Raw genomic sequence first — 71,808 nt, 5'->3', positions numbered from 1 at the left:
CTAATGTATGTAGTAGTTATGCTTTCTCTCTGTGAGCCTCTACTTAAAAACAGTTCCTAAGTGAGCAAAAATCTAATAAAAATGTTATATTCAGATGGCTTGTTGCGTTTTCTTTAAATCTTATGCTTTCATTATTACTTGTCAAACTTTTAATGGCAACCTGAATCTTCCTTACTGTTAGAATATAATAGGGGAGATTTACTAAGCCTGTTGCACCAGAATTATGGCAGAAAATGCGCCAAAAAGAATGATATATTTGGTGAAAATCTAAATGCCAACTGTTTTCTCCAGAATTTACCATAAAGAATGCATCACATTTATTATCCTCTTATCGGCAGAAATAGCTCAGATTGTTGCGGACAATTAAGCCAGCTTATGTGGTGGTTTGTGTAAAAAGTCGCATTTATGGCAGAAAGATGCAACTTTTTGACAAAGTTGTATTTATGAATAGAAAACTCGTCGTGGGAACAAGTGATCAGTAAGTATTAACAGGATGTATTTATCTTTATCTAATATAAATGAGCTAAACAGCAGGGTTGTCAGAAAATTGACATAAAACCATTTAAAAAAAAAAAAAAGTCTGAGAACTTGCACTTTACCACTGGAAATGTCACAAATATGTTTAAAAAGTGGGGGCTGAAATGGAACATTTTGGTTTAAAGTCGCATTTTAGTGCCACTGGTGTTAAATATTGCAAAATAGGAGGATAATCAGGTTTATATTTTAAAGTCACACTTTAAAAGTGGCATGTGTCTTGATGGGGATGTGAAACAAATGACCACTTTTTGATTTAGCTTTTTTTTTTTTTTTTTTTTTTTTTTTTTCATTTTACAACTTTTTTTGCAATAAAACCCCCTTTTATAAAAGGAAAAAAATCTTTTTGCATCGCTGCTTCCCAAGACCCATAATTGTATTTTTCTTTTTATGGAGTTGCGTGAGGGCTTTATTTTTTTGCAGGAGAACTTGTATTTTTCTCTTTGGAGTAAATGGCGCTTTTTGATTGCTTCGTATGTGTGTGTGTGTGTGTGTGTGTGTGTGTGTGTGTATATATTCCCATGACAGCACATCCTGAGACTGACTTCTCTGATAGCACAGGAAAAAACAGTTTTAAAACCCCACCTCTACCCCTCGTCACCAGTGTTTTTTTGTTTTTTTTTGTTTTTCCTGTCCTACCAGGGAAGGAAGACCAGAGAGGTGCTGGGAGCGCAGTATCGTACATCAGCCTATTCTGCAGACTGGAGGTCAGTTCTGGTGGGGTGGCTCTCCCTCCTGCATGGTCTGTGCCCGGGCCCCTGGTGATGGTGGGTGGCCCTGGCAAAGCTCCCTACTGCGGCAGTCCAGGGGGACCATATGTGGAGTGGAAAGATGGCTGCCTTTTGGCATTTCTGTGGATCATTTTGAAAATGACACTTTTTTTGGGAGGGGGGACGTTACAAGACTTAGGGCTCTTTCACACTTGCGTTCTTTTCTTCCGGCATAGAGTTCCGTCGTCGGGGCTCTATGCCGGAAGAATCCTGATCAGTTTTATCCTAATGCATTCTGAATGGAGTGAAATCCGTTCAGGATGCATCAGGATGTCTTCAGTTCCGGAACGGAACGTTTTTTGGCCGGAGAAAATACCGCAGCATGCTGCGCTTTTTGCTCCAGCCAAAAATCCGGAAGACTTGCCGCAAGGCCGGATCCGGAATGAATACCCATTGAAAGGCATTGATCCGGATCCGGCCTTAAGCTAAGCGTCGTTTCGGCGCATTGCCGGATCCGAAGTTTAGCTTTTTCTCAATGATTACCATGGCTGCCGGGACGCTAAAGTCCTGGCAGCCATGGTAAAGTGTAGTGGGGAGCAGCATACTTACCGTCCGTGCGGCTCCCGGGGCGCTCCAGAGTGACGTCAGGGCGCCCCAAGCGCATGGATCACGTGATCGCCCCGGGAGCCGCACGGACTGTAAGTATACCGCTCCCCGCTCCTTTTTCTCAATGATTACCATGGCTGCCGGGACGCTAAAGTCCTGGGTGCCATAGTAACACTGAAAGCATTTTGAAGACGGAATGCGTCTTCAAATGCTTTCAGTACACTTGCGTTTTTCTGGATCCGGCGTGTAATTCCGGCAAGTGGAGTACACGCCGGATCCGGACAACCCAAGTGTGAAAGAGGCCTTAGGGTACTTTCACACTAGCGTTTTTCTTTTCCGGCATTGAGTTCCGTCACAGGGGCTCTATACCGGAAAATAACTGATCAGGCATATCCCCATGCATTCTGAATGGAGAGTAATCTGTTTAGTTTGCATCAGGATGTCTTCAGTTCAGTCGTTTTGACTGATCAGGCAAAAGATAAAACCGTAGCATGCTACAGTTTTATCACCGGCGAAAAAAAATTAAGACTTGCCTGAATGCCTGAAATTTTTCTGAATATTTCCAAAACCCACTTTTTAAGGACCAGTTCAGGTCTGAAGTCACTTTGTGAGGCTTACATAATAGAAACCACCCATTTTAGAAACTACACCCCTCAAGGTATACAAAACTGATTTTACAAACTTTGTTAACCCTTTAGGTGTTCCACAAGAATTAATGGAAAATGGTGATGACATTTCAGAAATTCACTTTTGACAGATTTTAAATTATCAAATTTTTTTTTTCCAGTAGCAAAGCAAGGGTTAACAGCCAAATAACTCAATATTTATTACCCTGATTCTGCGGTTTACAGAAACACCCCTCTTGGTTTTTAGATGCAATGTCCCATTTGAAGACCCCCTGATGCACCCCTACAGTAGAAACTCAAAAAAGTGATCACTTTTTGGAAACTACAGGATAAGGGCTCTTTCACACTTGCGTTATCCGGATCTGTCGTGTACTCCATTTGCCGGAATTACACGCCGGATCTGGAAAAACGCAAGTGAACTGAAAGCATTTGAAGACGGATCAGTCTTCAAAATGCATTCAGTGTTACTATGGCACCCAGGACGCTATTAAAGTTTGCCATAGTGGGAGCGGGGGCGCGGTATACTTACCGTCCGTGCGGCTCCCGGGGCGCTCCAGAATGACGTCAGAGCGCCCCATGCGCATGGATGACGTGCCATGCGATCACGTGATTTATGCGCGAGGGGCGCCCTGACGTCACTCTGGAGCGCCCCGGGAGCCGCACGGACGGTAAGTATACTGCTCCCCACTACACTTTACCATGGCAAACAGGACTTTAGCGTCCTGGCAGCCATGGTAACCATTCAGAAAAAGCTAAACGTTGGATCCGGTAATGCGCCAAAACAACGTTTAGCTTAAGGCCGAATCCGGATTAATGCCTTTCAATGGGCATTAATTCCGGATCAGGCCTTGCGGCAAGTGTTCAGGATTTTTGGCCGGAGCAAAAAGCGCAGCATGCTGCGGTATTTTCTCCGGCCCAAAAACGTTCCGTTCCGGAACTGAAGACATCCTGATGCATCCTGAACGGATTTCTCTCCATTCAGAATGCATTAGGATAAAACTGATCAGGATTCTTCCGGCATAGAGCCCCGACGACGGAACTCTATGCCGGAAAAGAACAACGCAAGTGTGAAAGAGCCCTAAGGTGCCAGTTTTATTGGTACTATTTTGGGGTACATATGATTTTTAATTGCTCTATATTACGTTTTTTGTGAGGCAAGGTAACCAAAAAATTTATCTTTTGGCACAGTTTTTATTTATTTATTTTTAACATTCATCTGACAGGTTAGATAATGCGCTATTTTTATAGAGCAGGTTGTTATGGACGCAATTATATCAACTATGTCTACTTTCTATGATTGTTTGTTTTACATAATAAAGCATTTTTGAAAACAAAAATTTGTTTTTTGTATCTCCATTTTCTGAACGCCCTATTTTATTTTTTATTTTTTATTTTTTTGCCTATTTTGTGCAGGGGCTAGTTTTTTGCAGGAAGAGTTGTTTTTATTGGTACCATTTTTGGGTACATATGATTTTTTGATCATTCATTTTTACACTTTATGGGTCAAGGGGTCCCAAAAAAATGGTTGTTTTGGCGCAGTTTTTATTTATTTTTACAGCGTTTACCTGAGGGATTAGGTCGTGACTTTTTTTTAGAGCAGATCGTTATGGACCTAATATGTCTACTTTCTTTAAGTTTTCCACAATAATAGCATTTTTGAAACCAAAATAATATTTTAGTGTATACATAGTCTGAGAGCCATAGCTTTTTTTATTTTTTGACCAATTGTCTTAGGTAAGGACTCATTTTTTGTGGGATGAGGTGACTGTCTGGTACTATTTTGGGGGACATACGCCTTTTTGATCACTTGCTGTTGCAATTTCTGTGATGTAATGTGACAAAAATGTAATTTTTTATTTTTTTTCCGGTGTTCACCGGAGGGGTTAGGTCATGTGATATTTTTATGGTGGTTGTTAAGGACATGGCGAAACCTAATGTGTTGTTTTTTTTTTTTTTATGTATTTCACTTTAGCACAATAATAGCAGTTTTGAAACAAAAAAATTATGTTTTAGTGTCTCCATGTTCTGAAAGCTATAGTTTTTTATTTTATGGGACGATTATCTTGGGTATGGGCTCATTTTTTGCAGGATGGGGTGACTGTTTTATTGACACCATTTTGTGGGACATACGCCTTTTTGATCGCTTGGTGTTGCACCTTTTGTGTAGTAAGGTGACAAAAATGGCTTTTTTTTACACCTTTTAAAAAATAATTATGGTATTTATTGGACAGGGTGGCTCATGTGATATATTTATAGAGCCTGTCATTACGGACGCAGCGATACCGAATGTGTTTTTTCTTATAAAATAAGGGGAAAGGGGTGTTTTTTTTTTTTTTACTTTTATTATTTTATTAATTTTATTAAACACTTTATTTTTAACTTTTTTTCTTTACTTTATTTCTGATCACTTTTGGGGGTCTGATCACCTCTGCAATGTATTACAATACATCTGTATTGAAATGCATTGCCGGTTACAAACCCCTTCTATGTCGGTCAGTGTGGACCGTGGCATTGAAGGGGTTAATCCGCTGGCAGCGATGCCGGCGAATAAAGCAGGGGCCCGGCTACCAGGAACTGACGGGCCCCTGTAGTGATCGTGCATGCACCACGACGTACTATTACGTCAAATTGCGGGAACGCAGTGGTTCCCATGACTTAGTAGTACATCATGGGTCGGGAAGGGGTTAACAAACACCACAAATCTCTTCTCATAAACACTATTAGTGCTTCCCCATTCAATACTCCTCCTTTACCAGCTTTACTAAGTACCACGTTATACCATTGGAGCATTTTCCATCGGAACAGCAATCTTTCTCTCTGATTAATTCATCCCCTCTCCAACTGTTAGAACTTCACCCCCCGGGAATTAACTTGACCCAATGGAGATCTCTGGGCATCCAGAATATCAATCTGTTATAAAGATTGGAGTATTAAATCATTCACAGATCTCCAAAAGGAGTTTGGGATTCAGAAAGCAGACTTCTTTAAATATCTGCAAGTTAGACACTTGTTACAATCCAGTTCCCCATATCAGGTGATTGCCAACAAAGTAATTTTAGAGATTTGGTCCATTCCAACACAACCTCTCGGCAAATCAGGCATTAAGCCATTGTATATGGTGCTTAGTTTTAAAGCAACCTTTTCAAAAATCGTTCCCCTTAGAGAATGGGACAAAGAATTACGAATGACTATCCCTGAAGCAGATTGGGTAGACACATTTAAATTTCTTATCGCCACCTTCCATAGTACATCTCTATATGAGGCAGCAATTAAAACCTGTCTAAGGTGGTACTACACCCTGGATAGGCTTAGCAGAATCTACCAAGGAGCCACACATCTTTGCTGGAGAGGTTGTGGAGGCAGAGGCACTCTCCTACACGTGCTATGGTCGTGCCCACAGGTGTCTTCACTATGGTTAAAAATGTTTAGAATAGCGTCCGGCATATGCAGAGTCACCATAGATGCATCCCCTTGACGGGCTCTCTTTTTCATGGATATATGTGGCATACCATCCCATAGCCGTATTCCAATAGCACACCTGTATCTAGCACTAAAGTGGCAATCGCTAGATGTTGGAAATCAACTACAATCCCCATGTCAGAGAAAGTTATAGCGAGAGTTCACACTATAACAGCCAATTCGAGAAAATGATGGCCTATAAAGATCATTCAATAGACAAATTCATACACCAATGGGAAACATGGCTGACAATGATGTCCCCTAATCCGCATATATTACAGAACACATCGATCTAGCCGCCTCCAAGACTTTTTTCTGGTTCTGTTTTGTTTTGGTATACTTGCATTGTATTAATACGAACGTAACATGTCATCTGACAGTTCTTTCTAAGTGTTATGCTTTGCAAATTTAAATAAAACCGATTAAAACAAAACAAAAAATAGTGAGCTATGATGGCCACGATAGATCTCAAGGATGCTTATTTTCATGTCCCAATCCAGAAAATACTTAAGATTTGCAGTACAGTTGGAAGGAAGGATTTATCAATTCAACTGCCTTCCTTTTGGAATCTCTTCTGCCCACCGCATCTTCTCCAGGATCGTGGTGGAGGTAGTGGCCTCCCTAAGTCAGAAAGGGATACTGATAGTTCCGTATCTGGAAGATCTTTTGGTCATAGCAGAAAATACAGATCTTCTTCTTTCCCATCTTCAGGCCCTGGGCTGGATAGTCAATTGTAAAAAATCCAAACTCCCTCCAGACAATGGGAGGGTATTTTTAGGCATTCTTCTAGATTCCGTCCTCCAGAAATCCTTTTTGCCTCCCCTAAAGATTCAGGATCTAAAACTCATAATCCAGCAATTCCTGAAGAAACCCATTTGCTCAGAGAGGGCATGAAGATTCTAGGACGCCACTCGTCCTGCATTCCCCTGGTTGCCTGGGCTCAATACCACATGAGACCTTTGCAGGACCTCATCCTCAGGAAATGGAACAGGTCTCAGTCAACCCTGGACCAGAAGATATCTCTAAACAGAGAAGCAATGACAGTGGTGACTCAGAGACAAGAATCTGCAGACCGGGGTATTTTGGAGTCAGAAAAACTGTTTTCAATTGACGACAGACACCAGTTCCTGGGGCTGGGGTATCCTTACAGCAATGGATTCCTTCCAAGGGACTTGGTCCGAACCTCGGAGGAGGATGTCATCCAATTACAGGGAACTTCGAGCAATATGGGAAGGTCTCAGAGCAGCGACACAAGCTCGGGCAAGGAATCATCATGTGCTAGTCCACTCTGACAATTCCACAGCGGTGGCTTTCATTCAGCATCAGAGGAACGAGGTACGGACATCTTCAAGACCTCTCTTCTTCTGGGTGGAGAAGAATTTTAAAGGGACACTGACAGGCCCAATAAGCATAATTATCTATCTATATGCATGCACAGGTCTTCTATTGTGTATTAAAAACATATAAGTCTAACTCCTGTCCACCTTATGAACACTGCAAACTGATGTTTTATAACCTGATGTAATCGGTCTTCTTTCTGCCCAAGGGGCGACGTTTCAGCTTCACTTCTGCCCAGCCAGCCGCGCCCCAACTGCCGTTTTGAAGCGCCACCCAGTTCATCAATATTCACTTCGCTGGGCGGCTTCTGCTGTCCCCGACGTTCCGAGACCCCATAGCTTTCTACTGGGCATGCGCGGGATGCCCACATTAAACAGAATACAGTTCTTTTAGGCTTGTCAGATTCCCCGTTTGAACCTCTAGATTCACTGTCTATCAAGTGGCTTACACTTACAATTTTTTTGGTACCAATAGCCTCGGTAGGGATGAGCGAATCGGATGAAACATCTGAAGTTGATTTGCATAAAATGTAGTTCTAATACTGTACGGAGCAGGAGCTCCATAGAGTATTAGAATTTATTGGCTCTGATGACCTCTAAAGGTATTCCATTATAGAATTGCGTTATGGTCCGTGGTAACGGAATCAATAACGCAATTCACCTTTTACCAACAACCGAAGTGTTAATGAATTTCATAAGCGGAAATTCGCTCATCTCTAATTATAGGCCTGACGTTTTCGCCAATGAAGTTATGGCCTTTGGTGCTGTGGTCCCTCCCTAAGTTTATTTCACTTTGTTAGTTCCCAGGTTGTGCTGTCATGGAGAGGACTGGGGAAATAAGTATTACACTTAGGCTGAGTTCACACGAGCGTGACAGATTTGGTCCGGATGCGTTCAGGGTGCGTTCAGTTAAACTCGCACCATTTTGCAAGCAAGTTCAGTCAGTTTTGGCTGCAATTGCGTTTAGTTGTTCAGTTTTTTCCGCGCGGGTGCAATGCGTTTTGATGCGTTTTTCACGCGTGTGATAAAAAACTGAAGGTTTACAAACAACATCTCCTAGCAACCATCAGTGAAAAACTCATCACACCCGCACTTGCTTGCAGATGCAATGCGTTATTAACGCAGCCCCATTCACTTCTATGGAGCCAGGGCTGCGTGAAAAACGCAGAATATAGAACATGCTGCGATTTTAAAGCATTGCAGAACTGATGCATGAAAAAAAACGCTCATGTGCACAGCCCCATTGAAATGAATGGGTCAGGATTCAGTGCAGGTGCAATGCGTTCACCTACTGCATTGCACCCGCGCGGAAATCTCGCCCGTGTGAACTCAGCCTTACCGGTAATCCAGTTTCCTGGAAGTCTCCATGACAGTACATATTTCCCACCCCTTTCTATTCTATTCCTATATTTTTTTCCATGTTCTTGCCTTTATCCTGGCTTCCGTTAAAGTACACTGGTGACGAGAGATAGGGGTGGGGTTTTAAACCAGTTTTTTCCTGTCCTTTCAGAGGAAGTGAGTCTCAGGATGTGCTGTCATGGAGACTTCCAGGAAACCGGATTACCGGTGAGTGTAATACTCATTTTGGTGGCAACTAAGAATAAATTAGCAATTCTGTGGTTTTTTTTTTTTCCTCACGGTGTTCACCGTAGGGGATAATTTACGTGATATTTATGGAGTCCGGGTCGTTACGGACGTGGCAATACCAAACATATGGGGGAGGTTTTTTTTTCAATTTTTTTCATTGAAAAGCACTTTCAATGGAATTTTTTTTTTTTTTTTTTTTTTTTTTTTTACCACTTAATAGTCCCACAAGGGGACTATAAGAGACAGTATTTTGATTGCTTTTAAAATGCAATACACTATCCCTATAGTGCATATTCTGACATTGACCGCGGCATGTTAAGTGTTAAGCAGCCCAGATCAGCACTCCTGCCAGTCCATGCGGTTAGAGCAGGGCTGTGGGGGCCCAGCCTAAGGCCCCTTAGTGACCGCTGTAAAAACACGTATGGGTGGTCACTAAGGGGTTAAGAGGTATGTGGTGACCAGATTCCCTTTAAAGACCTACTGCAAAGCTGAGGCAAAACTTCACGGTGCTGTCTGTGGTACAGCCGATACCGCTGGTTCTCCTTCAATGCTCTATCACAGATGGCTGCCTATAGTGGGTGGCATTACAGATTTTCTAGAGAACAGCTATTATGCTTAATGTATATTACAGAAAAATAAAACCCAAACCACGTTTTTGTATATTATGAACGGACAATTTATTGTATGGTGTAAACTTTTTTGTTCATGAGAAGATTCCACGACTGCGATTCTGTTTTACACTTATAGCAGCAGCGACTGTAACCCTTTAGGATCCCCAAACTGTCCACGACTCCATTTGACAGAGGGAGGGAGCCGAGTCAGGCACGTTGGTTTATAAAGCTACCTCCATCCTTCCCTATAAAAAGGCACCACCTCTGTTCACTGGGACATTCACAGAAGAAAATCGCTTGCTAAAACGAACACACGGGTATTACTAGAACGGTGCACATGGTTTCCTAAACCTTTCATGGCGGCAGTGAGAAGGAATCAGCCTCTGGGTGATTAAAAAGCAGAAAAGGAGCAGTAGTCAGGTCTTCCATAAAAATACCAAGTGAGGGCAAAAGTCAGCTTGGCTGTCACCTGAGAACAAGGCGACTGTGCAATGGGTCACCTCAAAGAACAATGACCGTAGATTCCTTGTAGTGGGAATTCCAGTGCAATTCCTAAAGGAGCTCTCCAGTATTGGGGCTTCCAGACCTTCTAAAATCATCTCGTACACAAGTCAGTGCTCGTGCGATGCATCAGAAATTCAATTAAAAGGGGTTGTCCAGGATTACAAAACCTTGACTTGGGAGTTGCAGTTTTGCAACAGCTGGAGAGCAAAAAATTTGAAAAAAGAAAAAAAACTGAGTTCAAAGGGAACCTGTCATGTTGAACATGGTCTCTGATCTGCAGACAGCAGGTTATAGAGCAGGAGGCGCTGAGCAGATATATAGTTGTGGTAAAAGATTTACTATAATCTGTTTTTCATACATTTATATTCCTTCTCATTGAAGTCCAGGAGGCAGTGCCATCACTCATAGGGCCTCCTCAGAGGGAAGGCTGTCAGTCACTGATAGGACCGCCTCCTCATAGAGCGAAGGCTGTCAGTCACTGATAGGACCGCCTCTTCATAGAGGGAAGGCTGTCAGTCACTGATAGGACCGTCTCCTCATAGAGGGAAGGCTGTCAGTCACTGATAGGACCGCCTCCTCATAGAGGGAAGGCTGTCAGTCACTGATAGGACCGCCTCCTCATAGAGGGAAGGCTGTCAGTCACTGATAGGACCGCCTCCTCATAGAGGGAAGGCTGTCAGTCACTGATAGGACCGCCTCCTCAGAGGGAAGGCTGTCAGTCACTGATAGGACCGCCTCCTCATAGAGGGAAGGCGGTCAGTCACTGATAGGACCACCTCCTTGACTTCAAAGCCCAGAATGAGCAGGAAATTAAAATGAATAACATACTGGTTCTACTGAATCTTTACCCACACAACTATATACCAATCTGCTCAGCTCCTCTTGCTCTATAAGATGCCGCCATTAGCTTACATTGCATTTTCATGGCAATAGGCTCCCTTTAAGGCTATGACCACCTTCCGGGGCAATTAATTTTATTTTTATGATTGCATTTTACTCATTTAAGACTAAAAATACGTTTTTTCAATTGGTCGTTATTAAAATTTTTCCATTTTTTTCATAAATTGTTAGGTTTTAGTCTAGCTGTACGCATCTTACCTTCACTTTGTATAGTCTGCATCTCTGAGCTCCTAACTGCGCATAAACCAATAAGGCTACTTTCACACTAGCGTTTTAGTTTTCCGGTATTTTGATCCATCTCAGGGGCTCAATACCGGAAAAAAATGCTTCAGTTTTGTCCCCAGTCAATGGGGACAAAACTGAACAGAACGGAATGCTCCAAAATGCATTCCGTTACGTTTAGTTGTGTTCTCAGACAGGAGAGCAAACCGCAACATGTTGTAGTTTTCTTTCCGTCCTGGGATGCGGAGAAAGACCTGACCCCCAATGCAAGTCAATGGGGATAATCTGCCACAATAGAAAACTGATCCATTCTCCATTGACTTTCAGTGGAGTTCATGACGGATCTGTCTTGGCAACGTTAAAGATAATACAACCGGATCCGTTCTTAACAGACGAATATGGTTGTATTATCAGTAACGGAAGCGTTTTTGCTGAACCCTGCCGGGTCTAGTAAAAACACTAGTGTGAAAGTAGCCTAAGCCATGTTCTCCTCAGTATGATAATAAACACTCTTTATAGCTCACTAGAGCCATCAGGAGTTCAGAGATAAGGCTTTACATGAGCCGTCAGCTGAGTTTCCTGATCAGACGCTGTGTAAACACACAGCCTGTTGTTAGAGAATCTCAAGACTGTACAGAAAAAGGGGCTGAACATTTCTAATAAAGACTAATTGAAAAAATTAAAATATGTATTTTTTAGCTCAAAATAAGTACATTACAATAATAAAATAAAGGTGTACGTAGCCTTTAAAAATGTTAGTCTCATGATTTTGTCAGCATGCCATAGTCCCCAATTAAAATAGAAAGTCCGGATTGGCACTCAGATATGTTATTTTTGCAATAGTCCTCCTGAACAATACCAGAAAAATGCAGTGGTGACATATTTAGGGAGGGCTACACAAAAGGTAGGATGCCTATCCTGATGACTTATGGCAGCCCTAATCTACAATTAAAGGGTTATTCCCATCTCAGAAATTGATGACATATTACTAGGATATGCCAAACATGTCAGATAGGAATTGGTCAGCATTCTCCAGAATGGGACCCCCGAAGTGAAAGGAAGGCACGCTGTGATCTACTGTTTTCAGAACTCCGATAGCGATGAATGGAGGGTTGCTGTGATTGCACGGTGCAACGCTCTCCTTACCTTTGAGTAGCTTGTTCTGGATATAAGAGCAGGTCCTAGAGGTTGGATCTGTACCTATCTGATATTGAAGGCATGTCTGAGATGGGAATACCTCTTTAACTACAAATAAGACCGTCAGCTCCCTGGACAAGCGCAGCAGCACATCTTGTGCCGTCCAGAGAAATAGAACTATAAATAAGAAATAAGAGTCCTCCAAAACATCACAAAAAAAATTAAAAAAATAAGTTCAGTCCGTAAAAAAAAAAGTAACCGCTGCCATCATTAGGCATTGCATGAGCTCCACTTGTCCTGAGAGTCAGATAAATAATGTCTTTATGTAAACTGGCAAAAATGGACTCCAGTGACTTTGCACGCAGCAGGTTTCCAGAACTTCATGTTTCACATCTTGTGGTGGTCTGCTTCAGTTCTTGAAGGATAAGACCATAAACCGTTCATACACCATGTTCCAAATTATTATGCATGTCATTTATGTTTTTCATAGCTTCAAAAGCACAAAAATATGTTGTTCCACATTATTATCAAGAATTCACTTTTTGAAACAATTCAGTGGGTCAGCCAATCAGTTTTTTGCTGCATGCACAGATAATTTAACAAAAAAATAAAAAATAAATAATAAAACAACTTAGATTATAAAAATATTTCCAGTAGGGATGAGAATATGCAAAGAGGTATCTCCAAAGGAAAGAGAACCATCTCACTAGCGCCACCTTGTGAAAGTGGCTACCTAGGAGTCAAAATCCAATACACCCCCTTTCCCCAAGCCTTGGGCATGACCAGGGAAAATATCCAGGCCAAATTTCCAAAATGTGGCACTAGAGATGGTTCTCTTTGCTTGGGAGACACCTCTTTGCATAGAGCATTGCCACTAAGTCTCCATACCATGGAACTCTTCTAGTAAGTCTCTATACAGGACTGGTCTCTTTAAGGGAAGCCAGAACCCCGTAACAGCTGTCTATGGATGGATATTTGGCTTGGCTATTTTCCCTTGTCATGCCCCAAGGCTTGTTAAAAAGTTGAATTTTGACTCATAGGCAGCCACTTCCACAAGGTGGCGCCTACAGAGATGGTTCTCTTTCCTTGGGAGGTACCTCTTTGCACATTGTTTTCCCATGGCGCATTGCCGAAAAGTCTGCATACAGGGTTGGTCTCTTTTAGGAAAGCCAGTATCCTACCTAAGCATTAGGAATGAGCAAACTTGATTCATCTCATGAGCAAGGGATCTTCACCTGTGAGGGGCTGTGCCTACAGGTGAAGAAGAGACCACCTGCCTCTTGATCGACAGGGCCAGACATCTTGCCCGACCCTAACAATCTCCTGCCTGCACCATTGCTTTGAGCAGTGACGCAAGTGCAGAGGCTCTGCTTCCCCTTTGGGAGCAGCAACTGTTCATGCGCCACTATCGGTAAGTGTAAGCGCTGCCACATGTGCAGTTGCTGCTCCAGTAGCGGCGCAGGCACAAGATTATCAGTACTGGGCGAGAGGTGGGCGCTTCACCTGTAAGGACAGCCCCTCACTGGTGAAGAACTCTTGCTAACGTGACAAATCAATTCCTTGGAATAGATTTGCTCATTCCAGATTAAGTTACATATTGATATACGAGCCCTTCTTTGAGATGATTTGGAGAACTCTCCTTTTCATCTCGCTTGTAAGTCCAAGTATAGTTTCCGCTTGTACTTCCTTAGAGGAGACCAGTATCTCCTCCCAGAGTTGCTGTTTTGAGGTATACTGGCGGCCACTCTTATAGACCTTCCTTTTAAGGATGCTCCACAGGTCCTCAATAGGATTGAGGTCAGGAGATGATGGTGGCCAAACCATGATTTTCTCTCTAGTGATGCCCATAGCAACCAAGGAGTCAATGGTGGTTTTTGCAGCCTGGGATGGGGCATGGTCTTGCATGAAAATGATATTATCTGGGAAGGCACAGTTATTTTTTTTATACCATGGCAGAAAATGCTTTGTTAGGAACGCCACATATCGTTCAGAGTTCATGTTGACACCCTCAGGGAATTTAAAGGGACCCACCATCTCACTTCCCAATATTCCAGCCCAAATCATCACTCCGCCACCTCCTTGATGCTGCTGCAGTGTTGCAGGAACAGGGTAGCGGTTCGCCGGCCATCCAGAACTCCATCCGTCAGGACCGTCCAGTGTAGCGCAGCATATGCCGGTGAAAAAAGTGGTTTGGAAATTAGTCTTTACGCATTTCTGAGCCCACTGCAGACGCTTTCCTTTGTGAGCTTTGGTTAGGGGTGGCCCAATTACTGGCAGCCTGTGGAGGATCCTGCATCTGGAGGTTCGTGGCACCCCGGGGATACCCGCAGCTTCAAATACCTTTCTGCTGCTCATCAGCGGCATTTCTACAGCTGCCCTTTTAATAAGATTCATTTGTCTGACGGAGACCTTCCTTAATGAGCCTTTATCCGATCGTATTCGCTTGGGCTGTGAATCGCTCACGTATCTTTTCACAGTCCGATGATCTCGCTTCAGTTTTCGAGAAATATCAATTGTGGTCATGCCTTTCGCAACACACTGAACGATTTCCTGCTTTTCGTCTTCTGAAAGGTCTTTCTTCTTCCCCATACTGCAGTAGAACTGATGTGGGACGAGCCCTTTAAAGAGCTTTCCCTTTAATCGAGATCGCTTGGGAATCTAATTAAGATATCTAAAATATGAGAAATAAAAAGCTTTATTTAAAAAAATAAAATAAATTAAAAGCTCATTTTGCTGAAGTCCTGTGAAAATCTCACTGGCATAATAATTTGGAACACAGTGTAGTTTGTCACGGATGTGGGGGCTAGTGGATTTCTATATGGACCTGAAAGAGAATCAAACAAAAAAATAAAATTAAAATACAAGCATACAAAAATGCTAAACAAAAAAAAAAAAAAAAAAAAGGTAAAAAAAATGCTAAAAAAAAAAAAAAAAAAAAAAAAGGACCTAGTAACTCCCTGAGGATAAGGGTAGGTTCACACTTGTGTTTAACAGTTCCAGCAGAGAACAGCCTGCCGGAGATCACCGGATCTGGCCTACTGGATACTGCTGGACCCCATTGACTATAAAGGGATCCAGAGTCGCTTTCCAGCATAAGGGCCAGTTGTTGCCGGACAAAACGCGGCACTTATGGCAGAACCCTTTATAGTCAATGGGGTCTGGCAGTATCCGGTAGGCCAGATCCAATGATCTCCGGCAGGCTGTTCTCTGTGGGATCCGTTAAACGAAAGTGTGAACCTACTCTTAGGCAACCACGGATCCGCAAAATACGGATACCACATTTTCCTAATAGAACTACCTATTCTTATCTGCAAAATGGACATGTTCTATAACTTGCGGAATGGCCGCACGGATGCGGACAGCGCATGGATGACTGTGTGACGTCCCTATTTTTTTTTTATGGATCCATAGAAAGGAATGGGTCCGTGTGCGATCTGCAAAATAAATAAAAAATAAATATGGATAGGACACAGAGCAAAGCACGAGCACCATAGAAGCATTCCGTTAACGGAGGTATGTACCCTTTTGCAACCTCATTTTTGTGCCAATGCATCTAAAATTTGAAGTAATTTTTTCAGATATTCTTGATTAAAAACAAATTGCATCAACAGCTTATATAGAGCTAGAGGTCTCCATGGTAACAGACTCCAAACAAACCACGTGCAGTCTGATCCTGCAGTCACCTTCACATATTTCATCAACCTTTTGCTAATATTTGATCAACAGTCTAAGAAGATGGAAAGGAGAAGTCATCAATATCAGATTGTGGGGGTCCAACTCCCGGCACCCCCGCTGACCAGCAGCCCCGCAAACGCTGCAGCCTCTTCCTATAACTGTGACGTAACGTACATTGGTCACATAGCCTAGGCGCAGTTCAGTCCCAAAGTAGTGAATGAAGGCGAGCTGCAATACAAGCACAGCCGCTATACAATGGACGGCAGCCTTCTCATACAGCTGATCGGCGGGAGGCGTCGGGGGTCAAACCCCCACCAATCTGATATTGACGACAGATCATCGTTATGAAACACCCGGAAGACCCCTTTAATCAAGGTATATGACAATGCACCCGTTCTGCTGGCTTTCTCACTGCGCCTGCGCCGAATACTGAGATTTACACGGCAGACGGGGCCAGCAGGAGGACCAACGCTGGCCTGGCCCTGTCAATGAAGACAGAAGGGCGTGGAAATGAGGTGGTCGAACTGAGCCTCTAGGAGCAGGTGCCAGAGAGGACACAGGACACATCTTACACGCACGGATGGACAGCTGCCGACCTTTTCACATCGTGGTATGTGGCGACATGTCCTTTAAAGGGAACCTGTCACCTCCCAAGCCGCCAGCAGTACCTGCGTGTAGCCAGCACTGGTTTCTGATGATGCCTTTCTTCCTGAAGGCAGATGCAGCAAAAGTACTGAAAACTTTGTTTTATCCCCTGCGCGGCACGCTTCTCCACACATGCTTGTAGTCAAGGGGGCAGCGGCCTCCTTGCTTCAAGTCACGGTAACCGCGCCCGCTTCCTTGCCCCTTCACTCTGATTCAACTTGTGTGCAAAACCATCCGTTTTTCCCAGAACAGATCCCGACACTATCCCTAGAGGCCTTAGGTCCGGCCTCCACTGCAACAATACGCGGTGCAATATTTTATGTTATCACTGCGGTTGCCCTATGGGAGGGGATGGTATATGCCATTTTATCCATCATGGCGAACATATACAGCAGATTTGGTGCACCCTCCCATATCATAATATTACTGGTGATATCTCATAGCTAACTGGTGCAATAGTGCTATATCCAGATCATCAGACAGACACAAGCGCCTCTGATCTGCAGCTAATCAAATTTTCACTGGACATAAAATTGGACTCTGGGGGAGATTTATCAAAACAGGTGTAAAGGAGAATTGGCTTAGTTGCCCCCAGCAACCAATTAGATTCCACATTTCATTTTGGACAGCTCCTCTGGAAAATAAAAGGTGGAATCTGATTGGCTGCTATGGGGCAACTAAGCCAGTTCCCCACTATGTGGCCCTGTCCTAATGACAATAGCATCAGTAATACATTACATTTTCTGATCCAGTCCAGCACACTGGCTGTGACAGGCAGAACTAGCAGAGGCACCGAGTGCAGTCCACCACACTGGCTGTGACAGGCAGAGCTAGCAGAGGCACCGGGTGCAGTCCACCACACTGACTGTGACAAGCAGAGCTACCAGAGGCACCGGGTGCAGTCCACCACACTGGCTGTGACAGGCAGAACTAGCAGAGGCACCGGGTGCAGTCCACCACACTGGCTGTGACAGGCAGAACTAGCAGAGGCACCGAGTGCAGGTCCAGCACACTGGCTATGACAGGCAGAACTAGCAGAGGCACCAAGTGCAGTCCACCACACTGGCTGTGACAGGCAGTACTAGCAGAGGCACCAAGTGCAGTCCAGCACACTGGCTGTGACAGGCAGAACTAGCAGAGGCACCAAGTGCAGTCCAGCACACTGGCTGTGACAGGCAGAACTAGCAGAGGCACCAAGTGCAGTCCAGCACACTGGCTCTCTGACAGGCAGAACTGGCAGAGGCACCGAGTGCAGTCCAGCACACTGGCTCTGTGACAGGCAGAACTGGCAGAGGCACCGAGTGCAGTCCAGCACACTGGCTCTCTGACAGGCAGAACTAGCAGAGGCACCGAGTGCAGTCCAGCACGCTGGCTCTCTGACAGGCAGAACTAGCAGAGGCACCGAGTGCAGTCCACCACACTGGCTCTGTGACAGGCAGAACTAGCAGAGGCACCGAGTGCAGTCCAGCACGCTGGCTCTCTGACAGGCAGAACTGGCAGAGGCACCGGGTGCAGTCCAGCACGCTGGCTGTGACAGGCAGAACTAGCAGAGGCACCGGGTGCAGTCCAGCACGCTGGCTGTGACAGGCAGAACTAGCAGAGGCACCGGTGCAGTCCACCACACTGGCTGTGACAGGCAGTACTAGCAGAGGCACCAGGTGCAGTCCAGCACGCTGGCTGTGACAGGCAGAACTAGCAGAGGCACCGAGTGCAGTCCAGCACACTGGCTGTGACAGGCAGAACTAGCAGAGGCACCGAGTGCAGTCCAGCACGCTGGCTCTCTGACAGGCAGAACTAGCAGAGGCACCTAGTGCAGTCCAGCACACTGGCTCTGTGACAGGCAGAACTAGCAGAGGCACCGGTGCAGTCCACCACACCGGCTGTGACAGGCAGTACTAGCAGAGGCACCAGGTGCAGTCCAGCACGCTGGCTGTGACAGGCAGAACTAGCAGAGGCACTGAGTGCAGTCCAGCACACTGGCTGTGACAGGCAGAACTAGCAGAGGCACCGAGTGCAGTCCAGCACGCTGGCTCTCTGACAGGCAGAACTGGCAGAGGCACCTAGTGCAGTCCAGCACACTGGCTCTGTGACAGGCAGAACTAGCAGAGGCACCGGGTGTCCGGTCCCTCACCTGGAGCCGGATGTTCAGCATCATGGAGGCGATGACATACAGATAGGGGAACTTGATCCGCAGCCTCCAGGCCAGGTTGAAGAAGATGAGCAGGGTGCGGGTCAGGCCTTTGGAGAAGACCCCATAGGAGCGCACAGCGGCAGACTGGGAGAGCCAGACTACCAGCTGGGACAAGGGCGCCATACACCCCGGCCGGAGAGGAGGAGGCGGACACCGCTCACACTGGAAGACAGCGCCTACAGCGGGGGACCGCCATGTCAACACAGCCCATTCAACATAGAGGGCTGACCCGGAAGCGCTTCGCGGAGTCCCGCCTCCTTCTCGGTGCAGCGATCAGAGCCGCAGAGCATGTCGGGAGCGGTCACAGCCGTACAGTGCTGGGCGTCAGGAGTAGGGAGCGGTGCGGAACGCAACCAATCACAGGACACGTCTCATGCTTCCAAGGTAAAGTGGAAAACGAAAGACGCGATGTGATTGGTTGCTAGGGGCAACTAGCTTTTATACAGCAGGGCGTAAACTTTGACAAGATTTAAAGGGACAGTGTACTCATGTTCCCTTACGTCCTAACCAGTGGCACAGATGGGTATTCTGCCCCGTGGACTAGTTAGGACAGGTGGAATTTTTATTTACAAGTGAAAGTAATTAAGCAATTAACAAGACCCTCCCACCCCAATAAAGAGGGGGATCAAACCCCAGCCCCTTTGTGTTTTTTTCTGGACGGGTGGAGTGGAGGTCCCCCCTCCCTTCCACGACGACCACGACCACCCCTGTTCTATCTTTATGCAGGCTTACCCCTGTTGGGGTCAGTTTTGCTTGTCTCCGTGCAGGGTGCTTTTTTTAGCCACATTAGGTGATTTAGCGCTGCTATGCGGTACCTTTTGTTCTCGACGGAGTGTCCGTGCGGGGGGCGGGGCTCCCTCATGTGTATGTGCGCTGCTGGTACTCTGGCAGTGCGCTTGTGTCGGGGTTTGGCGGCCCGCATTGTTCTGGTGGGCGCCGCCATATTGGGAAGTGACGTCTCTTCCTCTCGGCCGAGCTTGTCTTTATATTATATTACTTTATGATATAGGTTTTCCGCCTATCGCCCCCTGTGGCGATCTACTGCCCATAAAATAGCCAGGCAGGCTATTTAAAGCTGGTTTAAAGGGTCAGTTCAGCCTCCTGGAGCGCAGTTGTATTTTTACTCTGCTTATCTTGCTTAAGCTGTATTGGATTCCCACTTTCAGCGGGTTCCTCTGTTCAGTTTGTGCTTATAATTACCCTTGTTGGTTTCTTTTGATTCTAGCATTTCGTGGTTTTTCTGGGTAAAAGACCTTCTTGCTTGAAATGTCCTTTCCTCCTCCTAACGCAACAGTTAGTTCTGTTTGTCTTTTGGCAGCCATGTCGTCTACCGGGGACAGTGATCGCGATCCTGGCAGGAAGAATCCTGACAAGAGACGTCATCTCCAGTGCCACGACTGCCAGATTGTCCTAGAGGACAACTATGCGTATTCCCGATATCCACCCTGTAGGGCGAAGCTTCTTCCCCAGCAGGAACTTACGGTTCATGATGTAGACTGGGTGAAGGGTTATATGGAGTCTAACATGAGTCAAGTGAACTCCTCAATTGAGGAGCTGAAGCAGGCTCTTATATCCAAGCGCCGGAGACCTTCCTCTCCTCATCGGGCCATAGAGGTGTCGGGTAAGGATACCAGAGACGGATCTCTTTCCTCTTCTTCCGAGGATGAAGACGGTTTCGCCTACTTCTTCCCTTCCGAAAAGGCCCAGCGGCTGCTGAGATCCATCCAGTCGGGGGACCAGGATGTTGATCAGGGTGAAGCCTCAACATCCGCCTCTAAGGTGCCTACGGCCCTCCTATCCCTAATGAAGACAGAGTGGAAGAAACCGGAAAAGGGTCCCGTGTTGACGAAAAGGTTCAAGTCGGTCTTCCCGATAAAAGAAGATCAGTTGTTCTCGTGGGGGCCAGTTCCAAAGGTGGACATGGCCATTTCTAGGTTGTCCAAGAGGACCATGGTGCCATCAGACGACGGTTCAAGTCTTCAGGATCCGAAGGACAGGAAGGCTGATTGCGCCTTTAGGCGTGTTTACTCCTTGGCTTCTGCCTCTGTCGCTATTGCGTCTTCTGAAGTGGCGAACTTCCTTCAAACCAGGTTCACCCAGATTCAGTCTGTCCTGGACCAGGGGGTCTCTAGGGATGACATTTTGGCCTCTTGTAAGACGGCCGGCCTAGCCATTGTTTTTTTTTGTATGTGACTCCGCTCCACAATAACTAAAATTGGCTTCTAAGTCCATGGCGCTTTCTACCGCGGGCTGGCGCCCGCTTTGGCTAAAGCCCTGGAAGGCGGATAATACTTCCAAACACAATCTTTGCACCATGGCGTATGAACCCGGCAGACTGTTTGGAACAGAGCTGGACCAAATAATAGAGGGACTGTTGGACAAGAAGGGCAAATCACTTCCCCAACAGTCCTTTCGTGGTCGGGGCAAGAGGTATGGGTCCAGTTCGGGGCCTCAACCTAGAGCCCAAAGAGATTGGGGCTCCTCTAGAGGGGGAAGATCCTCCAGAGTCTCTAAGCCCCCTAAAAAGTGTGCAACGCTTTGATTGCGGGCCTCCTCGAGGCTCTTGGTACCTTGCCGGTCTGACTGGATTTCCAGAACTCCCTGCTCCCCATATTTCCGTAGGCGGTCATCTACAACATTTTCTAGGGTCTTGGCAGACTCATATCCAAGACCTGTGTGTTCTCCGTATTATATCTCAAGGATACCTGGTAGACTTGGACAGTCCCCCTTTAGACAAGTTTGTTCAAACAAAATTGCTTCCTTCCAGCAAACCGAGAATTTTGGAGAACTATGTTCTGGAGTATCTTCAGAAAGGGGCACTAGAGGAGGTGCCTCTTCAAGATCAGGGAGCAGGTATCTATTCCCCAGTTTTTCTGGTACCCAAGGTGACCGGAGACTGGAAGATGATAATAGATCTGAGATACTTCAATCAGTTTATCAGACAAAAGTGTTTCTGGATTGAAACTATCCAGTCAGTGACCAATCTTCTCTTGCCAGGGGATTTCCTGGCAACCTTGGACCTCAAGGATGCCTACCTCCAAATTTCCATCCATCCTGGGTCCAGAAGATTCTTAAGGATCGCAGTGCAAATCAGGGGAGTCCTAAAACACTTTCAGTTTGTGGCCCTCCCATTTGGAATTTCTTCGGCCCCACACACATTTACCAAGGTGGTGGTTTCCATGGTGGCAGCTCTAAGACTTCAGGATCTGAGCATTATTCCATACTTGGGCGACTGGTTCTTTAGAGCCCCTTCCCAAGCGATCCTGTCCCAACACATTCAGCGGGCTGTAGCCTTTCTCCACCAGCTAGGATGGATAATCAACTGGGACAAGTCCCAGCTCCTACCAGCTACCTCAGTGAAGTTCCTAGGATTCCTGGTGGATTCAGTGGAAATTACTATTCATCTTACTCCCGAAAGAAGGCTATCTGTTTAGAATTCAGCCCGCTCTCTCTCAATACCTTGGAAGGTAACCATTCGTACTTTAATGAGAATGTTGGGACTAATGTCATCAACCGCAGAGGCGGTTCCTTGGGCATTATGGCACCTACGTCCGCTACTATCGGAGGTACTAGCCAAGTGGAATCACAATCCGTTGGGACTAAATTCCGTGCACTCCCTGTCTTATTGGGCCCGGTCCTCCCTAAGATGGCGGACCCATCTCGAGGATGGCAAGTCCCTGATCCAACCCTCTTGGATCATACTTGCCACAGATGCATTCCTAGAAGGCTGGGGAGCACATCTTCTAGACAAGACAGTTCAAGGAATCTGGACACCTCAGGAGAAGTTATTATCATCGAATCTCCTAGAAATCAGGGCGATCAAGCTAGCCCTTTTTCATTTCGCTCCCTGCATTCAAGGCAAAGCGGTGAGAGTACAGTCAGACAGCATGACCACTGTAATGTACATCAACAAGCAGGGAGGCACGAAGTCACAAAGTCTCCTAAGAGAGATAGGTGTGATATTGGATTGGGCAGAATTGAACCTCACCCACTTATCAGCCGTCCACATTCGTGGAGTTCACAATATGATAGAAGATCTCCTGAGCCGAGGTCTTCCAACCGGGGAGTGGTCTCTCCATCCAGACATCTTCAAGGAGATAACGCTCATGTGTGGAATGCCATAGATCGATCTAATGGCAACGAGGTTCAACACCAAGGTGGAGAGGTATTGCTCCCTTTACAGGGAGGACAACCCGGTGGCAATAGATGCACTGTCAATCCCATGGAGGTTCGGGCTGGCCAATATCTTCCCTCCAATTTCCTTGCTTCCGAGGGTATTGATGAAAATCAGGCAGGACCAAGCGCCAGTCATCGCCATCATTCCATACTGGCCGAAAAGAGCTTGGTTTACCCAACTCATTCAAATGAGTCGGGGGCAATTTTGGAGGCTTCCCCCAGAGAGAGTACTGGTGTCGGGGGACACTCAGACCTCCTCAAATCTTCAAATGTTAACCTGACAGCCTGGAGGTTGATCAGTCCCTTCCAAGAATAGAAGGGCTATCGGGGTCTGTCTTGAGAACCCTAGAGCACTCCAGATCTGAGGCTACCAACAGATCTTATTCAAGAACTTGGAAGATTTTCTCAACTTGGTGTTCCAATCGTCAACTGTCATCCACTGATGTGCCCATACCTACCATCCTACAGTTCCTGCAGAATGGTCTGGATAAAGGGTTGTCACCTTCGACTCTTAGAGTGCAAGCTTCTGCTATCTCGGCCTGTCTCAACAGGTCCATTTCTCAAGAACCCCTTATCAAGAGGTTCCTTAGGGGAGCTTCAAAGTTAAAGCCTACGATAATTAAACCTATCCCGGTATGGGATATAACAGTCGTGCTCAGGGGGTTATCATCTCCCCCCTTTGAGCCCTTAGAGGAGGTGGAGCTCAAGTTTCTAACCTGGAAAATTACCTTTTTATTAGCTATGACTTCTGCAAAACAAGTTGGGGAACTCCAAGCTTTTTCTGCTTTTGAGCCGTACACCAAGTTCCTGCAAGACCGGGTGCTGCTCAAGTTTTTACCGACCTTTATTCCAAATGTGCCTTCATTCAGCAACATCAACCAGGTAATTTCTCTTCCAGTTTTGGCTCCTCTCCCCTACTCCGAGGAAAGGGGGCTCCATACCCTCAACGTTTCGAGATGTCTCAGGATTTATCTCTAGTGGTCCAAGGTATTTAGGAAGGATGAAAACCTCCTTATCCTTTTTTCAGTACCCACAAGGGTAGGAAAGCCTCTAAACCCTCCATCAGTCGATGGATCAGAGAGGCAATTTGGGAGTCTTATGTGTCTCGAGGTTCGGAGCCACCTGAGTTTGTGAAGGCCCACTCTACTCGAGCGGTGGCTACTTCCTTTGCAGAAAGAAGCTCGATTCCGCTGGATGTCATCTGTAAGACTGCTTCTTGAAGTTCTCACTCCACTTTCATCTCACACTATAGAGTGGATTCTAGGATAGATAGCTATTCCTCATTTAGCCGGACAGTATTATCTTCCGCCAGGCATGAGAGCCCTCCCATGGGGGTTTCTACTTGCTAATCCCCATCTGTGCCACTGGTTAGGACGTAAGGGAATCGTTAATTTCTAACGATAATTTGTTTTCCCTTAGTCCTAACAGTGGCACACAAATATTCCCCCCTTAGTTGCTTTAGTGTTGCCTTTTTTTCTGCTTGTAACTACACAAAGGGACTGGGGTTTTATCCCCATATTTATTTGGGTGGGAGGGTCTTGTTAATTGCTTAATTACTTTCACTTGTCAATAAAACTTCCACCTGTCCTAACCAGTCCACAGGAGCAGAATACCCATCTGTGCCATGGTTAGGACTAAGGTAAAACAAATTATCGTTAGAAATTAACAATTCCTACAGAGATGTCAACCTGGAGGGGGGGGGGGGGGGGGGAGCCTTTTATAGACAAAGGGGTCGCTGTACAAAAATGGAAGTGGCCTTACCAGGGAGCCTGTCTGAAATAAAAGGAAAGGGATAAATATATACAGCCCCCCCCCTTCCATATATTAAAGGGGTATTCCAGTACAAATACAAAGATTGTTAAAAAAAAAAACAACAACATACTTTGCAGATCCCCTGTTCTCCACTTCCTGCTGATGTTTTGACGCTGGGAATTACGCTCAGCCAATCGCTCGCTGAGGAGGGTCATCGCTGTGGGCTGTGATTGGCTGAGTGGTGTTCCCAGCCGTGTCGAGACAGGAGCAGGAAGTGGAGCACAGTGGAATATCAGACCCCAGGATTAAGCCATTCAGCATCCGCCTGTGTATGCCTCCGCATGCTACTTCCTGGTGCTGGGCAATGCTCAGAGCACGGAGGGTAAGTATACGGGCCGTGTTCAAGGAGTTGTCCACGATTTTGATATTGATGGCCTGTTACTCAGGATAGGTAATCAATATCTGATCAGTGAACAGCAACAGCCCCCCCTTAACATTGGTGATTTCCTCTGCCTGTGACATCACGTTCATTGGTCGCACAGTCTAGGCCAGGCATCCTCAAACTGCGGCCCTCCAGCTGTTGTAAAACTACAACTCCCACAATGCCCTGCTGTAGGCTGATACCTGTAGGCTGTTCGGGCATGCTGGGAGTTGTAGTTTTGCAACAGCTGTTGGGCCACAGTTTGAGGATGCCTGGTCTAGGCACTGCTTAGTCGCATTCAAGTGAATGGGCCTGAGCTGTAATACAAGCACAGCCACTATACAGTGGACAGCACTGTGCTACTGTGCTATGTAAGGCATGAGTAGGTCACTGTGGTCACCAGAAAACTGTGCCTTCTTCAGACAGCTGATTGGCAGGGTTCTCAGGAATCGGACCCACACCGAGGACTGGTGCAAGGATTTTTGCCACCTTAGGCAAAAGCTAATTTTGCCGCCCCCTATTGACCTGCCCCTTTTTTGTCGGCCACCTATTTATACAGACTGTACCCTTCATTGTGGTAAGGCCACGTTTTCTCCCTCCAACTACATACCATGTCATCCACAGATCCCCATCAGTGTCATCCATAGATCCCCTCCCCGCCCAGCGCCGCCTCCTAGCTAATTTATTCACTTCACTTGCCTCTGTGTAATTGCAGAGAAGCGTTTTAATCTCGCACAGGCGCACTGGCAGAGGCATCATCGAATGAGGTGCGCTGGAAGACGGCACATGCGCACTTCACTCGACAATGCCTCTACCAGTGCGCTTGTGCGAGATTACACAGAGGCAAGTGAAGTGAATAAATTAGCTAGGAGGCGGCGCCGGCCCGCTTCCAGCAAGAGTGCGCTCTACGCGGTGGCGTACCTTGCTTATGGGTGGCGCCGACCCTGCCCACACCAATCAGATATTGATGACTAGGGTGACTATATTTGGGTTTTCAAAAAAAAATACACAGCGCTGCCAGAACAATACAGGGCAGTGCGGCCCTGGAACAGAAGACCAGGGAATGGTGAGTATGGCGACAGCGCAACCAACACTACACTCACCGCTCCCCGGTGTCGGGCAATAATAATTGAATTAAAAATTATTAATTATGATTATAAAAATAATTAACCATGAAAAAATGTAATTTATAAAATTTGTCATAAATTCTTTAAATCATGACCTGGTGAGTTGTAGACAAACTAATCGATACAATTCACATCTGAGTCCATTATAAGTCTGAGTCCATTATAAGTCTGAACGGATCCGCTCGCCTCCGCACGGCCAGGCGGACACCCGAACGCTGCAAGCAGCGTTCAGCTGTCCGCCTGGCCGTGCGGAGGCGAGCGGAGGCTGAACGCCACCAGACTGATGCAGTCTGAGCGGATCCGCATCCATTCAGACTGCATCAGGGCTGGACGGAAGCGTTCGGCTCCGCTTGTGAGCCCCTTCAAACGGAGCTCACGAGCGGACAGCCGAACGCTAGTGTGAAACTAGCCTAATTGGTTATAAACATACATAAGTAAATAAACACAATGATAAATGCAAATGAACCTGAGATGAGTCCTGTCCCTGACTCATCTCACGTACAGGACTCATCTCAGGTTAATTTGCATATGTATCAAATCGTTTTTTTGACACAATAAAAGCACACAGAGCTATGGGGACTGGGTATTGCGGATGTGCTAGCGGCCATCTAGCAACCCATGTCCTCAGCTCTATACACAAAATCCCGGTGACAGGTTCCCTTTAACAATACATGTGAGTGGAAATAACTTGTCACATTATAACCAAGCTAATATTAGGTTAGGATATCAAAATGGGAAAATAATTTATATACATCACTTCTGTTCAGAGGAAACCTCATGATAACAGGATGGGCATGTCTAATCCTAGACCTCAATATAGAATGCTAAATACATTCCGCCGCCCCCCCCCAACCAACTACAACATCACATGACCTCAAGATGGGCAAATCCATCCAAGGATATAACTTGGAAGAGATAACTGTATCCTTCTGCCCCATCCTGGACTATTTTCACACATATACGGTAACTTTGGTAAGACTATAAAGACAAGTAACAGGGATCTAGGATCTTTGCTAGATCATATCTTAAATGGGAAGGACTTGAAACAAGTCTTTCCTGTGGGAATCTATCATTTAGCTTGGCGAAGAATGTTCTATCAATATATATATATATACACATACACTCACCTAAAGAATTATTAGGAACACCTGTTCTATTTCTCATTAATGCGATTATCTAGCCAACCAATCACATGGCAGTTGCTTCAATGCATGTAGGGTTGTGGTCCTGGTCAAGACAATCTCCTGAACTCCAAACTGAAGGTCAGAATGGGAAATAAAGGTGATTTAACCCCTTAAGGACTCAGCCCTATTTCACCTTAAGGACTTGGCCATTTTTTGCAAATCTGACCAGTGTCCCTTTAAGTGCTCATAACTTTAAAACACTTTGACTTATCCAGGCCGTTCTGAGATAGTTTTTTCGTCACATATTGTAATTCATGACACTGGTAAAATGAAGTCAAAAACATTATTTTTTTTGCATAAAAAAATACCTAATTTACAAAAATTTTTGAAAAATTAGCAAATTTCAAAGTTTCAGTTTCTCTACTTCTGTAATACATAGTAATACCCCCAAAAATTGTGATGACTTTACATTCCCCACATGTCTACTTCAGGTTGGAATTATTTTGGGAATAATATTTTATTTTTTGGGGATGTTACAAGGTTTAGAACTTTAGAAGCAAATATTGAAATTTTTCAGAAATTTACAAAAACCCAATTTTTAGGGACCACTACAGCTCTGAAGTCACTTTGCGAGGCTTACATAATAGAAACCACCCAAAAATGACCCCATTCTATAAACTACACCCCTCAAGGTATTCAAAACTGATTTTACAAACTTTGTTAACCCTTTAGGTGTTGCACAAGAGTTATTGGCAAATGGGGATGAAATTTGAGAATTTCATTTTTTTGTCTAATTTTCCATTTTAACCCATTTTTTCCACTAACAAAGCAAGGGTTAACAGCCAAACAAGACTGTATCTTTATTGCCCTGACTCTGCCGTTTACAGAAACACCCCATATGTGGCCGTAAACTACTGTATGGCCACACAGCGGGGCGTAGAGTGAAAGGTACGCCGTATGGTTTTTGGAAGCCAGATTTTGCTGGACTGTTTTTTTGACACCATGTCCCATTTGAAGCCCCCCTGATGCACCCCTAGAGTAGAAACTCCCTAAAAGTGACCCCATCTAAGAAACTACACCCCTCAAGGTATTCAAAACTGATTTTAAAAACTTTGTTAACCCTTTAGGTGTTGCACAAGATATAATGGAAAATAGAGATATAATTTCAAAATTTCACTTTTTTGGCAGATTTTCCATTTTAATATCTTTTTTCAAGTAACAAAGCAAGGGTTAACAGCCAAACAAAACTCATTATTTATGGCCCTAATTCTGTAGTTTACAGAAACACCCCATATGTGGTCGTAAACTGCTGTACGGGCACACGGCAGGGCGCAGAAGGAAAGGAATGCCATACGGTTTTTGGAAGGCAGATTTTGCTGGACTGTTTTTTTTTACACCATCTCCCATTTGAAGCCCCCCTGATGCACCCCTAGAGTAGAAACTCCAAAAAAGTGACCCCATTTTAGAAACTACGGGATGAGGTGGCAGTTTTCTTGGTACTAGTTTAGGGTACATATGACTTTTGGTTGCTCTATATTAAACTTTTTGTGCGGCAAGGTAACAAGAAATAGCTTTTTTGGCACCGTTTTTTTTTTTGTTATTTACAACATTCATCTGAAAGGTTAGATCATGTGGTAATTTTATAGAGCAGGTTGTCACGGACGCGGCGATACCTAATATGTATACTTTTTTTTTATTTATGTAAGTTTTACACAATGATTTCATTGTTAAAACAAAAAAAGTTTTAGTGTCTCCATAGTCTAAGAGCCATAGTTTTTTTCAGTTTTTGGGCGATTATCTTATGTAGGGTCTCATTTTTTGCGGGATGAGATGGCTGTTTTATTGGCACTATTTTGGGGTGCATATGACTTTTTGATCGCTTGCTATTGCACTTTTTGTGACGTAAGATGACAAAAAATTGCTTTTTTTAAACCGTTTTTATTTTTATTTTTTTACGGTGGTCACCTGAGGGGTTAACTCATGTGATATTTTTATAGAGCCCGTCGATACGGACACGGCGATACCTAATATGTATACTTTTTTTTTATTTATGTAAGTTTTACACAATGATTTAATTTTTGAAACAAAAAAATGATGTTTTAGTGTTTCCATAGTCTAAGAGCCATAGTTTTTTCAGTTTTTGGGCGATAATCTTGGGTAGGGTCTAATTTTTTGCGGGATGACATGCCGGTTTCTTTGGCACTATTTTGGCGTACATGCGACTTTTTTTATCACTTTTATTACCTTTTTTGGGAAGTAAGGTGGGCAAAATTTTAATTTTCTCATAGTTTTTATTTTTTTATTTTTATGGCGTTCACCGTGCGGGGAAAGTAACATGACCGTTTTTTAGATCAGGTCGTTCCGGACGCGGCGATACCAAACATGTGTAGGGAATTTTATTTTTTTCATTTTTAATTAGTGATAAATGTGTTTTTTGATTTTCACATTTTTTTCACTTTTTCTTACTTTTTTTTTGACCCAGACCCACTTGGTTCTTGAATATCCAATGGGTCTGGTGTCTGCATAATACAGTACAGAACCTATATAGGTTTCTGTACTGTATTTTACTTACACTGAACAGATCTATGCTTTCAGCATAGATCTGTTCAGCACCATGGACAGCAGGACGCCTGAGCAGGCGTCCTGTTGCCATGGGAACCTTCCCCGTCTGCCACAACTTCGCAGACGGGGAAGGGTAAGGACTGGGGCTTCGGGGGGCTGTCTGGGGGCTCTCTCCCATCGGGGGGCTGCAAAGGCACAGCAGCCCCCCAATGGGAGAGGGAGGGAGCCGCATCTTACTGTTAACTCTTTCCATACAGCGGTCCGTGAGGACCGCTGTATCGAAAGGGTTAAACGGCTGACATCCATTCACAGATGTCAGCCGTTTATACCAGGGTGCCAGCAATGTGCTGGCACCCTGGTATACCCACTAGAAGCCAACACCGCCCGCAACACACCCCCCTGCACCTCCCACCAGGCTAAAATCATGCAGGGGTGCAGGGGGGGTGATAACTATAGATTTGTGCCACACTAAAGTTTCTGATCGCCGCGGTCAGGGACCGCGGCGATCAGAAACAGCAGAAATAGCAACAAACCGCAGGTCTGAATTGACCTGCGGTTTGCTGCGATCGCCGATACGGGGGGGTCATATGACCCCCCCAGGCGTTGTGACAGGATGCCGGCTGAATGATTTCAGCCGGCATCCTGTGCGGATTAACCCCTGGGGCGCCACAATCTCAATTTAAACTCATGACGTACCGGTACGTCATGGGTCCTTAAGGACTCGGGATCCATGCCGTACCGGTACGTCATGGGTCCCTAAGGGGTTAAGCAATTTTGAGCGTGGCATGGTTGTTGGTGCCAGACGGGCCGGTCTGAGTATTTCACAATCTGCTCAGTTACTGGGATTTTCACACACAACCATTTCTAGGGTTTACAAAGAATGGTGTGAAAAGGGAAAAACATCCAGTATGCGGCAGTCCTGTGGGAGAAAATGCCTTGTTGATGCTAGAGGTCAGAGGAGAATGGGCCGACTGATTCAGGCTGATAGAAGAGCAACGTTGACTGAAATAACCACTCGTTACAACCAAGGTCTGCAGCAAAGCATTTGTGAAGCCACAACACGCACAACCTTGAGGCGGATGGGCTACAACAGCAGAAGACCCCACCGGGTACCACTCATCTCCACTACAATTAGGAAAAAGAAGCTACAATTTGCACGAGCTCACCAAAATTGGACTGTTGAAGACTGGAAAAATGGTTTCTTGAACATGACAATGAGTTCACTGTACTAAAATGGCCCCCACAGTCACCAGATCTCAACCCAATAGAGCATCTTTGGGATGTCGTGGAACGGGAGCTTCGTGCCCTGGATGTGCATCCCTCAAATCTCCATCAACTGCAAGATGCAATCTTATCAATATGGGCCAACATTTCTAAAGAATGCTATCAGCACCTTGTTGAATCAATGCCAGGTAGAATTAAGGCAGTTCTGAAGGCAAAAGGGGGTCCAACACCGTATTAGTATGGTGTTCCTAATAATTCTTTAGGTGAGTGTATATATATAAGCAATCATTTAATCCTCTGATAAATTATGTCTTGATTCTTGAGTCTTGATTCTTCCGCAGGTAGAATAATGCCTCACAATATCCTAAGACTACATCTCAATATGAAGATAATCAATTTATTTATTTATTTATTCGCCAATCTAGATGGTATAATTTCATCCACACTATCCAATTAGTCTTAATAAAATGAAATATCATTCTTTGTGTCTCTTACCAAGTCCTAGTAGGATTCTCACTTCTGCTCCCAGGAAAGCTGGGTGGTCCATCATAGCGCTGTCACCACCAGACATCTGAGAAGCTCTGACAGACATCCTTCAGAACCTCCTCCTTGAGGTTCCTTTTGTTTTGCTTTCATTTTCTCATCTCGTTAGCCTCTCTCAGCTGTCATGTAGTTGCACTGATTGCATGCCTTTAAATCCCTCCCCATACTGCATCACTTTGCGGTTTATATTACTTCCTGGAGTGTGTGCATGCTGATGCTACTACTGAGTCTTCTACATATAAGTTTTGTTCGTTCATTTGTGTTTTCCTGTTTGCTGGATCCCAGGTGACCCTGACTCCCTCCGTATCAAGTGTAGGGAGCCGGTGGTCGTGTCCCCTCACTATTATAGAGTGTTCAGGTGTTACACAGTCGAGGTACGAGGATATGCGATCATCTACCATTGGGATTTTCGCATAGGCTGAGCAGTTAGGGAGAGAGCCAGGTCTGATGCAGGGCTCTCCCTTTTGTTCCTTAGTTTTGGATCCAGTCAGTCGGATCTTCATTTTGTGTCTTCTAGTTTTCTGTACACCTTCTGTGACAAGCACATCTCACCATGGCTTTCATCTTGATAGACCCATCTAGAGAGCTCAACTTGTCCCCCTCTGTCCCTATTGTGTGCTTTCTTATCAAAAAACTTATCAAATCATCACACCCTTTCAGATTAGGGTTTTCCAATCACATCGGATGGGTGTGCTCATATGGTAATGATCCTATGAGATCATATTTACCCAGAATGCAATATTGTTGTGAATGGTGTCATGATATCCACCTGTCTCCAGATGGCACTATTGTGTAACATATTAACATCAGAGTTATGCTACACATTACACCTTTGACCTTTTTCAACTTATATCAATGAGGAGGGATACTTCTTTGACACCCTTAAACTATTTTCCCAGACTTAGTGGGACCATCATGAATTTCCCAGACTCTTAAATTTATGGGTTTGATAAGAAATACAATGGGCCTTACACTCAGAACTGTGGGTTAGTATATCCTAACTGTCCAAACGACTGATTCATTAGGTTAGAATAATATCAGTCCCTCTGAGTAAATCCCATTAGCAGAAAACCAACGTAAATGCTTTCCATATATCCTAAGAATATGTTTTCTTTTAGTGGGATACACATGGCATCAAGTATGTGTGTATATATATATATATATATATATATATATATATCAATACCTTGTTATGACATGTGCCAATATAGAATATTATATATATGATTTATTAATTCGATTATGCTAAAACGAAATAAATCCACTATATGTAAAACAAACGTTATACTTTCGATTATATGAATGAACATACAAACCAGATGTCTCTCATGAAACAGTGCTACCTCCCTCATAGCCCTGTAATGAGGTAAGATCACTCCCTTCAGATAAACCTACATCTGTGGTAATAACTTTTAATCAACAATGCTCTCTGTATTCAATATAAACCTTATACATACTGAACTTTCATGAACCTCTTTCAGCCATCTTTGAATAAATAAGAATATGGCCTTTTATAAATACATACAGTATATGTATATAATCAAATCCACTATAACTAGGATATATGGCTAAATGTATTGTCTTTAAACATAAATCTGTAAGGAAGCAAGTACTCCCTCGAACTGGTATAATTATAGAGAAAAATATAAGAATACACTTTAGGAACTTTCCATAAGCTCACACAAAATGGTGGACATATCACAAAATGGCAGATGCCACACTATTTAACATAGCAATTCATGTTTTATTCATTTCAGGCCTATAATTATCCCGACACCAGCTTCCAGTTTATGTGCCCCCTTCCCTGGAAATCCCAGACATTCTGGCCATTTAAAAAAATCACTGCTGGGCATTTTTTTAATGTTCCAAAAAAGAGGACATATGATCACCCTATTGATGATCTATAACGTCAGACAACCCCTTTAATTCAGCAGAAAATTGAAATATTTTACAGGTGAAACAGGTGAAAACTATATAAGGTGAGATTGAGATGTCTGCTGCTCCTCATGGATGATAACTGGCGCCCAGTCAGGAGGGGTAATGTAAATCGCATACGGTGAAGGCTTTTAAATGGTTCTGGATGATGTTCACCAGGATGTTCTTTCACTTCCGACAATCAGAGGATATCACCGGGGAACAACTAGGCACACATCATGGCCGTATGCATGCCTCCCAAGTTTCCCTCTTTTTGACCTACAGTACAGACCAAAAGTTTGGACACACCTTCTCATTCAAAGAGTTTTCTTTATTTTCATGACTATGAAAATTGTAGATTAACACTGAAGGCATCAAAACTATGAATTAACACATGTGGAATTATATACATAACAAAAAAGTGTGAAACAACTGAAAATATGTCATATTCTAGGTTCTTCAAAGTAGCCACCTTTTGCTTTGATTACTGCTTTTTACACTCTTGGCATTCTCTTAATGAGCTTCAAGAGGTAGTCACCTGAAATGGTCTTCCAACAGTCTTGAAGGAGTTCCCAGAGATGCTTAGAACTTGTTGGCCCTTTTGCCTTCACTCTGCGTTCCAGCTCACCCCAAACCATCTCGATTAGGTTCAGGTCCAGTGACTGTGGAGGCCAGGTCATCTGGCGCAGCACCCCATCACTCTCCTTTATGGTCAAATAGCCCTTACACAGCCTGGAGGTGTGTTTGGGGTCATTGTCCTGTTGAAAAATAAATGATGGTCCAACTAAACGCAAACCGGATGGAATAGCATGCCGCTGCAAGATGCTGTGGTAGCCATGCTGGTTCAGTATGCCTTCAATTTTGAATAAATTCACAACAGTGTCACCAGCAAAGCACCCCCACACCATCACACCTCCTCCTCCATGCTTCACGGTGGGAACCAGGCATGTAGAGTCCATCCGTTCACCTTTTCTGCGTCGCACAAAGACACGGTGGTTGGAACCAAAGATCTCAAATTTGGACTCATCAGACCAAAGCACAGATTTCCACTGGTCTAATGTCCATTCCTTGTGTTCTTTAGCCCAAACAAGTCTCTTCTGCTTGTTGCCTGTCCTTAGCAGTGGTTTCCTAGCAGATATTCTACCATGAAGGCCTGATTCACACAGTCTCCTCTTAACAGTTGTTCTAGAGATGTGTCTGCTGCTAGAACTCTGTGTGGCATTGACCTGGTCTCTAATCTGAGCTGCTGTTAACCTGCGATTTCTGAGGCTGGTGACTCGGATGAACTTATCCTCCGCAGCAGAGGTGACTCTTGGTCTTCCTTTCCTGGGGCAGTCCGCATGTGAGCCAGTTTCTTTGTAGCGCTTGATGGTTTTTGTGACTGCACTTGGGGACACTTTTAAAGTTTTCCAAATTTTTTGGACTGACTGACCTTCATTTCTTAAAGTAATGATGGCCACTCGTTTTTCTTTACTTAGCTGCTTTTTTTTTGCCATAATACAAATTCTAACAGTCTATTCAGTAGGACTATCAGCTGTGTATCCACCTGACTTCTCCTCAACGCAACTGATGGTCCCAACCCCATTTATAAGGCAAGAAATCCCACTTATCAAACCTGACAGGGCACACCTGTGAAGTGAAAACCATTTCAGGTGACTACCTCTTGAAGCTCATCAAGAGAATGCCAAGAGTGTGCAAAGCAGTAATCAAAGCAAAAGGTGGCTACTTTGAAGAACCTAGAATATGACATATTTTCAGTTGTTTCACACTTTTTTGTTATGTATATAATTCCACATGTGTTAATTCATAGTTTTGATGCCTTCAGTGTGAATCTACAATTTTCATAGTCCTGAAAATAAAGAAAACTCTTTGAATGAGAAGGTGTGTCCAAACTTTTGGTCTGTACTGTAAGTCCCTCTGTCCCTCTTTGATCCTTAAATGTCCCTCTTTTGACCTGGAGACTTAATGCATAAATGTGCATCAATAAATTTTACAAAATTTCTCCTTACTAAACTATCTATATTGTTTCTACCTGTATATTATACCATAACTTTATTATTTTGTGCAATTTGGACCTTAAAATATCTATAATCTAGAAGGCTTTTGATAGAGTGGATTGGTCCTTTATGAATGAGGCATTACAAGTTTTTGTCATTCCTTCAGACTTTATTGCTGTAGTAATGGCTATGTATAACAATCCCAGTGCCAGAGTTCTTGTCAATAGCGTACTGTCCCCACCCTTTAAGATTAGCAATGGCACTAGGCAGGGCTGCCCCCTTTCACCGCTCCTTTTTGTTCTGTCAGTGGAGCCGCTCTTACAGGCTCTCAGGCAAAATGAAAAGATCCGGGGAATGTCTATCAAAGGGAGAACCCATTCGATTGCTGCATTCGCAGACGATCTCCTCCTCATTGTTACGAATCCTGTTGAAGCCTTTCCAGCGATTCGTGTGTTACTGGAGTATTTTGGTTCCCTATCAAATTTTAAAGTGAATCTCACCAAGTCACAAGTCTTAAATGTTACTCTTGACGCGCAACTACAAGCTGACTTAGAACGCAGTACCCCATTCAAGTGGTCTAATAGTAGTATACCCTTCCTAGGGGTGAAAATGACTTCCCATTACTCACAGATGTATACGGAAAATTTTAAAAGTATCCCCCGAATGATTAAAGAACTGATGTCATCTTGGGACCTTCCCTTTGCGTCTTGGTTTGGCCGCAGGACCTTAATTAAAACATTGATCCTTCCAAAGGTCCTATATTATCTGCAGGCGCTACCAATTTTTATTCCAAGAGAATTTTTCACCCAACTGAAAGGGATTCTGTCGCATTTCCTCTGGAGTAGTGCCAGACCTAGATTGCCGTACAGTCAAGTGATCAAACCTCAGAAACTAGGTGGCTTGGGGATCCCTGATTTCCTCCTGTACTACAAGGCTGTCCATGGATTGATGGTTTTGGAATGGATACGCTGCCCACCAGAAAGGTTAGACGTGAGGTTGGAACAAGATTTAGTGAGCACTCCCTTACGTTCATTAGTACTAATGACAGACCACAGGCAAGCTACCTTGAAGCAAGTGACAAATCCTCTAATACGTAACACACTTAAAGTATGGTTTGCTGGTACATCAGAGAAACTGGTCCCAGGTCTGATCTCCCCACTGCTGCAGGTTAGAGATGTCTTATGGGACTCCTCCCCGGAATTTAGATCCACTCTGAATGAAAGACATAAAGCAAATTCAACCCCAATTCTTGACATTTTGGATATACCTCCTGAGGGAGAAGATAGCTCCACGCTACAACCCCAAATTGGGAATTTAACCCAATTTCACTATGCCCATATACTTAAGGCCATGGCAGGAAGACTAGCACAGACCCGGAGTATCCATACTCAATTTGAGCGAATGTCCTTGGAGAGGAGAGAACCAAATAAAAAGATATCCAAAATATATGCCTCTTTACGCGAATCTCCTCAGACGGTTGCCCCCTCATTCATTAAAAGTTGGGAGAAGGACCTGGGTACCACGTTTACTGCTGACGAAATAAGAACACTCTTATCACAGACCAATAAAATATCCAGGTGTGTACGGCTGCAGGAGAATTACTTTAAAATGGTCACTAGGTGGTACTATACCCCCATGAAGCTGCACAGGATCTTTCCCAACTCCTCGCCATTGTGTTGGAGATGCCTTGATTCTGAAGGCTCTTTTAAACATATATGGTGGGATTGCCACTTAATAAAACCCTTCTGGAAGGAGGTTTGTGAGTTTCTTTCCAGGCTGCAGGACAAGCCTTTCCCTTTGTCACCAAAACACTGCTTAATTGGCCTTAAGCCGACTAACTGTAGCTCAACGCAGACGAACTGCCTTCAACAACAACTTCTAGCAGTGGCCAGACTTCTTATTGCTTCAAACTGGAAGTCGAGAAATGTACCCGCTGTCCAGCATTGGATGGCTCGCTGCGACCAGGTTTATAGGCTTGAGCAAATAGCTCATTGGGAGAGTAATAACACTACTAAGTTTGAGAATGTCTGGGGGGCGTGGAAGAAGTTAAGAGATTTTGATTGAGTGAGACCTATCTTGGTATGTCTATGCTTATAGGTCCTCCGTACCGAGGGATACTTAGTCGAGATTGTTAACTGTGCCCTGGGAACGGCACTAGGAGGGTGTGAGACACAGCTAATGTGACATTAATATCTGTCTGTTGTTCTAGTTATTGTTCTCATGTAGCGATACAAAATCGTTGCTTTGATGTATATGTATATGTCAATACTACTGTGCGTTATGCTGGGCATAATGTGATGCCATTGTTGTACCTAAAGTATGACATTCTATTGATTTGTACAATAAAATATTTTACAAACTAAAATATCTATAATCTGATGATTTATGTGCTAATATGTAAATAGATATTTAAGTGCAAGAAATAAAATTGTCCCAGGGGCTCCACATGCGGTAAAAAACATAAAGGAACTAATACTCGCCAAACCAATCCCCAGCTGTGAAGGAGTCAGTAATTATGCTTTGGGCAGAGTTAGAGCGTGGCCTAGTATGAAAAAAAAAATGCAGCGATGCGCGCCGCACATATTGTCCCTCTCTGCGATTTTCAAATTTTGGGAGATATGCGTATGTAATGTATGGCTGCGCTACATCTGCCAAAGCTTCTCTTAGTACTGACTAGGGCTGCACGATATGGGAATTTTGTGCAATTGCAATTAGGGCTCTAAAAATAACGATATGCGATGCAATATTTTAAGGGAATTGTGCTAGAGGTCTATTTGCTTGAGCCGCTGACTCCGCCACAGGAGCCCCTGCCGTGACCCGTCACCCAGGTACCGTACTTTTTGCTTTATAAGATGCACCTGATTATAAGACGCACCTAGGTTTTTGAGGAGGAAAATAAGAAAAAAAGATTTTGAACCAGAAGGTCTGCTTTTGGTGGATTTTGAACTGATGGTGGTCTGGGTATGACATTGTTATGGGGATCTGTGGATGGCACTGTTATGGGGATCTGTGGATGGCACTGTTATGGGGATCTGTGGATGGCACTGTTATTACGTGGTGAGGCATACACCAGCAGCGCAGCCCTCCCTGGACCTAGTACCAGCACTGCCGTACAACATGGTGAAGTGGCGAGCACCAGAAGGGCAGTTGAAGCTGGTACGGTGGCACGTGCAGTAGTTACCCCGTCGCAGCCACCGCACAGACAGGCCCGTAGAGCCCCTAGAGTCCCTGAGGTGCTGGCAAACCCTGATTGGCAGACCCCAACTGCAGCCGCACCAGTAGTTCCCCCTTTCACCGCCCAGTCTGGAGATCGGGTTGAGACAGCTCAGATCGGTTCGGCCCTGGGATTTTTTGAGCTGTTCTTGACTGCGGAGCTCTTGGACTTAGTTGTGGCAGAAACAAATCGATATGCCACTAAATTTATAGCCGCCAACCCGGGAAGCTTTTATGCCCAGCCTTTCCGGTGGAAACCCGTCCAAGTTTCCGAATAATTCTTTTTTCTGGGCCTTTCCCTTGCGCAGGGAAAAGGCATTTTCTGGAGTTCCGGTGACGGACTGGGGCAGCCTGGGTGAAATTATGGGTATGTCCGGGTTTAATTTTCATTCCTGTAATTTTGTAATAAAATGGAAAAAAAAAATAGATACAGTCCCATGTAAAATACATCACTCTCCTCCCTTCAGCCACCTGCAAAAAAGGGCCCTAAGTATTCACTGTTCCCATTCACACACCAACCTGCTCTGAAGTTTCTCCTGCGATTAGGAGGCCCCGCCCCTTAGACGTGAAGACTCCGCCTCTAACGGTGACGTCATACCTACCAGGAGGGGAGCAGTCATGCAGCCCATCAAGTGTGTGGTGGTGGGAGACGGGTGAGTGCCGCATCGTGTGTATGGCATCCAGTATATAGGCGACGCTGAAAGGGTTACGTGTCAGCTTCTCCTCCCCACTCATGGGGGTCTCAGGGTGGTCACCCCCTTTCTTGCCCCTAGTCACCTGGTCCTGCATGGTGACTGCGCCAAGGGCATTTGCAGCAAGCAGTGAGAGGCTGGCACACATCTCTGCCCAGCTGGCATCACTACAAGGTGGAGTGCCCTGCCACTTACCTGCTGTGACTCGTAATGAGTAATGCTGATCATCCCATACAGGTAGGTCACATTGCTGCAGGCTTCACTGGGGAAATCAGTGTCCTGAGGCCAGGCTTCACAAGTCCAGTATAAGGCTATAGCATAGGAGTTATGTGGGGCGGTATACAGCAGGTATATGGCGGAGTCTTGGGTGGTAGTGACCGGCGGCATCGGAGTCTGAATCCCATTACAGGACGGCCAGGAGATGTTAGATTTTCTCTATAAGCCCTTTGTAGCGGCAGCGACTGCGTCCGTATTATATGAGGGGGTGCTATATTCCCTACAGCTTCTGGGGGAGAGGATCTGACTACAGAGCATTCAGCGTGGTGGTTGGAGTGGTGCCATAAGCGACTCTTTTTGTGTCACAGACCACAGACCCTCATGTCCACGTCCCTTCCTTTGATATGATGCTTAATGCTTTATTTGTATCAGTATAATGGAAGAAGTTGTCTTTTGCCAAGATATTTCTCTCACCCAGCATGGGTATATGTAAAATGACACCCCAAAACACATTCCCCAACTTCTCCTGAGTACGGCGATACCAGATGTGTGACACTTTTTTGCAGCCAAGGTGGGCAAAGGGGCACATATTCCAGAGAGCACCTTTCGGATTTCACAGGCCATTTTTTACACATTTTGATTGCAAACTACTTGCCACACATTAGGGCCCCTAGAATGCCAGGGCAGTATAACTACGCAACAAGTGACCCCATTTTGGAAAGAAGACACCCCAAGGTATTCTGTGAGGGGCATGGCGAGTTCCTAGAATTTTTTATTTTTTTGTCACAAGTTAGCGGAAAAAGATTTTTTTTTTTATTTTTTTTTCTTACAAAGTCTCATATTCCACTAACTTGTGACAAAAAATAAAAACTTCCATGAACTCACTATGCCCATCACAAAATACCTTGGGGTGTCTTCTTTCCAAAATGGGGTCACTTGTGGGGTAGTTATACTGCCCTGGCATTCTAGGGGCCCAGATGTGTGAGAAGAAGCTTGCAATCAAAATCTGTAAAAAATGACCGGTGAAATCCGAAAGGTGCACTTTGGAATGTGTGCCCCTTTGCCCACCTAGGCTGCAAAAAAGTGTCACACATCTGGTATCGCCGTACTCGAGAGAAGTTGGGGAATGTGTTTTGGGGTGTCATTTTACATATAACCATGCTGGGTGAGATAAATATCTCGGCAAAAGACAACTTTTCCCATTTTTTTATACAAAGCTGGCATTTGACCAAGATAGTTATCTCACCCAGCATGGGTATATGTAAAATGACACCCCAAAACACATTCCCCAACTTCTCCTGAGTACGGCAATACCACATGTGTGACACTTTTTTGCAGACTAGATGCGCAAAGCGGCCCAAATTCCTTTTTAGGAGGGCATTTTTAGACATTTGGATCCCAGACTTCTTCTCACGCTTTAGGGCCCCTAAAAAACCAGGGCAGTATAAATACCCCACATGTGACCCCACTTTAGAAAGAAGACACCCCAAGGTATTCAATGAGGGGCATGGCGAGTTCATAGAATATTTTTTTTGGCATAAGTTAGCGGAAATTGATTTTTTATTTATTTTTTCTCACAAAGTCTCACTTTCCGCTAACTTGGGACAAAAATTTCAATCTTTCATGGACTCAATATGCCCCTCACGGAATACCTTGGGGTGTCTTCTTTCCGAAATGGGGTCACATGTGGGGTATTTATACTGCCCTGGCATTTTAGGGGCCCTAAAGCGTGAGAAGAAGTCTGGAATATAAATGTCAAAAAAAAATTACGCATTTGGATTCCGTGAGGGGTATGGTGAGTTCATGTGAGATTTTATTTTTTGACACAAGTTAGTGGAATATGAGACTTTGTAAGAAAAAACAAACAAACAAAAAAAATAACTATTTCCGCTAACTTGTGCCAAAAAAAATGTCTGAATGGAGCCTTACAGGGGGGTGATCAATGACAGGGGGGTGATCACCCATATAGACTCCCTGATCACCCCCCTGTCATTGATCACCCCCCTGTAAGGCTCCATTCAGATGTCCGTATGATTTTTACGGATCCACGGATACATGGATCGGATCCGCAAAACACATACGGACGTCTGAATGGAGCCTTACAGGTGGGTGATCAATGACAGGCGGGTGATCACCCATATAGATTCCCTGATCACCCCCTGTCATTTATCACCCCCCTGTAAGGCTCCATTCAGATGTCCGTATGATTTTTACGGATCCTCGGATACATGGATCGGATCCGCAAAACACATACAGACGTCTGAATGGAGCCTTACAGGGGGGTGATCAATGACAGGGGGGTGATCACCCATATAGACTCCCTGATCACCCCGTCATTGATCACCCCCTGTCATTGATCACCCCCCTGTAAGGCTCCATTCAGACGTCCGTATGCGTTTTGCGGATCTGATCCATGTATCCGTGGATCCGTAAAAATCATACGGACGTCTGAATGGAGCCTTACAGGGGGGTGATCAAAGACAGGGGGGTGATCAATGACAGGGAAGTGATCAGGAAGTCTATATGGGTGATCACCCCCTTGTCATTGATCACCCCCCTGTAAGGCTCCATTCAGACGTCCGTATGTGTTTTGCGGATCCGATCCATGTATCCGTGGATCCGTAAAAATCATACGGACGTCTGAATGGAGCCTTACAGGGGGGTGATCAATGACAGGGGGGTGATCAGGGAGTCTGTATGGGGTGATCAGTGGTTTATAAAGGGTTAATAAGTGACAGGGGGGAGTGTAGTGTAGTGTAGTGTAGTGGTGTTTGGTGCTACTTTACTGAGCTGCCTGTGTCCTCTGGTGGTCGATCCAAGCAAAAGGGACCACCAGAGGACCAGGTAGCAGGTATATTAGACGCTGTTATCAAAACAGCGTCTAATATACCTGTTAGGGGTTAAAAAAATCACATCTCCAGCCTGCCAGCGAACGATCGCCGTTGGCAGGCTGGAGATCCACTCGCTTACCTTCCGTTCCTGTGAACGCGCGCGCCTGTGTGCGCGCGTTCACAGGAAATCTCGGCTATCGCGGGAGGACGCGTCCACCCAGAAGAGCAGGGCCGCCACCAGGACGCAATCCTGCGTACGGCGGTCCTGTAGCGGTTAATGCCGGATCCGTTGACACCGGAAAGACGGATCCGGCATTCCAATGCATTTTTCTGACTGATCAGGATCCTGATCAGTCTTACAAATGCCATCAGTTGGCATACATTTTGCCAGCAGGCAGTTCCAGCGACAGAACTGCTTGCCGGATCACTCTGCCGCAAGTGTGAAAGTAGCCTTACCCTCTTGCACACGAACGTTGTGCATCTGTTCCGTGCATTGGGGACCGCAATTTGCGGTCCGTGCAGCTGCCGGGACGGATTGAGACCCATTCAACATTGCCGTACATTGTATAGCAGCTGTGCTTGGTATTGCGCTCAGCCCCATTCACTTCTATGGGGCTGAGCTGCTCCTAGACCATTTGACCAATGAACGTGACGTCACACGGCTTAGGAAAAGCAGAGAGAAAGCCACGGCACAGCTGATTGGCTGGGGTCCGGGGTGTTGGAACCCCACCGATCAGATACCGATGACCTACCCAGTACAAAAGTCCCATAAAACCCTTTAAAACTGTTGGTTAAAAAAATAAAAATGAATGTAGATGTCTCATCCTTTCTTTGTCTTTTATTCCAGAGCTGTCGGTAAAACCACTTTGCTGTGCAATTACACAACAGATACATTCCCGACTGTGTAAGTAAAGCCATGGCCCCGTGTCTGTCGTCAGTCTTATAAAGCTTAAAGGGATTGTCCTACAAAAAATATTTTATAGTTTTCAAACCAGCACCTGGATCTGAATACTTTTGTAATTGCATGTAATAAAAATTTTGTATAGCCGCTGAGTTATTCAATAAAATGTATCTGTACAGCGCCACCTGCTGTTTTTTTTTTTCTTAGTTCTTTGTCCGGCTCATTTAGAAGGCCGCACATGCTCAGTTTCATCCTTCAACTGCTTATAAGATGTGATATGGAGAGAGGCTGCAGCACCAAGGACACACACCCCTGAGCTGCAGCAGAAAGGGCACTCCCCTTGAGCTGCCAGCTCCCAGTATATTGCAGCAGCTGGAGTCTAATGGTGTAAATTGTACATATAAATGTGTTATATTTACTAGTAAGTGTGAAGATTTTAACTTATTTATCCAATGACCTTTAGATTTAATAACTGTTTCGCCAATGTAATGGTCGACGGAAAGCCGGGTAATTTGGTATTATGGGATACCGCTGGAGATGGCGAAAGATTTCGTCTGTTATCTTACCCACTGACGGTAACTATCAGTTCATTTCCTCGAAGACGCTGGGGTTGGTAGTCGTGGAGCTAATACAGTTTTTTGGTTCTGCAGGTCTTATTCCTTTAGGAAACTTTCACCCCTTTTTTTTTGTGCTGTGAGGTTCCTCCCAAGTGAGTAAGATGCCGTATCTTGATCAGATGTGATGGAAAGTTGCTTCCATTTTGCACAACTGATTCCTAGTTAATTGAACTTTTTGTGCTCCAGTCTTTCCCAGTCAAGAGTTCATCATGGATTGATATTCATGATGGCCGAGACCTGTGCATTATATCTATATACAGCCAGTGAAATCCTCTGCCGCTGTAACTTATAATTTGAAGAGGATCTGTCCGTTCTCCTGACATGTCTGTTTCAGTAAATAACATAAAAATAACAATTCTGAAATAACTTTCCTTAAAGCGTACCTGAATTTTCAGAGTGGCTGTGCTTCTTTGTACAATCGTAACTGTGAAGGAACAGTTATGTTTGGGCTTCCCTAAGATCTCTTTCAGTCTTATTATTCTGTATTTCAGCTGCACAGCCAGATGCATTTCTCTCACAAGCATTGGGGGGTCTCCCTTCTCTTGAATGTGCCAGCACTGTATGCAGTGACCTCACTTCCCTTACTTCCCTCTGTTTGTTTTCTTCTAGCGCGCTCAGAAAGCTGATAAGGAGGGATAAATCACACTTACAGAAAAACAGGAGGCTCCTGTGATTTTTCAGAAGCAGTTCTTTTATCAGGAGCAGGATCTCAGCTAGCTCTGACATGCCCCCACTTCCTCTCTGCCGTCTTCTGTGTCTCTATTACTAGGGGCAGATCTTGCCTGACAATGGGCAGCGGACTGCAAATTCTGTGGACGTGAGACCCCTAGTGCCCATGACTGTACAGCTTTTTTTTCTGGTGGATGCAGGCATATTTTTGAAATTGAGTGATCTAGAAATTTGCTAGTTACACCATTCTCTATTAAATGAAATGAAGTTGTGTGAAAGTACAGTGACTCTTTAAAACTCTGTTGCACTGTTCCTCTTTTACTCCTCTTAAGCTGCTTAAATTAGCAATTGTGTGTTACCATTCCTGTAAGAAGCCAGTGTTAGTGCGTTGCATGGGGAGTGGGGAGTGATCTCTCCCAGTCATAAGCGGGAGGAAAGCATCCTCAAAGCGCTAAACTCTGCTTTTGAATCAGAATATTTTTTGTTAGGCTTTCAGCCCGAGCCCCAAAGCTTCCAATGTTTCGGTGAGTTAATTAAATCCTGCAGCTAATGGATCAGTCTGCCAATACTCTGTCATGTGCCGATCTTCTGACCGTAATTATTTTATTTTTTTCCTTACTGGCCAAGCGCTGCACTACTGGTGTAGTTTTGTAGCGGACAATTCCGGGCTCACGTGCCGTACATTAGGCACATGATCTTAGAGCTGTGAAGGCTAACCTCCAGCACTCCAGCCGTGGTAAAACTACAACTCCAAAGATGTACACTTGCTTGGCTGTTCTCAGAACTCAATAGAAATGAATGAAGCATGCTGGGAGGCGTAGTTTCACCACAGCTGGAGTGCCGGAGGTTAGCCATCACTGTTTTCAACCCACAATGCTTGCAGGTCACATGTGCGGACTCGGGCAGTCTTAGATGTACTTTTGTCATCAGGGGCCGGTGGGCATTCTGCTAACATCCGAAAACATAACACTAGTGTAAAGCTAGCCTAAGCTGAACGTCTAAGGCTACTTTCACACTGGCGTTTCTGGGTCCGTTTGTGAGATCAGTTTCAGGGCTCTCACAAGCGGCCCAAAACAGATCAGTTCAGCCCCAATGAATACTGAATGTATAAGGATCTGTTCAGAATGTGTAGTGTCCCACTAGGTAGGCGTGGGCACTACACAAGGGTCAAATGGTTTGCGTGTTACTTCTGCTCACAAGGGACAGTGATATTATATTAATCTATGCACTTAATGTATTTTCAATGTGTTTTTGCATTTGTATGTTCCCCTGTATTATGCATGGCAGGCCTATTAGGGTGTAGTTAGGCATCCTAGACACTAGAGGGAGATAGGGAGCCCCTAGTATAAATGTTCAGGCCCAGACAGAGAGGGGTTAGTTCATAGTCAGGAGTCTGTGGAGACAGAAGTGAGAAGGCACCAGCCAGAGATATGCTGAGGGCCTCCTCCTGACATGCAGCTTGATAGCCCTGGCTGCTAGCTACAACCCGGAGGCTAGTGAAGAACCCTAGCCTGCCTGTAGATCAAGTGAGCCTCAGTTGGCTCAGAAGATTACCCCAGTAGTAGGGATGGACCTCCTGGGAGCAACCTGCAGTTTCCCTACCAAGCGAGGATAATACAACCAAGTACAGATAAGTAACCTGATGGGCAGAAGTACTATAAAGTGAAGAGCAAGGGTTTATACTGGAGGAAGGATTTATATACCAAGGATTAAAGCCAGCAATTAGGCATCCGGGCCTTGGGATCCAGCCAGCTAGAATAGCTGAGGGGATAGAGCAGCATTGTACTGCAAAGCATTAACTGTTTGCCCTCCAAGTATCTTGCATGATGAATACCTGCCATCATTGAAAGTAAACCTGCTTGTGAAGTATTGTTCAAGGGACTGCATCATCATTGACAACTGTAATTGTCTGTACAAAGTTTGGACTGTTTTCCAAGTAAAGCAACGTTTGGTTCACCATACAATCTGTGTACCTCAATTACTACTCCTACAAACCGGTGTGCCACCGTTACAGGCACTGGCGTCACGATCCTTAAAGGGACCTTACCTAAGGCACTCAAAACACCTAAAACATCCAGGGCACCTGACATAACATCAGGCCTGGTCCCTATCTACAGAGTGTGCTCCAGAGGAACTAGTGTCTGCCTCTCCTTTCACTGTTGCATGCCTGCCCAGGGTCCTCCAAAAAGTGAGTAACCCTCGATTGCCCATACCGTGACCTCACTGTCGCTATACCCTGCAGGTCTGGCGTGCTGCATAAATTGGCGTCACAAACAGGATACGATCATTCCTGCGCCATTGCGGATATAAAAACTGTGTGCTGTTAATTGCCTTAAAGTGACAAGCCCTAATTGCTTTATTGAGAATTGCTGGGCTAAAGAGAACTGTGATAATTTGCGGTGTGAAGATTATATTGTCTGGACTGTTTGCTGCTTATTTAAGCCACCGCTTGCTGTCAGTGAATAGACAGCGTTTTTGCTCAAAGATGGCCGCTTAGCTTGACTGGATTTGTTTGCTGCGTCATCTTCATACGGAATTGGCGGTAAAAAATTGGCGCCTTCTGCTGAAAAGTGCGGGAAAGGCTATATGTCCGCGCCACCGCCCTGTCTGGACATTTGCATGTCTGTTGAAATGGACTCCGCCTCCCCCATACTGGACTCCCAATGCAATGGGAGGATCTGTCTGAAATTGTTGGCGCCACCCTGTCGCTCTCCAGAGAAGGATCGAGCATGTTGAAGAGTGAAGACTGCTCTGCTGGGATGTCCGCGCCTGATCTGTTGAAAATGAATGGTGTAGAGCAAGAGGACGCTCCACCGGCCTACTCTCCGGGACCGGAGAGACCCACCTGCCCGCCACCGAGGACGCAACCGGAGACCTATTATGGCTCCTGGAGGGACTTTTTACAGCCCTCATTCAAGTGGTCAGCATTGATGGCAGAGATCCGGGAGGCCGCAATAAAGAAAACGACTAAGACTAAAATCTACTACGAGGAACTGGCAAAGACCGTTCATGAGCGCCACACTGACACCCAACCCCGCCTGGAAAGGAGAATGGGGTTGGTTGTGGCATTTGACAAGGACCGAGGCTTCGGTTTTATTAAGGACTATATTACCGGCAGAAACTTATATGTGAATCGGAGGTCCGTCAAGCGGAGTTACCTCCCAGAGCATCTGCATAACCTCCGCGAGGGAGAGGAAGTTGAGTTCACCCCTGCCGAGGGCCTGCGAGGCCCCTACGCCACTGCCGTGTCCCGTCCCAGGAAGAAATCGGAGGACTGGGAAATCGATGAGGACCATACTGGCTGCGAGCGCGAACCTGTGCGCTCTCCAGAACCGGCCCATCATGCCTTCCAAGAACGGGGCTCCTTCATTGGCCCGAACGTCTTTTGGCAACCTACAGTGGTGGAGAAGAGGGTAAGCCCATGGCCCTCACCTGAGCTGCCTCGCAGGGAGAAAACTATTCGTGAACTGGAAGATGCAGAAAGATTCCGTGCTACCCTGGACAACATCCGAAGAGGAAAGAAAGCGGACGCCTCACCTGAACCTGCAGTGGCTGCGCCGGACGCGCCATCTACTTTACAAGTGCTGGCGGCGACAGCGGAAGACAGCGATCCCGACTCCGAAAGCCTGGACGACCAGATCGTGCGGCTGGAGAAGAAACTGCGTGAGCTGCGCCAGATTGCCTCCGCCAGGATCCAGACTCCACCTGACCAGAAAGAAAGTGGACTTAAGGACTCGGACATCTCCGGGTCTGAGGTGAGAGTACCTGCCCCTGTCAGCCGGCCCTCTTTAGTGTCAGCACCTGCGGTGAGGCCCTCTTACGCTGTGCACCGACGCACAGAGCCAGTTGTCCAGGAACCCACCGGACCGCTTGCAGCAGCGGTACCCAGGCCAGTGCAGCAACCTCCAATTGCCATGCCTGCATCGGTGCGGTCAGCAACCGTGATCACCCCTAGGCCTATGGGGCCAATACCTATTAGGGGTCCTTTCATGCTGCAGTTGCCCCCCAATACTGTGTTGTGGGCACATCCGCCTGTTGACTCTCAGTACAGGCCCAATCTACAAATGGAGCCAGGGAGCACCACTGTGATGCCAAGTGGATTTGATATGCCCCTGTGAATTGGCCTGCTAGGCCATTGATTTGCTTTCTTTTGCCAAGGGACCCTAATAAAGTGGATTAACCCTTCCAGGACAGGAGTCCTTTGTTGTTTTGGCCCTCTGCTGCTGCTGCCAGTTACCCACGGCTCTGTGGCTCTGAAAAATACCAATTGCAGCAAGGCCATATTGTTTACAGGACCCCCTGCCTGCTTTTCTCAGAGTGAAAAACCAAATTGTGCCTAATTGTGTATGTTGCACCTTTAACCCTTTCACCCCCTTTTCAGGTTGATTAAGGGTATTGCAGCACTTATTTTTATATATGCCATTTGAATAATGTGGACTATTTTTATGTGCTGTCACTTTTGTTATGCAACGTAAATATTAAAGGAAATGCGCCCAGGGATAGACTCTAATGCACATGAGCCTCTGAGATCTTGCTACTATTTTAAAGAAATGTGCCCAGAGATGGACTCCACCGTATGTGAGCCTCTGTGATCTTATACCTCTGGCCTTGCCTTATACGAAATTATACTTGTCATTTTCACTGAATGTGTTACAAGAAGGAAACCTGGGTACGGACTCATTTATATGCTTTGAGCCTCCAAGAATTGTTATTTAATGTTTTACATTTATTATGGACAATTTGCTTATAATGGACTAATCCTGGTATCCTTGATACGCTGCACCAGGTCAGCGCCCCTGTTCCCTTACAGTATCCTGAGAGAAGAGAACGACGCCCCTTTTCACCGAACTTGCTCCTTAGCCAGTGGAACTGCATGATGTATACATATTATGTATTTCGCAAATGTAGATGTATTTTCCTGCTTTGCATTATTTTCTCTTTTAGGTGCAGTATCCAGCTGGGCAGGGCCCCTTTCATGTTGCGCCGAGGACGGGCAACGTCATAGCGTGGGGGTATGTAGTGTCCCACTAGGTAGGCGTGGGCACTACACAAGGGTCAAATGGTTTGCGTGTTACTTCTGCTCACAAGAGAGAGTGATATTATATTAATCTATGCACTTAATGTATTTTCAATGTGTTTTTGCATTTGTATGTTCCCCTGTATTATGCATGGCAGGCCTATTAGGGTGTAGTTAGGCATCCTAGACACTAGAGGGAGATAGGGAGCCCCTAGTATAAATGTTCAGGCCCAGACAGGGAGGGGTTAGTTCATAGTCAGGAGTCTGTGGAGACAGAAGTGAGAAGGCACCAGCCAGAGATATGCTGAGGGCCTCCTCCTGACATGCAGCTTGATAGCCCTGGCTGCTAGCTACAACCCGGAGGCTAGTGAAGAACCCTAGCCTGCCTGTAGATCAAGTGAGCCTCAGATGGCTCAGAAGATTACCCCAGTAGTAGGGATGGACCTCCTGGGAGCAACCTGCAGTTTCCCTACCAAGCGAGGATAATACAACCAAGTACAGATAAGTAACCTGATGGGCAGAAGTACTATAAAGTGAAGAGCAAGGGTTTATACTGGAGGAAGGATTTATATACCAAGGATTAAAGCCAGCAATTAGGCATCCGGGCCTTGGGATCCAGCCAGCTAGAATAGCTGAGGGGATAGAGCAGCATTGTACTGCAAAGCATTAACTGTTTGCCCTCCAAGTATCTTGCATGATGAATACCTGCCATCATTGAAAGTAAACCTGCTTGTGAAGTATTGTTCAAGGGACTGCATCATCATTGACAACTGTAATTGTCTGTACAAAGTTTGGACTGTTTTCCAAGTAAAGCAACGTTTGGTTCACCATACAATCTGTGTACCTCAATTACTACTCCTACAAACCGGTGTGCCACCGTTACAGGCACTGGTGTCACGATCCTTAAAGGGACCTTACCTAAGGCACTCAAAACACCTACAACATCCAGGGCACCTGACATAACATCAGGCCTGGTCCCTATCTACAGAGTGTGCCCCAGAGTAACTAGTGTCTGCCTCTCTTTCACTGTCGCATACCTGCCCAGGGTCCTCCAAAAAGTGAGTAACCCTCGATTGCCCATACCTGTGACCTCACTGTCGCTATACCCTGCAGGTCTGGCATGCTGCAAATGCATCAGTTTGGCTGCTTTCGGCCCCTATTCCGCTCTGGAGGCGGACACCAAAACGTAGCTTTGCAGCATATTGGTGTCTGCCTGACGATGTAAGTCAATGGGGACGGATCCGTTTTCACTGACACAATATGGTGCAATTGAAAACGGATCCGCCCCCTATTGACTTTCAATGTAAGTCAAGACGGATCCGTTTTGACTTACTTTTTTTTTTTTAAGAATAATGAACGGATGCAAGCGTTTGCATTATCGGTGCGGATCCGTCTGTGCAGATACAAGATGGATCCCCACCGAACGCAGGTGTGAAAGTAGCCTAAAGACAACCATTAATGTTTGTTTCTCTCACTTTTCTTGTAGGACATATTTCTAATTTGCTTCTCCCTTGTCAACCCGAATTCCTTTCAAGATGTCTATCTTAGGGTAAACTCGTGTTTCCACTGTGGTGATGATGGGGGGGGTTGCTGCCGTAGCAGGAATGTGGATGTTTATATGCAGGGGGTTGGAGAGTTTTTGTATTTGGAGGTGAGAAGTTCAGCTTCTGGTGAAATGAATCCGCTGACCTAAATAGGGATGCTCTGGGGCCACGGGCTCTAGTGTTTGGACTGGCGGCCTGAAGCGTGTCCTGACTTATGGTGTTCATGTTAAAGGGCATCTGTCAGCAGATTTGTCCCTATGACACTGGCTGACCTGTTACATGAGCGCTTATCAGCTGAAGATATCTGTGTTGGTCCCATGTTCATATGTGCCCGTATTGCTGAAAAAAGTGATTATTAATATATGCAAATGAGCTTCCGGGAGCAATGGGGGCGTCACCATTACACCAAGAGGCTCTGCTCTCTGCTTGCCATGCCCTCTGCGCTTTGACAGGTTCAGGCGGAGTAAACGTTTACACTGGTCCTGTCAATCAAAATGTAAAGGGCGCAGAAGTTGCAGAAACAGCTGAGTCTCTAGGTGTAATGACCACACCCCTGTTGCTCCTAGAGGCTCATTTGCATCTATTATAACATCATGTTTCTCAGCAATGCGGGCACATATGAACATGGGACCAACACAGATGCCTTCAGCTGCCAAGTGCACATGTAACAGGTCAGCCAGTGTCATAGGTACAAACCTGCTGACAGATGCCCTTTAAGCTGCCTCATTGTTTAGCAGGCAGCCTGTGCGCCTATTGCCACAGACACCGAGCGTTACACGACTCTTCCGATGACGGTAGCTGCTTACTGTATGTGCCTCGTTGTTTCTTTCATAGTGGTACCCGGAAGTCCGACACCATTGTCCTTACATTCCGATTATCCTCGTGGGCACAAAACTTGATCTGAGAGACGACAAGGACACGATCCAGAATCTAAAAGCGAAGAAGCTGACCCCCATTACCTATTGTCAGGGACTTGCCATGGCAAAAGAGATCGGTAAGCAAACTCCTACTGTTCATGTAAAAATATCTGCCTTGTGACGTATAGATCTGAAATGTATCTGTGTGTGATACATGGGCGGGAAAATCAGGCGTTGCAGCATCGTATCCAGTTGCTGTGGGAAAACGAGCTCAGCACTTACACAGAGAGGACTGGACAGTGTGTTTGTGGAAGCAATACGAGCAGTTGTCGGACCACTCGGCCCAGTGAAGAAGAGGAGGAGAAAGTGTCTGCTTTTCTAATCCTTGTAACAATATAATAACATTTGCAAAGACAGGTGCACTCTGCGGTCTTACTAAAATTGAAAGATTAGCCAACATATCCTACTGTCTGAGCCCGAGCACCGCGCCAAAGTAGCTCGGGCCCTAACACTCACTTACCTGTGCCGTATGGGCAATACCAGGAGCCAGTGGGCAAAGGTCCGACTCATAGCCAACTCACCAGTTACCTCCAGCATGTAACCATGCTTGCAATGGGAGGAGGGAGGAGTCTGCGAGTCCCACTCAAGACTGGCTGGTATGGCCCAGGCCTCGCAGGTGCACCTAAATGTAGCCTGTGGATGGAAAACACGCACATTTAAATTGGAGTTTATACACCTCCAGGCATCTCTATATACACACTAATCCTTGCCCTATTTGTAATAATTCATTCTCTGCTTATAATCTTCAATCTACAAATTATTACATTCATTTCCTCTCATATGTGACCCAAGTATTTTCCAGATTCTACCGAATCCCTTCCTAAATCATAGATCACTCAATTTACCTTTATTTTACTCCAGACGACTGTTTTCCTTCAAAACTATGAATTAACACATGTGGAATTATATACATAGCAAAAAAGTGTGAAACAACTGAAAATATGTCATATTCTAGGTTCTTCAAAGTAGCCACCTTTTGCTTTGATTACTGCTTTGCACACTCTTGGCATTCTCTTGATGAGCTTCAAGAGGTAGTCACCTGAAATGGTTTTCACTTCACAGTGGTGCCCTGCCAGGTTTAATAAGTGGGATTTCTTGCCTTATAAATGGGGTTGGGACCATCAGTTGCGTTGTGGAGAAGTCAGGTGGATACACAGCTGATAGTCCTACTGAATAGACTGTTAGAATTTGTAATATGGCAAGAAGAAAGCAGCTAAGTAAAGAAAAACGAGTGGCTATCATTACTTGAAGAAATGAAGGTCAGTCAGTCTGAAAAATAGGGAAAACTTTGAAAGTGTCCCCAAGTGCAGTCACAAAAACCATCAAGCGCTACAAAGAAACTGGCTCACATGCGGACCGCCCCAGGAAAGGAAGACCAAGAGTCACCTCTGCTGCGGAGGATAAGTTCATCCGAGTCACCAGCCTCAGAAATCGCAGGTTAACAGCAGCTCAGATTTGAGACCAGGTCAATGCCACACAGAGTTCTAGCAGCAGACACATCTCTAGAACAACTGTTAAGAGGAGACTGTGTGAATCAGGCCTTCATGGTAGAATATCTGCTAGAAAACCACTGCTAAGGACAGGCAACAAGCAGAAGAGACATGTTTGGGCTAAAGAACACAAGGAATGGACATCAGACCAGTGGAAATCTGTGCTTTGGTCTGATGAGTCCAAATTTGAGATCTTTGGTTCCAACCACCGTGTCTTTGTGCGACGCAGAAAAGGTGAACGGATGGACTCTACATGCCTGGTTCCCACCGTGAAGCATGGAGGAGGAGGTGTGATGGTGTAGGGGTGCTTTGCTGGTGACACTGTTGGGGATTTATTCAAAATTGAAGGCATACTGAACCAGCATGGCTACCACAGCATCTTGCAGCGGCATGCTATTCCATCCGGTTTGCGTTTAGTTGGACCATCATTTATTTTTCAACAGAACAAGGACCCCAAACACACCTCCAGGCTGTGTAAGGGCTATTTGACCATGAAGGAGAGTGATGGGGTGCTGCGCCAGATGACCTGGCCTCCACAGTCACCGGACCTGAACCCAATCGAGATGGTTTGGGGTGAGCTGGACCGCAGAGTGAAGGCAAAAGGGCCAACAAGTGCTAAGCATCTCTGGGAACTCCTTCAAGACTGTTGGAAGACCATTTCAGGTGACTACCTCTTGAAGCTCATCAAGAGAATGCCAAGAGTGTGCAAAGCAGTAATCAAAGCAAAAGGTGGCTACTTTGAAGAACCTAGAATATTACATATTTTCAGTTGTTTCACAGTTTTTTGTTATGTATATAATTCCACATGTGTTAATTCATAGTTTGGATGCCTTCAGTGTGAATCTACAATTTTCATAGTCATGAAAATAAAGAAAACTCTTTGAATGAGAAGGTGTGTCCAAACTTTTGGTCTGTACTGTATATATATATATATATATATACACAAACAGTGTATGAACCCCCACTTGCAGGTCTCTGCCCCCGACGTGGACACTTACCTCTTGCTGGCTCTTCTATGCAGACCAGCTCAGTCCCGGACGGGGTTCTGTTATATTTCCCTATATAACGGGCCAGATTGATATCTAAATCTGAACACTGAAAAGGAAACGTGTATCAAATTTAAGTTTTTCTATCAAGGAAACCCCTTTAATCAGTAATGTTTTTGTTTTTTTACCCTTGAGTTGACTTTCTGGTTTGGAATGGCTATATAAGAAGGAGGATGCTATTTTAGTATCATGGTTGGCCCATGGAAAGAAAAATGGCAGTTGGCTGGGTTGGCATGCTCTCATTTCTTCCTCAAAGAGACTTGGATAATGAAATATCAGGGTGCCAGTCTGCATTTCAACAGGTCAGATAATGGTGGGAGATATGGTCTCAACCAGACCATAGCTGTGGTTAAGCTGTTCAAGGAAGCTGCTGATGACCATTCCAAAACAGAAAATCAACTCAAGATGAGGAAATGGTAAGTAAATATTCGCTAAAAAACACATTTCCCTACCCCTGAACGTCTCCTTCTCCTTTCTTCTTCTCCGGACTTCCTGTTCTTGGACATTCCTGCACATGAGGTTCACAGGTCTGGAAGGAGGTGCGCATGCGCCGCAAGACGAATAGAACCAGTGGCGGATACAGAGCTCCCCAAAATTATACTGCCCCCCATATAAAATACCCCTTCTTTGTGGCTTCAGTAAATGTCCTCATAGTGCCCCCCAATAATGTGCCAGTAAGAGGTGCCCCTATAGATGCCCCCCAATCATGTGCTAGTGAAAAGTGCCTCTCCCGCCACTCATGTACCAGTAATAAGTGCCACTCTCCTCTCCCCCCCACTCATGCCCCCCCCCCCACTCATGAACCAGTCTCCTCTATGCTGCCACCCCCATGTGCCAGTAATAAGTGCCAATTCTACCCCCCACCCATCATGTGCCAATCTCATCTCTGCTGCCACCCCCCCATGTGCCAATAATAAGTGTCCATTCTCCCCCCATCATGTGCCAGTCTCCTCTCTGCTGCCACCCCCCATGTGCCAGTAATAAGTGCCACTCTCCTCTCCCCCCATTCATGTACCAGTCTCATCTCTGCTGCCACCCCCCATGTGCCAATATTAAGTAATAAGTGCCAATTCTCCTCCCCCCATCATGTGCCAGTCTCCTCTTTGCTGCCACCCCCCCCCCCCCATGTGCCATTAATAAGTGTGGCAGAAAAATTGGCCGATTTAATAAATTAAAAAAACACTCATACTTACGGTGCGATGCAGGCCTCTTCTGGCCTGTGTCCGGCTCTGTACTGCTCAGGCGGCGCGATGACGTCACCGCCTATCAGAGGAACAGGGAAGGGAGACGCATCTCCCTCCCCTGCCACAGCACAGCAATCTGTATCGTTGTCCTGAGGACGGCGATACAGATCACTGTGGAGATGAGCGCAATGGAAGCGCAGCGCTCATCTCCTGCTGTGCCCTGCAGCCGCCACCACTGCCTACAGAACTGCTGAAACGCCCAAAACACCCGGCGGGCCGGATCAGTGTCCTCGGCGGGCCGCAGTTTGAGGACCCCTGATATAGAACAATCTCCATAGGATGATGGATTCACAAGGCAGCAGGATTTCTACATTTTGTGTCACAGAAATCGGATGATTGGAAATTTCCTACATAGCAATTCTGATATTAGCATAGTATGGAATTGTTACTCTAGCAATTGATTGTGACTCATTGACATGGTCAATATGTCATTTTACAGCAGCATGACAACACTTCTAGTTTAGTGATGCCGTCTTCTATTATTAATCGTTAGTCAGTAGAAGCAGGTATAATCGGAAGCTACGTCTGCGCTCACCTTCCCCCGACACGTCCCCCTTTTATAGCCGCATACTTACTACGAGGACACACATCAAAGGTTTGTAAATCCTCGATGTCTTGAGAATAAGAAATCCTACTTTCCTAATAGTGCATTAGTCTCCAACCTTGAAAATTACAACTCCTAGCCGGCCCTTACAGCTAATGTGATGGGTGGGAGAGTCTCCAGTGGTGTCCAGTGATCTAGTATGCATTCCTTTAAATTAAAGGGGTGACCCCCTGAAAAGTACTGTATGTAGATCACCTATCCCCTCTCTGAAAGAAACTGTAGTGCACATGTTGGTGCTAATGGGACGGATGTGATGCTGCTCCCTCAGTCCCATAGAAGTGAATGGAGGGGTAGATGGTCATGCACAACACTTCGAGATCCCTTTTTTTATTTTTTGTGGGATCGCTGGAGGTCCCAGGAGTCAGGTCTCCATAATATAACTTTGTCACCCCTTTAATATATACTCTAATCACAAAAATATTTGGGATATTTGGCGTTTGGGTGAAATTTATGGAAAACGTAAAAAGTTCACGCTACAGGGATATTATATCATGAAAGTAGGGCATTTAAGTAGAAGCAAGCAATTTATTGAAACAAAAGCCAACACCAGTGGTGGGTGTTTTCCAAGAATAGGAGAAGATGATAAAGCGGCACTCGCCCAGCAGTGATGTATATACGAAAATCCTATATTTCATCTGGAATGCGAGTAACACTTATAAGCGGAGTCCACAGGGGCGGACAGCAATTCTTACATGCACAGCGGCGACGGCCGTTTCCCGCATAAATGCGCCTCTTTAGGCCGCTGACATAAAGTGTGTGCGAAAACGCTGCCTTTTAACAACCCAGGGAAAGGTTGTCATGACAACGCATGACGCCCCATCCCCCTTCTGGTGCACGATACAATAAAAAGACAAATTGTCTATCATTAATAGTAAAACAATGCAGCAATAGGAACATCACAGAAATACGCTCATTACGGTCATTCAGTCAGAGTTCACCTAGGGCAGTGATTGCGAACCTATGGCACGGGTGCCAGAGGCGGCACTCAGAGCCCTCTATGTGGGCACCCATGCCCTGGAAAAAGTCTATGGCATAGCGATATGCTTTAGGGTCCATTCACACGTCCGTTGTTTCTTTCCTGATCTGTTCAGTTTTTTGCGGAACAGATCTGGACCAGATCTGGACCCATTCATTTTCAATGGGTCCTGAAAAAAAACGGACAGCACAATGTCTGATTTTTTTTCAGGACCCATTGAAAATGAATGGGTCCAGATCTGTTCCGCAAAAAACGGAACAGATCAGGAAAGAAACAACGGACGTGTGAATGGACCCTTAGACTTTTCCTGCCATTCATCATCCCCAGGACACACTATGAACAGCACAGGCAGCGCATTAAATCTAGGCTATTAATCTATTATAGATAAATGATAAAGGACATGAAAGATATATTATATTGGTATTTAGATTAAATTGCCGTGTCGGCACTTTGCGATAAATAAGTGGTTATTTGGTTGCAGTTTTGGGCACTTGGTCTCTAAAAGGTTCACCATCACTGACCTAGGGCATTCGCACGCAGAATCCACCTAGCTTCTCTCTGTAACAATAACCTATGTCTATCTCCTCCTGCATACCCCCACAAAAAATGTCAGAATCTCAATAACTTGTCATGTGGCCTGGATGTCACGCTTCAGTGCGGGAAGAAAACGCCAGACCGAGTATAGGAGGGAAGGGGGAACAGGGAATCAGGCCTGAGAACTAGGGAAGGAAGGTGGAAAACCTCCTAGTGAAAACCCTAACCAAAATCCTGACTGACTACCAGTATGAACAGACCCCAAAGGTAGGTGAGTTCATACACAGGAATACCTAGAGTCCTATCTAGCCCTATAGGACCCAGGTACTAATGGCAGGGACGAGACTTACCTGTTCCTCCAAAAGGAAGGACAAACAGAAGTCTCTTTCAGGCCTAATACAAACAATAGGGAAATGCAAAACACAGAACCCAAACACAATACAAAAGGGAAAGGAAAGACTTATTTTTAAAGGGGCTTTGGAAGCACCAGGAGCTCAGCCGAGATCCACACACCAGCTATCCACAATTAAAACTGAAGCTATAAACTGCACAGCATTGTGGGAGAAGCAACTATAAATAAGGAAGGTTAAATGACCACATTGGCAACACCTGGAGGCAAGGGGTGTGGCCATTACCAGAAACAACACAGACGCCTATTGATCCACAAGGAAAGCCTGTCAGATCAAACCACGTGTTGCCAGTCTCACGATCTCCTGTGACTCACTGTCGCCGGGACGGTACGTTCGTGAAACTAGAGCATCAATTACAGCTTGACAACGACGTCTCATTCTGTTCACAAGTCGACTTATTGTCTGCTGAGGCATGGCAAGATGAGATCCTTGTCAGCTGCAGGTCAGTAAAGAGGCCATATCTGCCATTACCCCTCCACAGTCTATACCAAGGAGAATGCACTTCCATGCCAGGTACAGGGCTCCAGATGGCGACCAAAATGGTCGCCAATGCGACTTTGAATTTACAAATAGCGACAAGACTTTTTAACAGGTCAGTTATCTTCATTGGTGGCACAGTGGCCACAGCCCCTCCCTTCCTCCTCCCGTCTCTTCTTATTGGCGGAGGCGGCAGCACAGGGGGGAGGGAGAGACTCCTTCTCCACTGCGCTGCTGAGAAGAACATAGGCGGCGCGGCAGAGAACTATAATCTCCGGTGCACCGCCGCTGTATTTAACTGCAGAGCTGCGGCGATGTTCTTCTCAGCAGCACAGTGGAGAAGGAGTCTCTCCACCCTGTGCTGCTGCTGCCGCCGCCAGTAAGAAGAGAGACGGGAGGGGGAGGGGCTGTGTCCACTGTGCGGCACCTGAGGGGTTAACTGCAGCGGAACGCAGCTCCCTGTCATAAAGGTCGGGTGCCGGCTATTTGATTCCGGCACCCGTCTCCTGTATTTGTATTAACAGGTCAGTTATCTTCATTGGTGGCGCAGTGCGCCCCCCCCAACACCCCAGTATAATAAACATTGGTGGCGCAGTGCGCCCCCTTCCCCCCAACCCCTCAGTATTAAAGTCATTGGTGGTTCAGTGGCAGTTCCGATCGGAGCCCCAGCAGTGTAATTGCAGGGTTCCGATCTGTTACCATGGCAGCCAGGACGCTCCTGAAGCCCTGGCTGCTATAGTGAGCTCCCTGCTGCCGTGTGCACAAAGCCATGGGCAGCAGGGAGAGTGTGAAGTCCTATTCACCGATAGAGCTCTATAACGGGTGAATAGGACAAGGGTTCCAGCCCCTAAGAGGGCTAATAGTAAGTAGAAAAAAAACACAAACACTTAAATATTAAGTTTAAATCCCCTCTTTTCCAATTTTACATATAAAATATATAAACAATAAATAAACATATTACATAGCGCTGCATCCGAAAAGTCCAAACTATTAAATTATTAAAAAATATCTCCTATGCGGTGAGCGCCGTAACAGAAATAAATAAATAAAAAAAAACATACGATTCACCATTTTTTTGGCACCCCAAAAAATAGGATAGGACTGTTCTAATATGGGCCCAACGTTTCATAAAATGCAGAATGCACGCAGCTTTTTGGGTGTTTTTTTTTCCGGGTGGAATTGAGTATCGCAATACTTTTTTATGGTGTCGAAAGCGAATCAAAATTTTGGTATCGAAACAACCCTAAGGCTACTTTCACACTTGCGGCAGGACGGATCCGACAGGCTGTTCACCCTGTCGGATCTGTCCTTCCGCTATTTCGCTGTGCCGCCGGACCGGCGCTCCGTCCCCATTGACTATAATGGGGACGGGGGAGGAGCTCCGGTGCAGCATGGCAGTGCACGGCGAAAGGCCGCCGGACTAAAAGTCCAGCATGTCCGACTTTTTAGTCCGGTGGCTGTCGCCGTGCTGCACCGGAGCTCCACCCCCGTCCCCATTATAGTCAATGGGGACGGAGCGGCGGTCCTAAGCCGATCTGATCGGCATAGCGTTGTCACGATACCAAAATTTTGATTCGGTTTCGATTTGGCAACTAAAAATTTTATTTGGCTCCTAAATTTTTAAGTTCAGGAGCCAATGGCTACTAGGTATTTTTTTTTAGTCTGAAGCACTGAGGTACCCAGAACCCCTTCACCGGTGCCATGACACATCTGTCCAAGTTTCTGGTCACAGCCCAACCACCTGAAGTCTGGCTAAAGATCAGAGGGAGCCTTCTTCACTGCAAGGCCTGCGGGAGTCTATTGATGGGACTCTCCGCTATGGGCCTCTGCCACAGCCAGAGCCTTTGATCAAGGCACTGCAACGGCCCCCTAATGTTTCCACTGGGCCTATTTCAAATGTGGTCATGCTCAGATCGCTCATAATTTACAGCGAGCCACAGTGTACCCCTGTGCTGCCAGGAGAACAACAGCAACAGTATCGGGATGCCCATCACACCTAGCTTCCCCATGAGAGGTGGTAACCAGCACCGTTGGAACTGGTAGTCCTGCATCCTGGAGCTTCAGCCTTTCCTTCTGGGTCCAGAGGATGCCCACAGCCTGAAGATTAGAGCCCAGCTGTTCCATCTGCTGTCACCGGGTATCGCCAGTGCACCACAGGATCTCCACCAAGAGCTGTTGGAGCTTTTTCTGTGGGACCCTCACCAGAGGGCCCTTTCATTGATATGGGAGAGCATGAAGAGATTTTCTCACTGATCTGAAGAAATATTGGAGCTTGTGAGAGCTCAACAAAGGGACAGAGACATTGTTCAATTTTGTTCGGTGTACTATGTTGACCCCACTATATACACCCTAGCCTTTTTAACTTTGAAGAATACCGCACTCTACAGAAGAATATATCCAAGTTGCTCTTGTTGCGCCTTACCTTCCCCTTTTCAGGTTGTGCCAACACATTCCAGAGATGGTTATGCAATGTTTCAAGAAATGTGCCCAGGGGATGGACTCAAACAGGACCTGAGCCCCTTGTATTCCAGGTTGTTGGAATGTTCAAGTCTGCAACAGCCGTCACTAAGACTCTAATGCACCCGATTGGAGCCCTGGAGTCTGTGCTACTGGGACTCATTTCTAAAGAGCCTCAGACCCAGGTCTTATGTTCTCCCTGCTGCAGAAACCAAAGGATTAAACGCAGCTGAGCCCTGCAGCCAGGGTGCATATTAGACAGACTGACACCTTGCTGTCACCAAGGACTGCCACTTGGACCCTTCATTTATAACCCCCTGGTAGCTAGACTTTAGCCTTTTAAAAATGTATGTATATGCGTGCTTATCCTTAATTATTTTCGCTGCACAGCATTTGGAGGGAGCCAGCCTAGATCTGTATCTTTGGATATTTGCTGCCAGGCTACCAGGGAAGATAGCACAACCTGAGGACAGCTTGCCTTTCAGCAAGGGGACATGCAGCACCCCAGAGCTGGGGGTATCTGCAAATTCTTTAGTTTGTAATGTTTTGGCTATGGTCTTGTATGCTAGCAGATAAGGTATATCTGTCAGTAGTTGACATTAGGAATGGGACCAACCATCCCATTCCACTTCTCTTGGTTGGAGTGGACTGGTCCTACTTCCTGCCAGGAGGGAAGGGGGGTCTTAGCTAGGACAGTGAGGAGGAAGGAAGTACATAATAGAGCTCCTACTCAAAGGTTCTTGTTCCAGTTCTACTTTTAATATCAGAAAAGCTACAGCAATTACAGTCAGCAGAGACAACTATACAGAATCTGCTGCAGGTGAGGGACTACGGCTCAGAAACCCATCACCAAGATCACATCTAGACCAGACCAATTGATAAGCCTGCATTTCACAGTGGACACCCACAGCCACAAGTGCCAGCTTCCAGCTGTCAGCCAGAAGCTCAGGAGACAGAAAGCGGCAAGCTAGCATACTAGAGGTGCCATTATCTGCCTCTTTGCCAGCCACCATAGCTCATCATCTGACCTGAGGTAGTACACTGTGAAACACCATCTCATCAGGGCCACTACCACTCCCATCCTCTGCACAGTCTACTCAGGGGCTCACTGTAGATCTAGCACTTTATGGTGGCACTCACTCCATATAAAGGCATTCATTGTTCTGTGTCCCATGTTTGCAGTAAATAGTTGGACACTCACAGGCGATTACTCTACATTGTGGTCTGCAACCTGCGCAGCACATATTCCTGGTTGCCTGACCCCAACCAGGTCAATCTGCAGTGGATGAGAGTGGCACTCTGTAGAGTTGTTTTGGCACTGGTCTGCCGGTGGGGGCTGGGTGTGATTCGGGCTGACTAAGTGTAAACTGAGTGTGGCCTAATAAAAAAGAAAAACACATGCCTAATTTCCCTCTTTCCCATGAATCATTATTAGTGATTTAGGGCAATATCTGCAGATGATAAGTTATATCTGGGAGAAGCATTTATGATGGTCTGAGCCAAATGGAGAAGATAAAGACATTCAATGTCTACACTCGGAAAATACATCACCTGAGCCACTGGATATAATCGTTATGTAGCACTGTATTCTCAACTTATACGGTCAGTAACTTGTCACACAACTTTGCATAAATCAATATTACAAGTGACTCTAGGAAACCTTGTAATATATTTTATCAGAGAAAAATGCCTTGTTCTAGAGTTATCAGCCTTCCCTTCCCCCCCACCACCACTTTTCTAAAGTGACTTTGTCTCTGAAATTTATGAGAAATTCATCTTGGCAATGCAGCGTCCCACTACATGTGTGTGGGCTCTGCTTAAACGCACCTTTTACCCTAAAAATCGTATTATGCTGTATTATGTGACTTTGTACTAACTTATCTGCAAAATCCCTGTTACCAGGCAGATTAGGTGTAATTAATACATCCCACCACTAGATGGGGATAAAACTTAGGTGATATATATATCTAGGTCAGGCCTAGTGAGACATATTAGATTAACAGATTAGTGAGTGGAGCCAACTTCGCTATGTGGTAGTACCAAGGTGTGAGGCGCAGAAGAGCGTTTTCTTTTTGTGGCCGGACTATATACTTGCATCTCTGACCAGTAGGAGAGACGTTATTTAGGGCTACAGACACCTTTGCGCATGGTTGTACCACCATTAACGGTACTGGCGTCATGACAAAAACCATCAAGGGACTCAGCCACAACAAGCACCCTTAGCACCCCTAACATCAAGGGCACCTCAACCACCATCTTGGCTGATGCTTCCCTACCACAGAGCGTGCCCCGGAGGATTTTGTGCTGTCCACCTCAACACTGTGCTGCCAGCCAAGGGAGGCTTTCTGCTAACCGTGAGTAAACTGATGAACTGTGTGTTATTATTTGGCCACTCATCGGTCCACCGTGCACCTCACGTGTTGCCCCAGCGCTACTGGCTGGCTGCAGTAAGATCAGGACGGCTGTCTGCACACTGAAGGATCAGATTACATAATTCCATACAAATCTATTGAGATGGGAGGAAGGAGGAGTGAGCAAGAACTAGCGAGACAGGACTCCACAGGAGACACCAAAGAGACTGCTGCAGCTAAATATAAAGTCTCTATCTCAGCCCAAGTGCTTTATTCACATCAGTACAGGTCAGTACCTCTCTGTAATGTCCTCAATAATCCTAGGACTGCTTCTGAGTGAGTGTGAGAAAAGTAGGAAGCAGATCGCTGAGCACTGCAGCCTCTCCTTAAGCCAGTGATTTTCACGTTCATCGGTCACAAGGCCTCTTTTTTATTCAAGTAAATGGGGCTGAGCTGCAATACCAAGTACAGCCGCTATCCAACGGTTGGCACTGAGCTTGGTAAGCTGCGAGGAGGCCGTGGCCCTCACAAAGTACTGCAGTCTTTTCAAAAAGCGTATCAGCGAGGGTGCTGGGTGTCAGGCCCCCACCTGAGGATAGGTCATCAATATTAAAAACCCAGAAAATCCCTTAAACTTAAATAAGTGTTTATGAGCTGTCAGGAGTCCCGAGATAAGGGTCACAGATTCAGCCATCAGAGCAGCTCCCAATGGATTCACTGTAAAGCAGAATGCAATAGTCCTCAAGTGCACTGAAACTGAAAGTTATAGTGGAAAACTGTTGAAAAATTTTAGCAAAGACCAATTGAAAAAAAAATATTTTCAGCCCTAAATGAGTAAAATGCAATAATTAAAATAAAATTGCCCCCAAAGGTGTCCTAAACTTTAACAGGCATCCATCCCAGGACAAGGACTTCTAAGACCGTACCAATGCTCCTGACAATTTACACACCATTTCCCCCATGGTCCTGTCACAACATGTTACCAAGTAGATCTCAAGAACTTCCCGAGTTACGACAGTAGATCTTTACCTCTCTAAGGGCTCTTTCACACTTGCGTTCTTTTCTTCCGGCATAGAGTTCCGTCGTCGGGGCTCTATGCCGGAAAAATCCTGATCAGTTTTATCCTAATGCATTCTGAATGGAGAGAAATACATTCAGGATGCATCAGGATGTCTTCAGTTCCGGACCGGAACGTTTTTTGGCCGGAGAAAATACCGCAGCATGCTGCGCTTTTTGCTCCGGCCAAAATTCCTGAACACTTGCTGCAAGGCCAGATCCGGAATTAATGCCCATTGAAAGGCATTGATCCGGATCCAGCCTTAAGCTAAACGTTGTTTCGGCGCATTGCCGGATCCGACGTTTAGCTTTTTCTGAATGGTTACCATGGCTGCCGGGACGCTAAAGTCCTGGCAGCCATGGTAAAGTGTAGTGGGGAGCGGGGGAGCAGTATACTTACCGTCCGTGCGGCTCCCGGGGCGCTCCAGAGTGACGTCGGGGCGCCCCACGCGCATGGATGACGTGATCGCATGGCACGTCATCCATGCGCATGGGGCGCTCTGACGTCATTCTGGAGCGCCCCGGGAGCCGCACGGACTGTAAGTATACTGCTCCTCCGCTCCCCACTACTACTATGGCAACCAGGACTTTAATAGCGTCCTGGCTGCCATAGTAACACTGAACGCATTTTGAAGATGGATCCTTCTTCAAATGCTTTCATCAGTCACTTGCGTCTTTCCGGATCCGGAGTGTAATTCCGGCAAGTGGAGTACACGCCGGATCCGGACAACGCAAGTGTGAAAGAGGCCTAAGGCTACTGTCACACTAGCAGCACGGACCTCCAGCAGGCTGTTGCGTCGGGTGAACAGCCTGTCGGATCCGTCCTGCCGCTAGTGAACGTGTGTCCCCGGACTGCCGCTCCGTCCCCATTGTGTGTCCCCAACAGCCTGACGGAGGTCCGTGACGCTAGTGTGAAAGTAGCCTAAGCTTGCCTGCTGCAACTCTACATCATGGTCAGTGCAAATGCATGGTCAATAATAGAGGGGAGGACACACGTGGCCATCTCTCTACTGGAAATGGGATAGGATGGGACCAATGTTCTCTGTATCTCAGGGGATCCTATTAGCAACAAAGCTGGCAAAAGCTTAACGATTAAAAAAATGTGAAGATGATATAACTCAGCGCAACGTATGTACGCAGGACAATAAAGCACAGAGCCGTGTACTTCATGTACTACAGATGGACGAGGAGAGCCAGGATCTGCGGGGTGAGCACCTAAGGGCCACTTGTGACCCCAAATCCGCCATCTGGCCGCCAGTGTAGCCAGAGGTAATAAATTGTTACGCAGAAGTCTGAATTTATATACAGTTGCAAGAAAAAGTATGTGAACCCTTTGGAATGATATGGATTTCTGCACAAATTGGTCATAAAATGTGAGCTAAAAGTCATTTCCAAAGCATCTCCTACTAGTGGTCAGTGAAAAACGGACCAAACACAGATGCCATTCTCGTTGTGTCTGTGATTTTTCACAGATCCATAGACTTCAATGGGCCAAAGTTGTGCATGCCTCCGATTTCTGCTTTTTCACTGATTTCATAGATTTTTGCTTTTTTAACAAAAAAAATACTGATGTGTGAACAAACACATTAAACTCAATGGATACGTGTTCTGTCTGTGGAAAATGCGTACAGCACACGTCAGTTAAAAAAACGGAAATGTGACCGAGGCCTCTGTCACTTCTTGTAAGGGCTCATGCATACAGCAATACACGGGCATCAGCTGTGTGCACCATGCATCGCGGATGCAGACCCATTCACTTGAATGGGTCTGCAATCCGGCAGATGAGGCACGGATCGGAAGCCCACGGAAGCAGAACGGAGTGCACTACCTTTTTGCGGTGCCGATCGCGGACCCCATTCAAGTGAACGGGTCTGTAATCCGCATGCGGCTGCCCCACGTTCGGTGCCCGTGCATTGAGGACCGCAATTTGCGGTCCGCAGCACAGGCCCGGCCATGAGCCCTAGCCCTAGTATGAGCACTGTGAGCATGTTGAGATACAAAAAAAGAAAAAACAACCCCTGTAAGACTGAATCATTCTTTCCGATGATTACAGTGCACCGACAGGGTGTGATCTGTGGAGATGCCCGGTGGGGATAGCCGCAGCTAGGAAGCACTCAATCACTGTCCTGGCAGGAGCAGCTACAATAAGGAAACCTCCATTCCTGCTCCAGGAGCGCCATTAGCTCAGGTCACTGCTGTCACAGGTTTAACCCCCTGAGGTGACCTGGTAATAGCCATCGCCTACAGGCCACACGACTGCATCCTCTTCCCAGCGTCGGACTGAAGTTCCTTGGGCGCAGCAAAGGAAATCATACGTACGCCAGTACAAATAAAGCAAGTCCATAATACGTTTGGAGCAACCCATATGAGCTGCTTCTCTGCTCCTCTTTGACGCATGACACTGTACCAGCTCTCAATAAATATGGCGTACAGAGAAGCCGTCGTTACCCATAGCAACCAATGATGGCCCAGATATAATTTCGTATTCTGCTCTTGAAAAATGAAAGCTGCTCTGTGATTGGTTGCCAAAGGTTTTCTTTTAGACATTTTGTCACGACATATTTGTGCTGCACTCCTATTATTTTCAATTTTAGAAAATAACCATAAAAAATAAAAATAAAAAATGTCCTGGCGAGAAATGCCACGTTCCAGGAACATTACCTCAACTACATACTGTATAGAGAACTAAGTACATGGAGGACCGCGCTCTGGCGCTGCTCCAAGTCACCGCCAGGGGGCGTGAACCCTATTCCCCTGTGATAACCAGTTCTCGGGTGGACGCCCCTTGCCCGCGTTTTCCCCTGTGACGTCATCCCCCTCCGCGCGTCCCCGAGCTCCAGGGCGCACCCAGCGCGTCCCCGGCGCGTTTCGAGGCGCGGCCGGTAGTGACGCGGGCAGCGCGCTTCCTGTATCTTATTATTGAGGTGGTTCAGGTCCGGGCTCTGGGTGGTGTCCGCTGCCTCCTTCTTCCCCGCGTACTCCTAGTTCTCACGTCCCCAGGAGCGGAGCAGCCGGTGTCGCACGAGGCGGGAGCGTGCTCAGCGGGTGACCCTCGTAGCCTCGTCCGGCCTTTTCGGCGCCGCCCCTTTTTTCTTTTTTTTTCCTCTCTCTCTTTCCCGCTACCGGCAGCATCGACGCGGAGTAGCCATGCAGGCCATCAAGTGTGTGGTGGTGGGAGACGGGTGAGTACCGTGTGTATGGCATCCAGTATATAGGCGGCGCTGAAAGGGTTACGTGTCAGCTTCTCCTCCCCACCCCCACTCATGGGGGCCTCAGGGTGTTCCCCCTCCTTTCCCATCCAGCAGTGACCGGCTCCTGGATGGTGACTTCCCGGCCTCCAGTCACCCGCCCACCCCTGGCAGGGCCATCGGCCTGGAGATCTGTGACCCAGAGGGGGGCACAGCTGGGGGGAGGCTGCAGACATCCTCTTCTCGCAGTGGCACAGGCCCCTGCCCAGTTGGCATCACTACAATGTGCGGTGGCCACTTACCTGCTGTGTGAGGAATGCTGATCATCCCATACAGATAGGTCAGGTTGCTGCAGGCTTTCATCCTGGACCACCTCTCCTCTGCAGAGTGGAGGGGCTCTAAACCCCCTTGGCACAGAGGTTTCTGCCATGTGAAATCTCTGCAGTGTCCTGAGGCCGGGCTTAAGGGCTCATGTACGCGGCCTCAGGGTACACACTTGCGGCAGAGGATTCCTGCAGGCAATCTGGTCATGAACTGATGGCATTTGTGAGACTGAGAAGGTTCCATCTGACAAATGCATTGCAATACTGGGTCCGTCTCTCCGCTGTCATCTGGAAAAACGGATCCGGTATTGATTTTGTTATGCATTTTTAAAGGTCTGAGCATGCGCAGACCGGAAAGCCGGGTCCGTTTGGCCAGAACCCTTAATGCCGGATCCGGCACTAATACACTTCAATGTAAATTAATGCCGTATCCGGCAAGTGTTTAGTATTTTTTGGCCAGAGAGAAAAATGCAGCATGCTGCGGTATTTTCTCCGGCCAAAAAACGTAAGAGCGACTGAACTGATGCATCCTGAACGGATTGCTCTCCATTCAGAATGCATTAGGATAAAACTGATAAGTTCTTTTCCGGTATTGAGCCCCTAGGACGGAACTCAATACCGGAAAAGAAAAACGCTAGTGTGAAAGTACCCTTAGCCAGTTTTGCGGTTCACAGAACATGGATACCCACTGAGCACGTCCAGCATTTTTTGCGGAACAGAACATCCTGCCCTCTATAGACCCGTCTTATTCTGTAATATGGACAAGAATAGGACATGTTTTAAAAAAATTGCGCTTGGTCGTGGAACGGACGTGCGGAGGTGGACAGCGCACGGTGCCCTGTCTCCACCTTTTGCCCCCATTGAAGTGAATGGGTCCGCATCCAACCTGCAAAAACTGCGGATCAGATGCGGACAAAAATACACACTTGTGTGTATGAGGCCTTGGGCTATAGGATATGTCTAGGAATGAGCGAACCTGTGGTTTCCTGTTTGGTGTACAAGGTTCGGGTTGTCTAAGAACTCCATTATGGATTCCGCCACCACGGACCAGAAGTTATGGTCCATGATAGAAGAATCCATAGCTGGAATCTTACATAACCTGAACCTTGGACGCCGAACTTGGAACACAAGTTCGCTCATCCCTAGGTAGTAGTGTGGGGCGGTATACAGCAGGTATATGGCGGAGTCTTGGGTGGTAGTGACCGGCGGCCTCGAAGTCTGAATACCATTACAGGACGGCCAGGGGATGTTTGATTTTTTTCTCTATATTCAAAGCCGTTTGCAGCGACTGCGTTCCGTATTATATGAGGGGGCGCTATATTCCCTATGGTAGACCTGGTAGCAGAGGAGGGGATCTGACTACAGAGCATTCAGCACGGTGGTTGGAGTGGCTCCATACACTGTCTGCTCTTTTCCATTGAGGTGAATGAGGACAGCGCTCGTACCACCGCTATGTTCTCTTCAGCGGGGGTGCGGGCAGTCGGACCCCCACCAATCTGATATCGATGACCTGGAAGCTGGCCAACCCCTTTCTAAGAGGATTTTCTGACATTTTACTCCTGATGACCTATCCTCTGGATAGGTCATCAATATCTGATCGGTGGGGGTCTGACAGCCAGGGTCCCCGCCCATCACCGGTTTGAGAAGGCACTGACTCACCGCGGCCTTCTCTCAGCTTGCCAAGCGCAGCGCCGTACATTGGATAGTGGCTGTTCTTGGTATCGCAGCTCATCCTCATTCACTTGACGTCACTGGCCTAGGGCGAGCACCGCTATCAGCGGGGGTCCCGGGTGTCGGACCACCACCAATCAGACACTGATTACGTATCCTGAGGATAGGTCATCAGAATCAAAATCTCAGTTAACCCCTTAAGTCGCTGTATAGGGATAGTAGCACTTGCACTAATGCTGCATGTGATGGAGGTTATGCTGCTCAGTGGCTTGGCCTTCATGTTGATGATCTTACCATAGGCGTCTGTAGCTGTCTAGGTTGGGTGTGCACGTTGGATTACCTTACGGAAGCCTTTGATGCGTGCCACTCTTTGCCAATACAGTGGCATATGTTGCCCATAGGCTCCAGTATTAAAATATATACCACAGTATACTTTTAATTTTTTTGGGTGGCATATGCCAGGCCAACAGAGGCTAAAATACCCTCTTGGCTTCTGTCAGATGAATGTGAGTTTTCCCAGTTCACATGGCAGGGATCAGCAACCTCCAGTGCTCCAATTGTTGGGGAACTACATCTCCCAGCATGCTCCATTCACTTCTATGGGAGTCCCAAGAACAGCCAAGCTAGTGTGCATGCTGGTGGCCGTAGTGTCACCACAGGTGCGGTGCAGGCTGTTGCCGATCCCTGTCATACAGCGCGTACAGTGTGAACATGGCTGTATGAAGCTAATGATTAGGGAATTGGGAATCTGCAGAGCTGTGGTGATTTCCGGCCATTGGGAATCTGTTCTGTCGATTGAATATCCATTGGCCGTCTACGATCATGTGACTTGCAGCTGTTCTCTGTAGTAGCATTTAAAGGGAAATTCACATCTTGAGTTGCTATAAATGGCCAGTAGGTGCTCCTGTCGGGTGTTTATAGGATAATGTGTAATAATGTTTAACCACTTGTTGGCTGGTCATAACTATATACGTCCTGGTGGACTGCGCTGGACTCTGTAGTTAGTAGCTGCATGTGGATTGTGCGGGAGCATGGGTCCCATGGTCAGTGATGGCTCCATCACTGTATACAATACCACTTCCTGCTCTGGTCCCAGCGATGATGTGATTGCCATAATGGCAAGAGCTGCTGGGTCTTAGCAGACCGTCATTAGCTCTGCTGTGCGTGCCGGGAGGTTGTATTCCTCGTTTTATTTGTGCATATATGTCCATCCCAGTTACAGGAGAAATCTGCAATAAAAATAGAAAAAGGGGGTGGCCTATCTGGGACATTGCAAGGATATGCTACCAATGTGACATGGACACCCACTCCTATCTCCAGAACGGGACCCCCAAAGTGAAGAGGATAATACAGCATATGCACGCCTCCCTCTGTTCACCGCTATGGGAGTTCCAAAAATAAGTGAATGTGCTTGCCTGTTTCAGGAAGTCGCACAGCGGTGATTGGAGAGCACGCCACGCAATCGCAGCCACCTCTCCATTCACCGCTATGGGACTGCTGGAAATAACAGAGTCGGCGTACAGATATTTTCAAAAGTCCTATATCCGTGAATGGAGGGTGGCTGCGCATGTGTGCCTGTTTTGGAGATAGGAAGCGGATGATGTGACATTGATGGCATATTTTTTGGATATGCCATCAGTCCCCCAGATGGGCTAACCCTTGAAATGCCCCCCAAATGTCTTGTATGACCATATGGGTGCACAAAGTAAAAAAAATCTAAACACCAGCAGCCTGTACTGCATCACCCATCATTTGTCCGGTCAGTGTTGCATTGTTGAAG

At 46.1% G+C, this 71,808-nt stretch overlaps 4 protein-coding genes across 5 annotated transcripts in view; 3 read left to right on the top strand and 1 right to left on the bottom strand.

Moving 5' to 3' along the window:
- Positions 1–95, top strand: part of MCM5 (minichromosome maintenance complex component 5) — a 13,536-nt gene extending 13,441 nt beyond the window's left edge. Inside the window, exon 15 of the mRNA XM_044303722.1 lies at positions 1–95. This exon is cut by the window's left edge and continues 342 nt beyond it. The gene's annotated coding sequence lies outside the window, so the exon portion shown is untranslated.
- A 14,815-nt stretch (positions 96–14,910) lies between these two features.
- On the bottom strand, positions 14,911–19,021 carry LOC122944819 (small integral membrane protein 10-like protein 2A). Its single transcript, XM_044303484.1, has 2 exons — positions 18,685–19,021; positions 14,911–15,057 (listed from the first exon to the last, which is right to left on the bottom strand). The coding sequence occupies exons 1-2, from the start codon at positions 18,865–18,867 to the stop codon at positions 15,037–15,039; spliced, it is 204 nt and encodes a 67-aa protein (XP_044159419.1). The 5' UTR covers positions 18,868–19,021; the 3' UTR covers positions 14,911–15,036.
- A 20,394-nt stretch (positions 19,022–39,415) lies between these two features.
- Positions 39,416–52,523, top strand: LOC122944818 (ras-related C3 botulinum toxin substrate 1-like). The gene is made up of 6 exons (XM_044303483.1): positions 39,416–39,450; positions 43,384–43,440; positions 43,901–44,012; positions 51,227–51,289; positions 52,119–52,318; positions 52,412–52,523. Exons 1-6 carry the CDS (start codon positions 39,416–39,418, stop codon positions 52,521–52,523), a joined length of 579 nt encoding a protein of 192 aa, XP_044159418.1.
- A 15,154-nt stretch (positions 52,524–67,677) lies between these two features.
- The window catches only part of LOC122944817 (ras-related C3 botulinum toxin substrate 1), a 15,077-nt gene continuing 10,946 nt past the window's right edge, over positions 67,678–71,808 (top strand). The window contains exon 1 of one of the 2 annotated variants that reach the window (XM_044303480.1): positions 67,678–68,028. In XM_044303480.1, the coding sequence (XP_044159415.1) occupies positions 67,994–68,028 (35 nt within the window). In that variant the 5' untranslated portion in view covers positions 67,678–67,993. The remainder of the gene's footprint in view (positions 68,029–71,808) is intronic. The other variant, XM_044303482.1, reaches the window with a different exon arrangement.

This window comes from Bufo gargarizans, chromosome 8 (genome assembly GCF_014858855.1).
Source record: "Bufo gargarizans isolate SCDJY-AF-19 chromosome 8, ASM1485885v1, whole genome shotgun sequence".
NCBI classification, from domain to species: domain Eukaryota; kingdom Metazoa; phylum Chordata; class Amphibia; order Anura; family Bufonidae; genus Bufo; species Bufo gargarizans.
This window is presented reverse-complemented; position numbering and strand designations above follow the sequence as displayed.

Bases quoted from the DNA above. Each gene is read 5' to 3' on its own strand.
- LOC122944818 (XM_044303483.1), top strand. From the start codon at position 39,416: ATGCAGCCCATCAAGTGTGTGGTGGTGGGAGACGG. The intron at 44,013-51,226 runs GTAACTATCAGT...CTTTTCTTGTAG, and splicing joins TGTTATCTTACCCACTGACG to GACATATTTCTAATTTGCTT. The intron at 51,290-52,118 runs GTAAACTCGTGT...TTTCTTTCATAG, and splicing joins TTCAAGATGTCTATCTTAGG to TGGTACCCGGAAGTCCGACA.
- LOC122944819 (XM_044303484.1), bottom strand. From the start codon at position 18,867: ATGGCGCCCTTGTCCCAGCTGGTAGTCTGGCTCTCCCAGTCTGCCGCT. The intron at 15,058-18,684 runs GTGAGGGACCGG...ATTCTCTTTCAG, and splicing joins TGCTGAACATCCGGCTCCAG to GTCCATATAGAAATCCACTA.